The sequence below is a fragment of the Ambystoma mexicanum genome, chromosome 6q (genome assembly GCF_040938575.1).
Source record: "Ambystoma mexicanum isolate Mex_15411 chromosome 6q, UKY_AmexF1_1, whole genome shotgun sequence".
In the NCBI taxonomy this organism is placed as follows: domain Eukaryota; kingdom Metazoa; phylum Chordata; class Amphibia; order Caudata; family Ambystomatidae; genus Ambystoma; species Ambystoma mexicanum.
Genome location: NC_090937.1, coordinates 1,257,372,191 through 1,257,444,279, shown reverse-complemented (window position 1 = coordinate 1,257,444,279; position 72,089 = coordinate 1,257,372,191).

Sequence of the window (72,089 nt, the reverse complement as noted above, 5' to 3'; positions counted from 1 at the left end):
AAGCATATTAATATAGCATGCATAGCTCTCTAATTGAAATAACGCACTTTCACTATATATTAGCCTTCAGTATGTTTTCTACTCAACAATATTGCATTCCACACTTATTCATTCTATTGCATCATTCACACTCTTTTGAATCCTATGTCAACATTGTACTTTATTCAATACACCTCCAATTCGTTGCCTAACAAAATAACTGCCTCTCATGAATTTCTATACCACAATTTAATTTCTTTATTCTTCCATACCCCCATCCACCTCAAGTCCTCAATTCCGACCCAACAAATTTCACACTCATTGCATTCCAAATTACTAACACACATTACCACTCATGCACACTCTTCCTCGCTGTTTTACAATTACACCCACACAACCCTCATACTTGTACACTAAATCACATCATTACAGCAACCACTATTTTCCTCAACACTGAATAATATTCCTACTTATTGAATCACACCACAACTCCCTTATTCACTAACAACAGTACTGCTCAATACATTTTGCTATCAATATTTTATTACCCATTGCTCATCACATGAGCATTCTTATTTTATACAGCACCACCCGATTTCAATGCCATATTTATCCAAACCCAAAGCCAATTTTACAAAACAAATTCCACCGTAGAGATCTTAAAAATCTCATTAAAATGTCTAAGAAGACACGTTCCATGCTTAAAAATGACTTTAAAAAACAAAACCTCGAAGCTCTGATTGACAGCACATTTCAACTAAACAAAATGTTTTTTCTCATGATTTTAAACAGAATGAAACCACTAACTAAAATAATCAATATTTTACAGAAATTAATTCTGAACATGCGCAATGTCAATGTAGAAACCTTTTCCAACTTCTGTGATGGTGAATGGTAACACACAAGCAGCACAGACCCATATTTCAATGAAGAGGCCTATAAACAAGATCAAATAAACCCAATTGCCATAGACAATAATGGGCAGTGCTGTGAAGTGCTAGGAGACACATTATGGCAAAAGAGACCCTTATAGAAAAATCTTTGAAAACAAAATTTCAACCAAATGTTCCTTTTGTCCAAACAAGTTGTCGAGTGTGCAGATGGACATGTAGCTCAATATGTAACATATGCCACCACGCGCTAAAATGTTTATGACAATTCATCAATCACTATGTGAAACTAAAAGACAAAAGTAGAATCAAAACTTTACAAACCACAGACTGCCCAGTACGCGAAGACATTCATTAGCCTACATTTCTGAAACTGCTTGCAAAAGCACCTTCTATTACATCAAAATGTTAGCAACACACCATTTCACTATGTGAAACCTTGTCCATAGATTGCAAAATGTCCTATTCTAGAATTGCAAAAATTAAATAACATTCTCCTGCATGGAACAGCCACAGAACTCCTTCGAGAAATAGACCGAATGCAAAGTAAATATTTTGGAACTGAAGTTGACTTAGAAAATCTAGTTACTTTAGAAAACATTAGCAAACACCTCATAAACAGCAACCTCCTTACAGACACAAAAAAGAAATAGCAAAGTTTCAAACAAATCTGCTGAATTACCAAAGTATGTGTCTGTTGTCGCAGAATTTTTTATAAAAAGTGTACAAAAATAGTACATATTGCATGAAAAATACAGGACAATGAGGAATTCCAATGGTCCAATTAGCTTAATATCTAACAGCAGAAAAGTACAAAATAACTGACCCATCAATAGTTTGCACATACTGCAATACAAAGCTTTAGTATAACCAAATACCATTACAGGTTATCACTGATAGCTTGTGGAAGTGGGACGATTTCTAAATTATCAGACAACTTAACTTGTATGAGAGCATCATTCATAAGTCAAACAGTACCCCTATTTCAAGCTATAATACACCTTCAACCCCAAACTGCCAAATTGCCTCCATCCGAGTTACAAAAAGGCATTTGTGGCAAAGTAGTATATTTTCTCTTAGATCTTAAAGAAAATGTAGAAACTCTAGAAGTAGGACGGCCAATAGATACATCTTTGATTGTACTAGTTAATGGTATACCAACAAAAGACAAAATAAATTGGCAACAGCAACTAGTCAACTTAAACAAAGTCAGACAAGCCCAACAATATCTTGAATAAAACAATGAATACAAATAAACATAGTCGAAAACTTAAGGGAGACTACCCAAATAATTGAAGATTCACCACAAACTGGCCAATTTGGACATATGGATCCTGTTACTGCAGCCAACATTTTAGACCAGTATACAATTCACCCACTACATTCCAAAGAAACTATAGAAGATGCATTGGAAAAATATCCACTGCGTCAAGCCAAAGCATCTCCAATAAGCATATGGGAGAAAAGTGTAGAAGCTTGTTCTTTTCCTGTACTCTTTCCTACAGGAAAAGGAGGAAGATATGAAGAAAGAGCCACACACATTAGTGCATCAGAATATCGCTCTTTACGAAGACAAAATGTAGAATACATTTTCCACCCCATGTTCAAAAGCAAACTAGCAACTCTATGTTATGGAGTTGCACACACATTAAAAACAGGCTTTCATTTATTAAACATGTCAGCTACCTAACTGCTTCAAAAGATAAAAGACAAAGAAGAAGTTTGGTAGTCAAGTATCACACATCTCTTGGTAAACATATGTGGTACAAAAGAATACCGGTTTCGAAGTCGCACTGATGTAGGTTGTATGCTAAGGAATTTAGGCCCCCCATGGGGTGACTTTCATGGCTTCTTATGCACTGCAAACCAAAATAAAGAGGGAATGGATCGAAAACACCAGGGGAATTCGGTTCTGTTGACCCTGTCAATGTTCCAAGATGCTTTCACCATCACTTCATTGCCATGCTGCACTACATCTGCAATAAAACGACCCCTTCACTCGTAGAAGTACAACACTTCTTTTGGAGAAAAGAATATCAATCCAGAGGAGCACTGTGCATCCACATGCTTTTGTGGATAAAAGATGCTGCCGGATTTGGCCATGGCAGTGATTTCACTGTTGTACAATTTATTCAAAAACACATTACCTGTGACAGCTCTTCAGAAAAAACACATAGGGACCTATGTACACAAATCATACGCTTCCAAAAATATAAGAAAGCAAATACTGCTGATGTTGATATAAAAACAAAGGTAAATACTTTTCCAAATGTCGCTTTGGCTTCCATAGGCCAGTTTCCACCAAAGGACAAGTAAATAGATTGATGTCTTCTGTTAGACACAGTGTAAAAGGGAAATACCCTAAAAATAAAACCAACTTTAGAAGAGATGAGGCATCCAATTACATCAATGATTACAATGCGATCATTGCCCTCTTGTGGAATACAAATATAGACATTCAATACATTGCAGACAATTCCACTGCCGTTCCAAGATATATCTCACCAAAGCTAAGAACACACAGCTAAAAGTGTCATGAGGAATAAACTCTAATGATCTGTATGGCAGAGGTGGAAGTGGATTAGTTCTGCATATTGGAATACCCCTGCAGCGCTACAGGCCTTCCCTGTACATGCTCGAGGCTGATTCCGCCCCGTGAGTTGGATGAAGTTTATCTGGAGCCACAAATGGAGCTGCTCTCCTTAGCAAGCGCTCTGTGAGTTCATAGGATTGTGCCTTTGTTTTCCATGCTAAACTTTGTATCTGTTCTATCCTAATCTGATCTCTCATTTCATTCACATAGGAATCGTCATTTCGCCCGCGGCTCTCCCGTTCTCAGCTTTGTTTTCCCACGGGCATCACCCTCCCCAGTAGGAACTCATTGTTTACATACCCCTTTCCTTATTCCACCTTCCGACCTTCCTCTCATCTCTCCCCCTTTGTTTGTATTCAGCAGCTGCTTGCCAGTTTTCTCTCCATTCACTTGTAGAGCCTTCCGATACATCAGTGTTATGCTCCTCCCACTCAAAGCCTCCATTAGGAGGCGGTGATCTCTGGAGTCAACAATCGGCAACCGCGTCTACCACACTCCTCACCACGGCGCCGGGTAGGTTGGTGCCCAGACCCGTGTCTCTCACCCTGTCTCTAATAATCCTTCTCTTTCCAGCCCGATCAGAACTGCAATCTGTGCATCTACACAACAGTCTGTCTTTCCCACATTGGGACACTTTGCTTCCCGGACAACCAGTTTGCTCTCTCCTAGATAGACACAAAGGGTAAACACACTTCTCCTGAGTTTCGTCCATCCTGTGGCTTTCATTCCCACATTTCATTAATTGGGCCTCATTCCGAGTGTGGTGGTAAGGGGTTAACGTTGCCAGTAAGGATGCTGGTGCCGTTAACCCCTTACCGCTGCATTCCAAGGTCCCTTAGCAGGTCCCACTAAGGCCGGCTGGTAAAACCAGCCGTCCTTAGCCGGAGCCGCTAAAGGACCATGGAACCAATAACGGGCCCATAATTAACGGCCCGTACTAGCTCCCTCCCCATTCCCATTGGGCCCCATGGAGGCTCGAATGGGGATGGGTTTTTTGAATGGGGACTTACCGGGTCCCCCAAGGTTGGAATGTCCCTATAAATCCCCATTCATAGAATTCGGACATGACTTTGGAGGCAGCCAGGGTGCTAATAGCACCATGGCTACCTCCAAACTCGTAATGACCACCATTGACTTCTTACTATATTGTAGCTCTACTCTCCACAAGTCTGCAGTAAACTCAGAAGATGGTCTTCCTACTAGCCCAGCCCTCCAGTCATCAGAAGCAGTCCGGATACGCACAGAGAAGATTCACAGGGTTTTCTTCCTCAGAAACTCTGGAAACTCTATTCTCTCCAAGCCGTATATTGCTAGGGGAGGGCAGGGCGACCAGGAGGATTCTTTATTCCTCACACTACTGCCTCTGATCCAGGTCAGTGTTGCTTTAATTGAAAATGATTCCTGGTAACATCGTGTTGATTGTCACAAAAAGACCCTTGGGATGGCATAACATCTGGCACAACTCCCTGGTCCATTTAAATTCAGCAACACAACTGGAGTAAATTGCTATGTAAATGTAGCAATCAATATTCTCTTCCAATTGCCACCAATTGTTCACAACATGTACTTAAATGGCTTGGACCTGTTGCATTTGCAAATGCCCGTCCTTCATACAAATGCCACAAATATTCCTGACAGCACCTACAGTGTCTCAGGTATAAGGCTAGAATTGGGCTACTGTGCAGGAATGGTAAAATGCACCATAAATACACAGGAAGATCCACAAGAATGCCTAATCTACTTACTACAAGTACTAGAAGCCAAAAATATCCTATAAATGAAATCTTCCAGATTTCATACACGTGGGAACATATATGCACTCTCTGCAACTATGTTTCACAAGCGCCCATCCCTAATGAACGATTTGTGTATGTATCCATACCAAATTCTGAATGCATATTTTTTACATTTTGTTATTAGTATTATACCGTTAATAAATTAAGTAACTTCAAATACAACCATCATATACAATCCATAATACAATACACTCACCAATACATAAATAGGATAAACAAAAGAAAACCTAATAATTCTAAAATCAATAAAATCTCTCGAATTCTCTTCCAGAGATTAGTCAAATGAATAATACATCCTTCATCTTGGCCAGAGATAAAAACATTTCCACTGTTTTTTCAAGTACAATGGACAAAGCAAGACCAGCAGCTCTGGTTGCCCAAACTCGTAGATCCGTCAATGCGATACATTCAAAAAGCAGGTGGGGTACAGACTCCAAATGTAAATCTCCACAGAGACGACATTATCTTTTGTTCCGAGGAATCTTTAGCCAACCTCCAATGATCTCTAGAGTTTTTGCACAATTGAATTTGAGTCTCAGGTTATCCCACACCAGGGAGCTGTCAATAAAGTGCTGTATATATGCAGGTGAATGCTTCTGTTCCAATATGTATGGAACAAAGCATTTTCCAGTGGTTTTCATTGCTAAATTGACAATCAGCTGATCAGAAGTAAAAACTCTTAGTAAAACCTTCATAGAATGTTTGAAAGCAGCCAATGGGCCTCATTACAAGTTTGGAGGTAGCCTTTGGCTACCCCCAAACCCGGGTCTGGGTTCCCTGAATGGGGAAATACCGGGCCATTCCGACCTTGGAGGGCCTGGTATTTCCCCATTCAGGGAACCCAGACCGGTCCATCCCCATTCCCATTTGAGCCCCTATAGGGGTCAATGGGAATGGGAAGCATGCTAACAACAGGCCGGTTAATGGCGGACTCGTTGTTAGCATGCTGGGCCGCTTGCGGGTCCTGCTAAGGACGTCTGGTAAAACCAGGCGTCCTGAGCGGGTCCTGCGAGCAGACCTCATAATGGGGCGGTAGGGGTTAACGGCTCTGGCACCTTTACCAGCGCTGTTAACCCCTTACCGCCCTCCTCGTAATGAGGCCCAATGTCATAACAGAAACATCACCCTGCATCCTATAGTTCCACTTGCCTACTTCATGCTTTAATTTTGCCACAACACTTGTCCGCATAAAAGATATTTTGCTAGCAAAAACCTCAACCAACCAACACATAAGTGAGTTTTTATGAGCATGGGCCGGTTTCCAATGAAGAGTTAAACAATTCAGCATTACACACTCTCTAATTGGTAATATATTAAACTCCAAGTAAAACATTTCAGCTGATGTATAATGGGGAGCCTCAAGATTCTCTTTAGAATCATCGTTTTGATTCTAGACAAACCTGGAATACATTTTAGTGCCCAAACCTCAGCCGCATAGACAATGACAGGCAACATTTTGTGGAATATAGTTTAGTCAAAATTCCAACGGAATAGCCCCCTCCCTTATGCGAGAAGGAGCCAATGCCACCACCAAGTTGTGCGGTTCTTATCCATAATCAGTCTAAGTGGGTGACACTATTAAGTTTGGTATCTAAGGTGATACCAAGATACATATAATGTTGGACCTCTTCTAATGTTTCTCCATTCATATGCCAGTTCAATCTAGCAGCCTTCTTTTGTTTACAATCGAATACCATAATTTTAGTTTTAGTGGTATTTACCTTCAGAGAGTTGAAAACCCTTTATACATGGCAGTTGCTTAATGCAGACTGAAGACCCGCTGGGGTTAAGTCCAGCAAGATGCATGTCATCGGCGTAACCCACCAAATTTAGGCAGAATACATTTGTGGTCCACCAACGCTTTGCCCATGTCAGATAAATAGAAATTAAACAACATGGGGCTAAATTACAGTTTTACTCCAACCTGTAGTCACCCCATTACCTTCTAGCCACACCTTGACCCTAGTCTGATCATGCAGCATCATTAACATTTTAAGCAGACCTGTCGGAATCCCCCAGCCTATCAATTTCCTCCACAAATGTGTTCTGTCAACAGTGTAAAACGCTGCACTGTAATCAATAGAAGATCAAACCCCATTTGGGCCTTCCCATAGGTCCTTTCACCACTAACTTATTAATGATGTTCCACCCTTGCAACACAAAGGGCACAGTTAGCCAGGTCTCCTGAAACATGACAATACTAGAGTTGTCAATATTATCCAGGAGACCATCATGTCCAAGCAAGTGCTGGTGACCCCTAGTGCTCCAATAAATCAATAAGAACAGTGGTTTAGGAACATTGTTGCCTTCTTTGACACACCATCACGGCTAACCATTCCCAGTGACTCTCGTCTATGTCTGATCCCTAGCCAGTGGCTCTGAAACCTTTTCGGAGAGTGGGCCTTTCTTAAGCTTCTCCCGATGTCAGAACTGAGTGTACAGCTGCGGAAGACTGTTTAGTCCAGTAGTTAATACTAGTTGTTGCCTCCTGTAGTTTTGGTATTCGACTAGTACTACCTGCATACTGTAGTTCTATTGCTTCCACGACTGCACACTCGTAATCAAGCGGGAGAAAGTGTTGGCAATGCTCTGCCACATAGTCACTCAGAATTTCTGAAAAAAAGGAAACCATAGAGGTCACCAACTCCTCATTCTCACATTGATGTATTATACAAATGTCACTATTTCTAATAATTCATAGCGGGATGATAGATTGGAACAGCACCATAACATGCGAGCAGTTGAAATATTCATGGCAACTAGAATGAAAATGACTCTGAATTTTCAGAGCCTTCTCTTTAATGTCCTTTGGACGATCTGATGAGAGAACTAGTTGACTGCACCTCCTCAGAGGCATTCTTCCTTTCCTCTCCTTCCCGCAGAAGCTCACGGTCTCCAGAGCTCTGGTTCTCTCTAGGCTGAACTATTGCAACAGCCTCTTTCTAAATCTGCCTGCCTCTACTCTCCGCCCTCTGCAACTTATTCAGAACAGGACCGCAAGACTTGTCCTTGGCCTCAAACCCAGCAATCGTATCTCTCCAGGACTGAAATCTCTGCACTGGCTCCCAGTGACTGCAAGGATTAAGTTCAAAACCCTCTGCATCATCCACAAGGCCTTCTGAAGCCTGGGGCCTTATTACCTTCAACTCTCTCTCCCTAAATACCTTCCTTCTCGAGCTCTTCGCTCATCTACCTCAAACTCCCTCAGGGTCAGTCGCTTCTCCAAGCAATGAGTTGGTGGTAGATCTCTTTCTTCAGCTGGAGCCTCCCTCTGGAACAGCCTCCATGCCTCCCTGAAACTTAATGAGAATCATCTTCGGTTCCGGAAGCACCTCAAAACCTTTCAATTTGCTTCTGCTTTTTTTCCTCCTCTACCTTGCTGACTTCCTGGCTGAAACTGAACTTGCACTGGTTACCTGGTCACCCTCTGATCTCGGGCCCTGGTCACCTCCCCCGCCAGTTGCACTCCTGCACTGCCTTCCTGGTAACCCCCTGCACGTGGGGACTGTTTCTGTATCCCTATAGTCCCACTACCAGCACTTGACACCTGATGTCTGCACTCATACTTGCGCTTGCCACCTGCTGGCCGTGCTTTTTCTTACTGTTTATTTTTGTTTTTTTGCTATCCCATGTACTTCACTGTCCTCTCCCCTTTCTCCCCCGCACTTCTCCTCCTTCCCCTTCCCATGCACTTGCGCGATCTGAATTCAGCTGGCCTAGTAGGAACGTAGTCTGTCCTCCCTCTGTTTCCCCCTGCCTTGCCTTGTCGCGCCATATAAACACTTGCGTATAGGTGTGTTATAAATGCCATATCATATAATATCATATCATATCATGATATGATATAATGCCATATCATGTAAATATCCTAAAACCTGTACTACCTTGAAACCTATACTATAAACATGTGCGATGTGATGTACTGACAGATCGTATATTTGTACTGTAAATATTGTAATAACATGTAATGCATCCAATGTATGTAACCAAGCTTAAGTATTCTTGTTACCGCTGCGCGCGGCTACCCCAGAGGTTTGAGCGCATTATCAAATAATAAACTAAACTAAACTAAACTAATTGGACAAACATCAGTCAAAACCTCTTCAGTCGAAGACCTGCAATCGGGTACAGAGACAGAAATCCCAGTCACAGGCTTGGGAGCAGGGGTAGTAATGGGAGCTGAGAACAGATGCTTAAGGTTGAATTCTGGCCCTGCCTCAAAGGGCACTGTGTACAACACCACCCTTTCGTGTATTGCTCCCTCCCCAACCTTTCTTACGGCCTGTTTTTGTCAAATAAACAGTATTCAGCTCACACGTGTCTTCTTCCTCAACAGAAAAGGATGTTCAAACAGCACACTTGTTCTGAAGTGCTGCTCTTCCCTTTTCCTGTTTTCCAGTTGTGCTGCGTTTCTTCTTTATTTTCCCCATCCAACAACCATGCCCAGTGCCCAGAACAGCAGTATTGGTCACAGCTAGACACTTCCTCGCAAGCTGGCTATTGCCGTCATTTTCACTTTCAGGTTTCCTCCTGCTTGCTTTATTCTGTCTTTGCCTATTTGAGTAATTAGTACCCGGCGAGAGTCAAGTCGAATGCAACATGCATTCTGATTGGCTCTCGCCGGGTCCTTACCCGGCCGAGAATCCTTCGATTCTCGGCCGGGATTCCAGCCGCCTTGTCCTCGGCAGGGTGCATGGCGGCCCCTCAGCCAATGAGGAGGCTGGAAGCAGGGCCATCCCTGCTCCTAGCCTCCCCACGGCTGAGAGGCTGCCTTCGCCCCCCACCGGGGACTCGGGTAAGGTTTTTTTTTTAAAAACTTTTTTTTTATCAAGGCTTTGATGGGTGGTGTAGTGACGTGATAGTTGCAACACTATCATTTTGTAGATTTAATAAATGTGTTGAGTTAAGATATGTCCCCTGATAATGTGCTTAAGTTGTCAGCTTCCTCAAAATCTCTAATGTCAGTAAACACATTGGACTTGGTTACAGCTGGAGCATACACATCCACACTATCCTCCACCTGGTTGTCTATAGCAAGGGCACAAGCAGGTACACAGGCTGTTGGAGGAAAAAAAACAGTATTATTAGTAACCACATGACTTGCCCCCACACAATTAGCTACCTGGTCACCCAGGACAATCACCAGAGGCGAAACCCGACTAGTGCAGGAACCGCTTTTCCTGCCACAATGAGTTCAAACCATGACCAGTGTGTTTCCGTACTCGCCCTTTTGATCCCAGCCCAGGACTACCCCCAAGGGATCGCACATGAACATGGAGGCCTCCCCCGCCCCAAGGCACATGCAACTGTCTTAATCAGTTTGGAATGAAGACATGGTGCAGCTACCGAAAGTTCTGGAATAAATTGGGTGCTCAAATCTTTAGAAATGAGGTTGGGGGTAGCACCTGTAACTCCCGAAGCAGTCTCATTGTGAACAGGATAAAATTCGGTGATCTTAATCAGTGACCTACGCCAGAAGTTCCCAATTTGATGTGTCTTCCGCGCGCATGACCTAGACGCCCGTTTTTGCAAACAATGGTCTTTTGGGGCTGAAACTGCAGTAAGTTCCGCTTCCTCTTTATCAATATCTTTGTCTTTGTCATTATCCTGAAGAGTAATACAAATGACTTCAGACTCTGTAGCAAGCTCTGCATCAGGTATAGTGTCAAGTGTTATTTCACTTTGGTGGAGATTACCAGAAACATCTCAAACCATCTCAAACCAACAGAATATCCTTATTATCAGGCGAAACAATTGCTTCAGTAGTATCCCTGACCGTGGCATACAACCGATGGGCTCAGCAGCAAGGGCAGCACTATCACTGCGTGTCCCCATATTATTAGTATCTACCATTGTGGCACGCTTTGCAGCTCATGCCGCAATGGAGTCAGTAGCCCATCGCTTATTCATTCCCCCAATAGAAAAACCTGTAGAGGAAATGAAAACCCGTTATCAGGTATCACCAGGTATTACCAGACTCTGAGTCCAATTAAGTCCAGGAAGTCTGTGGATCCGGAGTCGGCCGTTAAAGCCCACAGACCCCAGACAGCGCACTGCACAATCACGTTCACCAGCTCAAGTTTCAACTGAATAAAATTGTGTCCGATGTGGAATGGTAACAAGGAGAGCAACAGAGCAGAGCAAAGCCGAGCACAGGACCACTAAGCCGTGGGACACTCTGTGCACACTCCACACTCTCATAGAATAATTAGGGGCAGATAGAGGCCTGTTTTCTGTTTTTGTTTATGGTGCGACTTGTTAGAAATCACTAGGCAATCGCTAGCCAATGCAAAGAAAAGCCCCCCTCCAAACCTCCACCACCTTAATGCATTACTGCAGCAACATAGCAAAGTGGGCGCAAAAACCTTGATGGATTTTAAGGATCGCAAGGCTCTGCAGTTCTTAGGCCTTTGATATTTCACAGCCCGCTTCAACATTTGGAGGTTTGCATTTGCAAGCCTCTTCTTAGCCTAAGAGACTGCGTCTCCTGCACCCCACCACACCACTCCAGCACCGCTCCAGCTAGGGCTCGGGTGAGTTAGAGGAAATGACCCCATTATATCACGTCAAGCTACACTGCAAGAAATCAAAGAGCGGGGGCAGCCTCTTCAGACACTCTCCCCTTCCACCAAGTTCTGCAGAATGCAAATCATGGCATATTATGCTCTTTTTGCAATTCAGACAATTGCTCTAGCATACAAATACATTCACACGGCCAATATGTCATGATAATGCTTCTATGGTATAATGCAGATGGCACCAAAAATAACTGTAAGCTCACTACCTTTACACAAGACCAAGTATCTCTTGGCAAGAAAACCTTCACAACAGTAGCAATAATCTACGACACTGGTGCCACAACCATTTCAGACCACTATACTGCATATGCCATGGTGTGAATGTAACAACACTTCCGTTACTCAAAAACATAGGTTACCAGCAAATCTAACAAATTCCTACATAATATTCTTGCAACCCAAATGTACTCACCAAGTACACAGATAAAAATACACCAATGGGTATCTAAATACTTCACAAATACCCTTCATTACAACACACCTCAAGCATGCCATCACACTTATACTTACATAATGCATCCATAGCACTACAATAGTAGTTTTAATACCCGAAAGTTAGAATACACCAACGGGTATCTAACTACATTAAACATACCCTTCATTACAACACACTTCAAACATGCTATCAAACTTATACTTACATAATATATCCATAGTACCACACACATGTATTCTATAACAAGTATATACTTTAAAATCATCTAAATGCCACAAACTGTATCTAAATACAGTAGGGTTTTTTCAATCTACCATGGATTTATTTCTCAATGACCCAATGATTACTTCATGTATTACAACAACAGTGTACCATGCACACATGTTTTACCAAACATAGTACATACAATGTACTATTTATGAGGGCCAAAAAACTAAATCAATATGTACAACTGTATGTAATTAAATGTTTCAAAGTATGTGCTTTAACAAATTGTAGTTTTTTTCTTCACAGAGAAAGAACCACAGATTCCAGCCTTGTTACAATATTCAAGTAATTAGCCACACTCAGTATCAATTACTCTTGGCATATTACTGTAGTCATAATTACTAGGGGCAAATTATTATACGTTTCACCAGTGTCTACAATTCTACATTACAGCCTTCTTACAATATTCAACTAAGCCTCCATCCCCACTATCAATTTCTATCAAGATACTACTGTAAACAAAATCACTGAGGACAAACTATTGTAGTCATATCCAGTATCCACAATTCTGGTAGGATTATAAATACTATGTACACTTCAATAATATCCTTCCACCATATTACAAATAGTGAGTACTCACCGTAGAGTAGTTATAATTACTATACACATATTATTGTGGCAATGGTCAGTGTCCCGATTCATACTCTCCACACAGTACCCATAATTGCTATACACATGACCATGACTATTGTCTATATTCTTGGAGGCATGACCCGTTTTTCAACAACCAATCAGTGTGCACATTTGATGTCCGTGAACACCACACGGTCCCCTGATTGGTCCAGAGGCGTCCACAGACACTGAATCAGTAAGTGAGTCTGTGGAACGGACAGACATATCACATATTTTCTTTGCCTACTTTTCAGTCATTTTATTTTCCATTATGTCTATGACTATTTCTAAAGTTTTGGGACCACCCTGGAAACTTTGCCCCCTTGATGAAACCACAACAAACTTTGTGAAATCATTCAGAGGTGACCATATATTCTTTTTTTGCAAAGTTTGGTGAGGGTTTGTCGAACGGTGCCAAGAGTTATAAGCTGCCCAAAAACTGCTCTTCCCATGGTTTGAGCAACTTAACCATAACTAGAGGGCCGCTACAGCAGGCCCTGTAGTATATATTGTGTCAAGTTTGAAAACCATGGAAACATACATTTTTGACACTGATCACAGAAATCATATCAAATTCTGTAAAAGTATAAATATTGTATTGGGGCAGACAATCAGTAAATCCCAGCTTATTCTAGAAGGGCCACCCCTCTCTCCCATCCTCTCCCTTGTGTAGTACAAATAGCTGTTAATGTGTGGGATGGTACCTATCTGGCTCCAGGAGACCCCACGTCGAGACAGCTCACACCTTGTACATATCCTAATGACAGCCCCTCTCCATCTCTGGAAGGACAGCCCTTAAATTGAGATGATTACTGCATACCGATCCCTGCCCTGGTTTACGTTTTCCAAGGAGCTCATGAAGAGGGTACGAGGTCCTTTCATCGCCTGCAATTGCAACGGCAGGCATTTCAAAGTGTATATTATAACAAAAAAGTTCATTGAATTTTTTAGGGGGCGGTTGGAAAGGGCATATAAGGTGTTGGGGGTAGGGAATAGGTAAAGATGGTTGGGGGACATGGGGTTCGGGGGGGCATTGCATCGTGAGGTGTTTCCCCAAAGGGCAAAAGTCCCAACTGGCCACTAACCCCAGCACCTGAGCAAGTTAGAGTGAGGTATGAGGGGTCTCTCAGCCTGCCAGCCACCATACCAATGATGTTAAAATGGGTGCCTGAGGTTGTGATATCTCTGAATAAAGGGTTCTTCCATCAACTAAGCAATATCAAGTAGTTTATGGTAATGAGCGTAGTCTCCGTACTGCCCCATTTTCTCATGTGACATGTCTTAGATCCAGATACTCGTTATACATCAGCTACAATGTATCTATGAGAGAGAGCGAGAGAGGGAGAAGAGATAGAGGGAGAGAGAAACAGAGAGACATTAATGCTAACAAACGAGTATAAGACGGATGTAACTCAAGGTATAAAAGACTAACTAGTTCAATCATATGGATAATGTCTACATTTGGACTGGTGGGGGTGTACCGGGGTTGGGGAGGGAGGGTAACGGGGATTGCAAGTTCACAAGTGCTCACTGTTTGTCTTTTTTGTGTTGTTAAATGCCAAATGCTCTCAGGCTTCCCGTTGTGCTTCCCTTGCAGCATTCCCTCCAACTGTGTGCCAGGCGAATGCAGGGTGATCCGTGCCGTGAGTTGGACCCTGCGCAGGCACCAGTGTCATAGAAGTCAAGGATCACTGGCGCCCTTATATCACAGTCAGCAAGGGGATTATGTTTACCCCTCCAGTGTCCACATTCTATATCTGCGTTTGGGCGATCCAAGTGTGACTGTGTTGTTGAGCACCCGCGGGCTCGTCCGGGCAGCTGTGGCCGTGTTGGTCAGTGGGTGATGTTGCAGCCGTTCTGAGATCCACAGTGTTCTAACATGGCCTCCCGGTCATCATGGATCGTGGTGCTGCCCTGCGGCTCCCATGCAGGTGGAAGGTCGGTCCGTGCCCCTCAGCTTCCTCCGCATCTCCCGACAGAGACAGAATCTCCAAGACGCAGCTGATTACCTCCGATGCACCGCCGGAGTTATGGCGGTCTGTGTCCTGTTGTGGCGTGGCGGTGTTGTCACCTGCCACCCGCCGATCCCTCAGCACTGGTCACCGCGCTGCCCAGGCAGTGTCTCTGTGCATCCTGGTGCAGACCCACGGATGGTGGTCCGGAGGCTGCCTGTCCCCAACCAGTCTTGCCTATCCGCCGCAGGCTGGTGAGAATAGCCCCCAGCTCCAACCAACTGGCTGGTCGTTTCTGCGCGTCTGGCTCCAGCGCCGGGCGCCCCTCCATCTGCACCACCTACTGTTCTTTAGATTGGCAGAATGCTGGTGCAGGTGTGCTATGCACCAGGGACACCCTCTCACCCCGCAGCCGCAGCCCCGAACCCCGCGTCGGCGGACCCACTTGCCTTGGAAGAGGGCTCCCAGCCACGTGTCGGGGATCCTCCTCTCTGCTAACCTGCTGTTTCAGGCTGCACACTGGTCTGCTCGCAGAGGATATTCCGGGGTGTAACTTCTCCGATTCCGCCCAGGATTGCTCTCCCTCTACTCAGTCGCTTCTCCACTCACTGTATCACTGCTCATGAGAAGGTTCTGATGGGGGATTCAGCTGGATAGGGTCCTTATCTTTATGAGGTGTGCGAGAGCTCACAGACCTGTGGCCATCTTGGTCGGGCTCTCTAGCGCCGCCCCGGGTTCAGATCCACTTTGACATCAAATAGTCAATCAGTCTCCCTCCGCTGGGCTCGGACCAATAAAACACACATGCTTTAACCCAAAGTTTTCAATTGATATTCCTCTGCTGATCTCGGACCAATTTGATCTACTTTGACATAAACTTTCTTTATCAACATCGAAGACTTTCGACTGTGTGTGGTATTATGATTGACCCATCGCAGGACCACTTCAATTCACAATCCTTTGCCACTTTTGTTAACTCTCAGCTGGATACCTTACAGAGATCTTCGATTGAGGACACACGTGGTGCCAGACCACTCTGTCAAAGGCATTGTATCTTTGTTCAAAAAGTTCAATCACTCATCTGCCATTCACTTCACTTGCGTTAGTTATCACACACGTTTCGAACAATGTTCGTATTAACGCTCGCCATACATTATTGTCACTTGCAACTTTGGCCTCAATACAGACCGGTCCTGTATCGGTCTCCCCAATTCACTGGCTGTGTTGATTTCACTGATGCTGCTTTGTTGTTGGCGCCAAGGAAAGTACCACAGCAGCTGGCAATTCTCCCTGCCTTGATTATCAACATGGGAGAGCCCCGAGTACCCATGACACACAATACAGGGTTATTCAGCTGGGTTTCCTTGTCTTACGTTTTTTATTCTCAAGGTTTCATGAAAGTAATTGTTCCTTGTCAAAAAAAGGTTGAGGGAACTTCCCTCCTTGCAATCCCCTTCTGTTTCTCCGTCTTTCTCTTTGTGTTAAACTGCCATTTTGGAACTGCTGTTTCCTCATGTGCTTTGCCTCGCTCAGAGTGTGCTCTCGTGTTCCGCCTTTTATCCGTGTGGGTGTTAGTCCGTTTTCTCTCATAGCGGGCTGTCTGTGAGAAAGGGCTCATGTTGTAAAGGGGGGGTTGAGTTCCTTAAAATACTACCTGATGGTATGGAGTAAAGGTGTTACAGGGAAGGGGATACTGTGTCTCACCATCCGGCACCCTACTCCCCGAACACCCCTCATGCAGGTGATCCTCCCGCACTGGTCCACCCCCTGGAACTGGACCCAAAAGCGATGGCCGTGTCCTGGACACCTGGATGACAGAGCCCGGGGGACTAGTGGGTGATACACCTTCTGGTTTCTCACATGCCCTTCCCCTATGCGATGTGCCTGCATCTGTTTCACAGGGAAACCGAGACCGAGAAACGAAATTGATGTTCCCTTGGTCTTTACCTCTTTGGTGCTCCACAATGAAACAGTAGGGTTGCATGTCTAAGAACCATTGCATGACTCAAAGGTTAGAGTCCTTTCATTGGCTTATCCACACTAATGTAGAATGATCTGTGACGAGTGTGGACCTCCTTCTTAGGAGATAGTATCTTAGATGGGCCAATTTGATGACAAGGGTCTCTTATTCTAACACTGAGTCATGTTTTTCACGTGAGAAGAGTTTTCGACTAGTAAATAGGCTAGGGTGTTCTATTCCATCACAAACGTGTAAAAAAAACTGTTCCTAACCCTGTAAGAGAGGTTACAGGTTATAACACAAACTCTTCTGGAAAAAATCCACTACCTTTAGGATCGGGTTCTGGCACAGGTTTTTTTTAAATCTGTTATAACATACATCATCCTTGTCAGTCCAGTGAATCTTCTGGAGTTCAGCATTTATTAATTTGTCTGTCAACTCAGCTGTTCTGTTCCGAGAAATTAGGGATAAACCTACGGTAACAACCAATTAACCCTAAGAATGCTCTGGGGTCTCTCTTGGTCTTAGGTGTGGTGGTATCTAGGACTACTTTCATTTTTTCTTGTTGAGGCTGGACACTGCCATTCTCTACAAAGAAGCAGAGGTATTTTACGGCTGATTGAGCAGGCTTACATTTGGCTGGATTGGCAGTTAAGCCGGCCTCTCTGAGGGCTCTTATAATAGTAAAGAGAAGGAAACGATGGTCTTACTATAAATGTTTATGTTTATGTGTTTATATCGCGCCGAAAGCCTGCAGGCATCTGGGCGCGTGATGAGTAATTCGTCAATATAAGCCCCACAGAAATCAGAGTAGGGCTGTAATATCCTGTCCATAAGCTGTTGAAAAGTGTTGGGGGTCTGTGTTGGCCAAAAGGGAGGACTTTGAACTGGAATAGTCCCAGGTGCGTTGAGAAAGCTGTCTTTTTCCTTATCCGTCCATGTGCTTGGACCTGCCAGTACCCCTTGGACCTGTTGAAAGTCTATGCAAAACCACCAGGAATTATCAGTTTAGTGACCAACACAAAAGGGGAGGAGCATGGGCTTGAAGAGGGTTCGATAATATTTTCCCTCAGAATTTTCTTCACTTTCTCGACTACTATTCTGGGAGTCTATAGGGGTTCCGATGGACCACTTTTCCCTTTGGAGTTCTGACATAATGATAAGTGCTGTTCACTCTCCCTGGTTTATCGCAGAATACATCAAGGTATGTTGTGACCAAATCTTTTAAGTCTTCTTGCTGTTTACTAGATAGCCCTTGGGGAATTAATTCAAAATTATCTATTTCCTCTAGTACCAAACAAGACAGTATCGAGGCAGTGGCTGTGGAAGGATTTTCTTTCCACTCTTTTAAGAGATTTATGTGGTAGAGGTGGGTCTTTTGCTTTCTGTCAGGTTGGGCTATTTTATATGTACAGGTCCATGTTTGCTATAGTACTTCATATGGCCCTTATTTTGAGGTAGGTAAGAGGACTAATACTTTTAGACCTACTGAAAAAGATCTTAAGTTTAACTTCTTGTCGTTTGCAGACTTTTGTTGTGCTTGGTATTTTTCCATACGAGTGCAGACTAGATTTCAAACAAGTTTCATATGCTCTTGCAATCAGGTAGCAGTTTGTGAGAGGGTAATAGGTGCCTCTTCTCTTTCTTCCCAGGTCTCCCAGAGCATGTCTAGAACATCTCTTGGTTCTCTACCATAAAGTATTTTGAAAGGAGAGAATCCGGTGGACGCCTGATCCCAGTGAACCCTTAGGACCTTTTACTCAAGGTAACATGTCGTACTGTGGATGGGACAGAGAAGAACATCTAAAACTATGCAAAAAGACTGACTCAGGAAGTTAGCAAATAACACTGTTTTATTAACAATTATCTAAAGCAGCGAGTACAATGGATGTCATGATCTGAACAACGTTTACAAAAAATCACATCTTTATAGCAAAAATGCATCATTCATGATGTCATACTACGTGGCAAATTAAAAAAACCTACATGAGATTGTTGTTGGCTCAAGGGGAACATCTAAGTATACTTCCATAGGGGCTGGCACTGTGATTGTGTCTATATAGTCAGGTGGGCCACTCATGCTCTCCCTTTGTGCAAGTCATCTTCAACAATATTTAGAAACACAACACCTCATTGGCTCTTAAACCATAAGGCTCTTTGTTATACGGCCCTTTATAATTGGTTGGCACGCTTGTACCCTTCAGGAATATTCAAGACTCTAGCAGCACATAAGCTGTTACCCCAGGTTACCCCAGGTGCTGGTGGTTGGACTCAATTAGCCTGCCATCTCTCATCACTCATGCCATCTGCCATTCACATTGTCTTTGAACTTGGTCTTGAAGTAGCTCCTCCTCTCTGGGAATATATTGGAGTGTGAGCACTTGCTATTTCCAGTCTGGTGGACCATGCTCTTCTCATCTATTTTCATTCTCATCTCACGTGATCAGAGACTGTGAATTTGCTTGTATTATAGCATGTATTTGTCTTTAATGAAGACACTTGGCATCCATGGTATTCCTTCTTTGCAACTTTAATAAGGGATGCCTTGGCTTCTTAGGTGTACTGTTCTCCGCATGTTGATAACCAATTATTGGCTGCTTCCAGTATTTGACATCAAACCAGATAGCCTCTCTAATCCTGCTTCAAATTCAAGCCTATTCTTTGCAGTGACACATGTAGCTTCAAATCCATCTTCCTTCATGGAGACTCACTTACTAAAATATATCATCGAATATCCAGAACTCTATATACATATATGTTGGCGGCACCGCCTGTGATCTATGTACTACGTATAGCCAGCATTATGAATACTTTGACTACCTGCGTTACAGCGTATGTAGAGCTATTGAATGGCTTGCACTTTCTTCAGTGTTCTTCACACTCGTGCAATCTCCGTTCCACACAGTCTTCTAGATTCTTTACTTCGCCATAAGATTCTATATCACCTATGCATTCTCTTCTCTGGCCATCCTTCTCAGAGCGTCATACTCATTCTTCATGACGTCACCAGCTTCTCCTTTTCACATCTTCACACTTCTTTGGGCGCTTTTCTCATGAGATCATCGGTCTTTCGGCGGGTATTTCTCATAGGGTCTTCTCAATGGATACCTTGTCTCAAAGATTCTTTGTGGTAAAGGTATCATTCCTGGCGTTGCACGTGTCACATTTTCCAGTTTCCAACATATAGGCAGAATAGGGGCGGGACTTCCTGTAGAGGTAGTCAGCTGCTCCTCCTCACTCACCCCTCTGGTTGATTCATCGACCACTCCTTTATCAGCTTCCACACCTCGACATCCTTTCTTGAAAAAGTGCTTCTTTGGAGTCCACATTTTCACTTCTCCTTTCAAGGATCCTGTTGATTTTACATGTTCATCAACACTCCAGGTCATAAGGCTACATCAGCCATTTTGGTTGCAATACATCCATCGTCCTACATACTTCTTGTGGTTTCTTGGATGCAGGAACTTTGTTCCCTCTGGTGCTAAAATACTAGCCTTTATGCAGTCTCAGATTTCCTCAGCTGTCAAATCATTTGATTCAAACCCTGATTCAACAGCAATGATGAGCTTCATTCCTACTGCTTTCTTTGTTGTCTTCTTGCACTGCGTAATTATCATCCTGATTACACAGAATCCAAACATCATCATCATGAGTACAGCTCCGAGGAGCTTGAAGATATTCGCCATCCATTGTGGCACCCATGAAAAGATCGACGCAAACCAACTGTCATCTGGGATATCTTCTGTCTCATCATCCATTTTGTTGTGCAAGTTTGTCAGCAACGTTATGGTCTCTGTCAAGGTCCCATTCTCGTCATCATGAGAAGGTATGAACGTGCAACATGATGGCCCAATTTTGTCACAAAGACCTCCATCCATTGCTGTGATCATGTCAAGGACATTTTTGTTCTGGAGAGTCATCAGTCTTATGGCTCCCAACTCTTTCTTGACCACATTGAATCCCTTAATACTGGTATTGATTGTCTGCAGGAGTTCCCATCTGGTAATCTGTAGCCGTTTAGCATTGGCCATCATCTGGATCCCAGGCGTAAAGATATTCATGAATATCGAGGCACAGCCTGTGCTCATGTGGAATAGCATCAAAAGCTTCTATTGTTTTTACTGAAAAGTAATTCTCTCTCCTTGTTTGGTTGAGGAACTCGTGTGATCTCCTTCTCCTCAAATGGGCACCTGCCTTTGGAAATTCGCAAATATTCAGGTCACTTTTCGGTATCACTAATGCTGAAATGTGAATAAGTACCAGGGAGCACCTCCCTCCCGAATCCTTTTGCAGCTTCATGTAGGCTCTGGATCCACAAGCCCAATATGGGTCCATAAGGACGGCTGTCCGTGCTCCCATTCTTATGACATAGATTGTGGTTTTACAGCCTTTATTTCTTCCCACATAATTCTTCCCCTTTCTTTGGAAGCACAATGTCACATTCACCAATGGAACCATTGTCATCGGGCCTGATTCATCTTCTACCCATGTAAACAGTTTGGTGTGATTGGCACAGGACTTTAAACAAGCATCATTCACAATCTGCACTTATGGCAAATATTCTGACTTTAATTGATGAGCTGTGCAGGACATTAATCCTCCTTCCCATCCTTTTGTAGATTTCTCTTGTTCATAAACTAAAACTTGTGCCTGTTCCCAACATCCAGGCCATCTAGCTACTTCTCTTTTATCAGGGCAATTCAGTCTCTTCATCTCCACAACTACCACCTCTTCATGTTGTTTCTCAGGATATACAAACATCTTGCTTTTCCATGCAGGTTCCTTTTCCATCTGCGTGGTCTTGATATAATCATCCTGGAATGGGAATGACAATTTGACCTCCATCACAAGGTGGCCCAGCTTCCTTGAAATTCACCTCTTGTCATGCATGCTGCAAGATGAACGGGACATCCGCATCGTATTCCAGAATACCTTTAGAAATTAAAGTTTGTGTTGCATCCATAGCATAAGGCAAGAGTGAGCAGACATAGCAAGTCTCCTTAGAGGCTTTCTCACCCACCATTTTCATGCGTTGATACCACATGTTGTTACCCAAATGTGCTGTGCTGTCTAGATATGTGTCAATCTCATTATTATCTTTCTCTGCATTTCTCTTACCTCTCAATATTACCAGATCAGTGCTTGATAAATAATTGTGAAGTTCATCAAACAGAGCTCTCCCTCTGGAGAGAACCATATGAGTCTCTATCTTAACAGAAGTAAGTACATCAAGAGCAGTACTTGCAGTTGGAGGAATCACAGTAGTCCCTATCTCAACGGGAACATTTGTAAAATAAGGAATGGTAAACAGAAGAAACAGAAAGATGCTGAGTATGGTAGCACATACGTATATATCGTAAACCAACATATCAATCTCCACCATTTACAACATTCTGAATTTAATTGGATTTGCTCATTTTCTGAAATCGCACAATTTTCAAGATTCCTCATTATGCCTGTATACCTCTTTTAATGAAGGAAAAAAACATTTTTAATCAGGCAATTCAGGAAAATCAGGTGACTGCAGAATATGTTCAATTATTTCCATAAGTAGCCTACTGGTTGCAGGGCCATTTTTAGGATTATTCAGAAAAATAGGTATGCTAACACTACGCCCAACAATAGCAGGATAAGCTCACAGTATTTATACGAAAAACAGAAGTAAGATTCTATCGTCATCGTCATTTGTCAAAACCATGGATTCTATCAAACAATTGCGTTGAACGAAAAGAATCGGCATACTGGTCACGCTTCCAATTCCTTATTAGTTGCTGCTGCTTAATCATATCCATATCAACAACTCCCTAAAGTTCATTTTCAAGAAGAACTATGTGGCTCAAGATATAGATTTGCCCGCCTGCTAAAATATCTGTAAGGAGTGTTCAGGGGAGCCACAGTCCAAGTGCACATCTGCACTTTTCAGTTAATCCGTTGGTTTATCGTCCTTATTCCTCCTCATCGATCGAGTCTGCACATGCTGAAATATTTCTTCTTGTCTTGCTTCTGGATCGATTGTTGGGGGTGCATCAGCCTCTCCGCTGTACATTTTAATGTTGTTAAGATAAATCTAGGCTCTTCTGCCTTGGACCTTTACTGCATAAGGAGTGGCATTTTCTACAACAAATGGGCCCACAAACCTATGCTCGTGCCACTTTCTAGTGAAATTCAGGATCAGTACAATGTCTCCAACAAATAACTTTGGTGCTGGTAGAGGTTCAGAAATTTCGGCTGCTGAATATCCTTCATCTGTGTTCTGAGACCGACCCCTCTTGCGCTTGAGTTGATCTGAAATGTCAGAGATACTAGTGGTCATAGATGTCAAATATTCATTTAATTAATTACAGTTTTGCATAGCTCTGGGCATCTCTTCTGCTCATCAATGGAGGAGTCAAAGGCATTCTCATTGGTTTCCCTGTCATTAGTTCGTGGGGTGTGAGGTGATGGCCGAACCAGGCTAATTCCTTAGGGCATGTAAGGCATATAAAGCTAAGGGTAGGCAACATAGCCATCCCTTCTTCAGTGTCAATTTTATCTTAGCGACTCTCTCTTTTGGAAAGCCATTGAGTCTCTCACATATTCCATTTGCTTGCAGGTGATAAGCAGAAATATTTCATTAACAAAATGTCGCCCATTATCGGATCTCAGCACTTCACACACTCTTCATCTTGGAAAGACTGCACGTACTAAAAACGTCCTTGTGCAAGTGGCGTCAGGGTGTGTACAAGGACCTAGCTTCGATCCATCTGGAGAAGGGACACAGCACCACTATCAGATACCTATATCCACTGTATACTTGAAGCATGTCAACATAATCAATATGTAAATGCTGAAACGGACCATTCGGTCGAGGAATCACTCATCTAATTGTTTGCAGTGTATGCCCAGCAGTAAACATTTGACAAACGATGCAATTTACTACATAAAATGCAACTTGCTCTAACAGGTTTGGTATGAACCAGTCTTCTGCAATATCTGCAGCGAGACTCTCCCTAGTTGCATGCGTTGGGTAGTACAGCTGTTCAAGTGCTACCTTTAATAATGCTACTGGCATTACTGGCTTTCCGTACTGTCGTCATAATGCTTCCGTGGGGGATAAAGAACACCCCCTTCACTTCCACAATTCTTACTCTTCCTGTGGTTAACTACCTTGAATTTCCATTAACTGAGCACTTGGTAAATGGTTAAACTCTTCGTTCACCACCATAATTTTAACCACCTTTAATTTAACATTTGGAGCATAAAAACTTGAAATATCTGGTGCGTACATGACTCTTTGCTTTTGTATCTGTGGCTTCATTTCCGCAAGAAATAAAGTCAGCTTGCTTAGTATGCACTGCGCATTTAATTACCGCTATGGCTACTGGGAGTTTTAGTACCTTAATAAGCCTATCCAATAAGTATGCGTGTTGCACTGGAGTACTGTCCACTCTGAGGTAACCCCTCCTTTCCCAATGCACTAGCCCTGCATGTACAGTCAATGTCACATAGGCAGAGTCACTATATATTGTCACTTCCTGTCCTTTGTGATTTTCAAGTGCTGCAATAAGCGCTACCAATTCTGCTGCTTGTGCTGAAAAGTGAGACGGTAGTCTTGCACTTGCCACAATCTCAAATTCACTGTTTGCTCTATGCCTCAACACTGCTGCGCCAGAATGCCTTTCCCCACTTGCCTGGTCAATTTTTGAAGAACCATCAATAAAGAGACTCTCCCCTCCTGGCAGCGCATTTTCTTTAACGCATGGAAAGCTTTGTAATTTGCGCAATCATGCACATGCTCACCCTATGCCACTGGCTCAGATACAAATGTGACGGGGTTCATCACTTTACATCTGACAATTTTAATCTCTGGATTAGATATAATAACTCCGTACACAGATGCTCTCTGTGATTTCAATGTACCCTAAGCTTTCTCCAAAATGGCAAACAAAGCATGGCCTACAAACAATGTCATAGAAAAACCCATTACAATACTTGCAGACTTCTCAATATGCAAACTCAGCTGCTGCCAATGACTGTTCGCATGGAAAATGCCCTTTCATAACCAGGTCTAAAATTTAACTGTAATATGCCAAAGGTTTGTACCCTAACATAGTTCTCCGTGTTAGCACTGCTGTCATAGATGTCCCATCAGTGAAAATAAGAACTCCTCAGCATAGTTGGGAATTTCTAAAATGGGAGTTGTACAAAGTGCTTTTTTTTACCCTTCAAATCCTTCCTCTCCTTTTTCAGTCCATTCAACTTTTTCCTTATTCACCTGTGCTTTCTTCAAAGTCTGCAAAAGGGGCCTTGTATATTAGCTGTAGTCAAATACCCACACACTTACATAATTGCACAATCCCAAGAATCGTTGCATCTGTTTTATTGTTTGCGGTTTGACAGTTTTCATGATCGATTCAGCCCTTTCAGGTGTCACCTTTTTACCCTTGTGTGAGATCAACTGCCCTATGTAAAACAGCTCTTATTGACAATACTGCAACTTCTCCTTATCTACTTTATATCCCTTGTCTGCAAGGATAGTTATTAATTGAATCAAGTCTTGTCTACACTCATCTTTTGTCACGCTAAAAATCAGAATCTCATCCATGTGCTGTATCACAGTGCTTTTCAAATCCATATTGCCACTGTCGATCTGCAGGACTCTGTTAAAGATCGATGGAGACTCACAGTACCCCTGGGGCAGCCTAGTATGTTTCAGTCGAATCTGGCAAAACCTAAAGGAAGTTTTGTGAGTTTGTGCAACGGAATTTAGAAAAACGCATTTTTCAAGTGAATCACCGTAAAATGTTGTGCTTCCACTGGGATACTACATAGTATCTTCGCCAGGTTTGGATCAAAAGTTAATTCTGCCTCTACAATCTGGTTAATAGGTCTCATTGCTTCTGGTTTCAACTTTATTTTCACCTCTCCTACTCCTTTTAATAGGCCTACATCATAAGGGCCTGTAGTCCATAAAATGCTTGCCACTTTCTCCAAGTCTTCATCAAAAAATGCGGAATGCTGTCACATTATTTCCATGCACTGTGGAATCTCCCTTTTCTCTATTCTGATCCAATACGTAATGCTCATGAAGAACACCACTTCATCGTCTGATGGATCATCTCTAAACATGTCATCGTCAGTGACGTCAGTCAATCTGCACCCTTCCCTAATCGCAATTACTGTTCTCCATGGTCTGACCTTGTCATCTGTGCCTTCAAGCATTGCCATTTCCCCTTGTACTATGGCTGCATCTAACTATAAGGGGATTGTCTGTCTCCCCGCTTTGTCCATAAACACCTGTGGTCTAAACAGAAATTCATCAGGTATCCTCATAGTTTTTCCCACCAAACCAGGTAGCCACGTTGCCAGAATACTCACCCATAAAGGAACACTTCTGGTTCTATTGGCACACCTCGTAGAGCCATTTGCTCTGTAAGTGCCAATATAAATTTGCCCACATTCATATAGTGTATCCCAGGAGTGGAGCACACTATACCTTCATAAATAAAGGAAATCGTCATATTAAGTTTTGTCATTAAGTCTCTTCCCAGAATATTAACTGGTGTCTGCCATGAATACAATAATGGAACAGACCTATCACATTCTCCTATGGAGACTGTCAATTCATCACTAAAAGGAACTCTTCTTGTAGCACCAGAGAATCCTTGAACATTCATGGCATTTCCCGACATTCAGTATTTTCCCTCTCGTATACACGAACGAGTAGTTCAGTGTCAACTAAAAATGAAAAGGGTTTGCCTCCTATCGTCACATCAACCCTTGGTTCCTCTGGAGGGTCTGGTGTCATGGATAGCACTAAACACATCAAGTCACTGTGTGAGCTGTCTTATTGTGGATACATACATACCCCTCTTCCTGTGAAAGGATTCACTGCCACTATGGTGACACCCCCTATTCTAGGTGTCAATAATTGTCCCGTGTTTGCACTCTGCTGCATTTGCATGGGGGCGTGCTGCGACTGCCCTTGTGGTAAACTCAATGGTGCCTATTGTGATTGCTGTGGCTGCTGTATCTGTTGTAGAGGTGGTGCTTGTGTATGATACACTGCCTGATCTTGGGCAAATATATCCCTAGTCTGTGCGCTATAAGCTGGAGGATAAGCTGTCCCCCCTCTTGAATACTGACCATTTCGTATATACCCTTGGCTCCCACATGTGCGCGCAATGTGCCCTGTGATTCCATATGTCTAGCATACAGGAGGGTTTTGTCTAACTAGCCCTTCCTGATCAAATCCTCCTTGCATATTCTGATTCTCATTCTGCCCATTTCGAAACCTACCTTGAGTATTCTGAAATCCACCCCTTCCTCTGTAACCCATACCTCTACCTCGCTGTATAAACCCACTTCCTCCTTGATTCATCGGGCGTTGATTATTCACCTGTAATGTATTTGTTGCTTGTTGTACTTCTAGCCCTTCTCAGCTTGTGAACTATGCTCCTTCTATGGCGTATTTTGACATTTTTTTCTGAGCTTGGATTCCTCAATTTTTCTAGCATCGTCCTTCTTTTTATTCTTCTCTTGTAACAGTCAACCGTGATGCACTTTAGTCAACTGTATCTCAGGCCATGGTTTTGCTTCCATTCCCACTAACTTCTTGAGCCTTTGTACTGGCTCAGGCAGTCTCTGACACAAAATGTGGTAAAATACTGCCAGTGTTTTACTCCACGGCTCGTGCATTTCAAGAGACCAGCGTTCTTGAATGTCCTGAATGTAAGCAAGCAGATCTTCATCTTCTTTCATCTTTTGTGTCATAATCACAATGATATTTGGCACTTCAGGTTATTGTACTCTAAGGGCTCTCCAAACTTCTGCCCTACAGTTATTAAATGGTGCTCCACTGTGTGCTGTGTTTTGTGCCGTGACACTCGAATAGCCTGCTTCTGCCCAAATGTCATCTGCTCTTTCCCCAAGAATAGGTGCTAAAAGACCCAAAATATCCCCTATTGCTAAGGTGTTTCCTCCAGTCATTTTCTCAAACTCACAAATCCATTTTCCCACACCCGCCGTTAAGATCGGAATTTTATACCTTAAATGATACTTGTCCATCTGCGGCCATGGAATATACTGTGGTCTTGCACCACCTTTTTCTAACAGGGGGAATTATGTAAATCCTATTCCACAATCCGCTCCCATCATCTGTCTATCCATGGTAGGAGCAATAGTTCCTTATCGCCTTCTTCCTGGCAGAGACCTTTAACCGATTTACATATGGTGGTGATTCTCCCCTTTCGCTATAAGATTGTCCTTTAGGGTGCTCTGGGCATGCTATAGGATCTGGTGTCCTATCCTTAGGTAGTTCTAAATCAGTCCATCTTACTCCCTTGTCTGCCTGTAAGCCTCCTCCAGTGGCGCACATACTCCTTTCCTCCCCACTGAAGGATTCTCTCTCTTCATCTGACATGTCTTTTCCCCAACTAGTATGGCATTCTTATCCTTCGCCCTTGTCTAAAGTTGCCCGTGGCACTTTCTGAAGATTAACGCAATTTCAATAAATCACAAACAAAACGTAAAGCAAGAATGTGTGGACAATAACTACTATGCTCAAGAGAGTGAATGAAGTGAATCTATATAATCAAATGCACTAGCGCCATATGAGTTGAAACACCAACCAAACTGCCTTGTTGTAAATTAGCCCGATTAAAGACAGGGCTCTATGCTCAAAACCAAGTGAGCTTCCCTCTTCACCTCATGATTGGGAGATTATAGATCAATCTCCCTTTCCTCGGCTTCCCGATTCGCCTCTTTCTCTTAAATCCTGATAGGCCTTATCGATCCTATCTCCAATACTCCTTATATCGGAATCCTCATCTAATATTATCTTAGATGGTCCTGATGTTGCTCCCTGTAATGGGAGGAACTCTTCTATATCGCTGCATTGTATCACTGGTCTTGGCTCCATTAATTCATTCTGAATGTGATTGATCTCGCATTCTCGCTGTCTCCTTTTTCATTTTAATTCTTCATCTTCCTCTTTCCGCTTCCTTGCTTCACATCTAACTCTTTCCTCTTTCTTTCTCATTTCTTCTCTCCTTTCCTTTGCTCTTCTCATTTCCTCTTCTTTTCATCTCTGTATCCTTTTATCACTCAATTTCTGTGCTTCCTTTTCTTCCTTCTTTCTGTCCTGTCTATCCCGTTCTTCTATTGCCCTCTGTCTGTCATACTTCCTTTGTTCTTCTGCCCTTTCTTCCTTCTTCTGCAGCTCTTCCTGATACAGCTGTTGTCGCTGCTGTCGGCTTTTCCTTTGTCGCTCATCTTCTTGTAATCTCTTTTCTCGTTCCTCATCTTTCCTATCTTGCTCATCCTGATCTTCCCTTTGCCTAACTTTCCCATCTAGTTTAAGCAATATCTGTCCTCCCATCAATTTGTTCTGTGCGAACGTTACCTCATCAGTTTGATCCTTTTCTTCCTTTCATCTCTTAATTTCCTGTTCTATTTCTGTTGATATATTCGGTCGCTCACTTTTCTCTTCCCTGTTTTGTACGCCCTTAATGGTCTCTTCTTTCCTCCTAGTCTACTGTGGACTATCGTCACTGTTATAAGCAGGTGGTTCGTGTATCGGATGACTATACCCCATCGCCGCGTTTAGTTCCTTTATTGGATACAATCCTTTGCTTTCTGTACTGATGCTTTTTATCTCAGGCAAGGCAAGGGGAGCAGAAGGCTCAGCACCTTCCTCCTTACACTGATTAAGCATCCAATTCTCAGGTGGCTGATCCTCTCTCTCTTCCTGGTACATTTTCCAAATCTCTTAAAATAGCTAACCTCTTTTCTAATTTCTTTCCTGTGTTTGCAGTGTGCAAGTATGTGGTCATGTGTTGCAATACTGCCTTTGCCAAAGATCCCCCTTGTGGCCACGGCATGAACATCTTATCTGCCATGCCTTTCACCCATTCTGCACTATACTGTTTCAGCTTGGGCATGTGTTTTGGCAAGGTTTTGCACAGATGCATCAAAGGAGTAACATCTTCCATTGTGAAAAGTCTCAATTGACTGTCAATACTTACCAGTGTTTTATAACAAATATGTTTATAAAAACAGATACGAGGGCGCTCCAACAAATCACTGCTCAAAACTTCTAAGTTCTCAATATCATTAAGCTAACTATAAGTCAGTACCGAACACGTTTCTAGCTAGACTATATCGCCTTGACTTTTTCAACTTTTTTAACAAAATCGTCACTCTTTGACACCTCAAAACAGACATATAAACAGACAGACAAACCAGTCGACTCTTCACATTAATTCTCAGTGCTCTATTCCTTTTTCCTGCCCCTAAATATACCCTGATATTGGTTTAAGTCTTTATCTTACAGGGATCTATCCTCTGTGTCACCTAGTTTACTTCGACTGAAGTGTATAAAGACTTGTTCTGTAATTCTCTTGAACAAGGAATCTTGGGCTTATCTCTTCATCTCTTGTCTACATATACAAAAAATAGCAGCACTCATCACTGTTTCTTCACTATTTTCTAAATCCCCCCGTTACTTTTTAAACTTTACCACAATCCCATTCTCTCAATTTGCCATTCCCCTTAGTCTACTCACCATTCTCTTTTTTAGCTCGAGGCCTTCGGTATCGACTCCCCTCTCCAATCGACCACTTTTGCTTAAGACCCCAAAGCGCTTGTGGAAACCAGAAGGGATTTCGTGAAAGAGGGACCCGTCCCACCTGTATCAATTTTCTTGCAAGAATTTCTGTATCGGCCGCTCTCCACAGGAAACCTTGCAATCTTCCAGCTAGATGGCAAAGGGCACTCGATCATCCAAAGCACTAGAGTTTACTAGGTCGATGGGTCTTTGGAACCATCCGACATGCTACCACATGAACCCTTAGGCCCTTGTAGTCAAGGTAACATGTCATACTAGATGGTACAGAGAATAACTTCTCAAACTACGAAAAAGACTGGCTCAGGAAGTTGGCAAATAACACAGTTTTATTCACAATTATCTAAAACAGGGAGTACAATGGATGTCGCAAAGCATGATCTCAACAAATTTACTAACAATCACAACTGTATAGCAAAAACGCATCATTCATGACGTCATACTACGTGGCAAATTAAGAAAACCTACATGGGATTGTGGTTGGTTCAAGGGGAACATCTAAGTATACGTCTATAGGGGCTGGGACTGTGATTGGGTCTCTATAGTCAGGTGGGCCCCTCATGGCCTCCCTTTGTGCAAGTCACCTTCAACAATATTTAGAAACACAACACCTCATTGGCTCTTAAACTATAAGGCTCTCCGTTATACAGCCCTCTATAATTGGTTGGCACATTTGTACCTTTCTAGAACATTTGAGACTCTAGCAGCACGTAACCTGGTACCCCACCCAATTAGCCTGACATCTCTCATCACTCATGCCGCCTGCCATTCAAATTGTCTTTGAATCTGCAAATATATGGGAGTGTGAGCACTTGGGTATCTCCAGTCCGGTGCATCATGCTCTTCATCTATTTTCATCTTCAACTCATGTGATCAGAGATGTGAATTTGCTCATATTATAGCATTTATTAGTCTTTAATGATGCCTTGTCTTTATTATAGCATTTATTCGTCTTTAATGAAGAAACCTGCCATCCATGGTGTTCCTTCTTTGAAACTTTAATAAGGGATGCCTTGGCTTCTCACGTCTACTGTTCTTCTCACGCTGATAACCAATTCTTGGCTGCTTCCAGTCTTTGACATCAAGCCAGACAGCCTCTGTAATTCTGCTTCACATTCAAACCTATTCTTTGCTGCGACACTCATAGCTTCAAATCCATCTTCCTTCATGGAGACTCGCTTACTAAAATATCTCATTGAATATCAAGAACTCAATAAACATATATTTTGGCGGCACTGCCTGTAGTCTATATACTATGTATAGCCAGCTTTATGAATACTTTGACTATTTGCGTTACAGCGTATGTACAGTTATTGAACGACTAGCATTTTCTTCAGTGTTCTTCACACTTGTGCAATCTTTGTTCTGCACATGAAAGTCTTCTTGATTCTTTGTCATCTATGCATTCTCTTTTCTGGTCAATCTTCTCAGTGCGTCATACCAATTCTTCATGAAGTCACCAGCTTCTCCTTTTCATAGCTTCACACTTCTTCAGGCGCTTTTCTCAGGAGAGCATCAGCCTTTCGGGGGTACTTCTCATATGGTCTTCTCAACAGATACCTTGTTTCAAAGATTCTTTGTGGTATAGGTATCATTACTGGTGTTGCACTGTTGCATTTTCTGGTTTTCAACATATAGGCAGAATAGGGCCGGGACTTCATGCAGAGGCATTCAGCTGCTCCTTTACACCAGTCTTTCCCATCCTTGTATACCAACCTTCTTAAGATCATCTTAAGGGTTTTGTTAAATCTTTCTACCAATCCATCCATTTGGGGTGGCAGACTGAGTTTCTTAAGGTGGAAATATGGAGCAATTTGTTAACTTCACCCATAGGTTTGCTCATAAAATTGGATCACTGGTCTGTTTGAATTTCCTTGGGGAAACCAACCCTGGAAATGTATGGTAATAGATGTTTTAAAAATTGTTAGGTTGTGTTGCATGGGTAACGCCTCTGGGTATAGGGTAGCGTAATCAATGATTACAAGGACATACTTGTTAACCAATTTAGATATTTACAATGTTCCAATGTTATCCATCCCCATTCAGGAGAAAGGGACTTCTGTTATCTGTAAAGGGTTCAGAGGGGCTGGTAAGGGAATATTCATACTGGTTTTCTGACATATTTCACATATCTGAATGAAATTCTTTATATCGGCATGGATACCTGGCCAGTAAAACTTCCCATTGATGTGTACTTGGGTCTTAGATTGTCCTAAGTGTCTCCCTGTCAAATGAGAATGTGCAATCTCTAGCACGATAATGCAATGGGTATTGGGTATTACTAACTGAGATGTACTCAGGCCTTCTCTGGAGGTTTGTGTTGTATACAGTAATGCCTGCTTTAAGAAGAAAAAAGGACTTGCCCTCCCTACTCCTTCCCTTCGGGAATCACCTGCAAGAAAGCCTCTGCGAGGGGCGGATAATATGGCTGTGTGAAGGCTAGTTCGGGAAGGATGGTAGGTTCTTCTTCCCTCTTTGACCCAGTGGTAGATGGTTTATCGGCTTCTCCAAAGTCTAAACTACCTCTCTCAGTTTCTTCTGGTTCCCTTACTACAAAACAGAATTAGAGCCCTATCAAGAATTCCCTGTGCAATTGTATCCCCACGATGCACTTCAAATGGAGTTTTGCCATGTTTCTGTAGGAGAACCTTTATATCTCCCCGGGGGTCTGGATCTATGAATCCAGCTAGGACTTCCAGACTGAACTTCCAGATCAAGCCAGACTTTGGAGCCAATCTTATATAACACCCTGCAGGGGGTATTAGGTCTATTTCTGAGGGAATCATTCCTCTTTTCCCTGGAGGGATAATAGCTTCTCTGCTGCGACAGATATCAAAGCCTATGGATTCTTTCATGGAAATAGAGGGATCTGGAGCTCTATGACTAAGCTTCTGGAATTTTGGGCTACCCAATTTGTCTCAATTGGTTCACATCCCATTCCTGACACCACATGTAAGGAAAGCATGGTATCAACAGTAAGACAGACACAAGTGACCACAGTTCAAGGGTGTTTATTGAGCTTCCATTGGGTTTGAAAAATGCCTATCTAATCCTAAATCTAAAGATGGGAGGAAGCTACGACCATCAAATAATAATAATGTAGTCCTAGTGGTATCTTGTCAAAATAAAAGTGCCTGTACTAATAAATCTTTTGCCAATCCTTACCTCTAAATACCAACAGTGTTAGAAAACTTCTAAGTTCTCAATATCCTTAACCTAACTATAAGTCAGTATCGAAAACGTTTCTAGCTAGACTATATTGCCTTGACTTTTCCAACTTTTTTAACAAAATCGTCACTCTTCGACACCTCAAAACAGACATATAAACAGACAGACAAACCAGTCGACTCTTCACATTAATTCTCAGTGCTCTATTCCTTTTTCCTGCCCCTAAATATACCCCGATATTGGTTTAAGTCTTTATCTTACAGGGATCTATCCTCTGTGTCGCCTAGTTTACTTCGACTGAAGTGTATAAAGACCTGTTCTGTAATTCTCTTGAACAATGAATCTTGGGCTTATCTCTTCATCTCTTGTCTACATATACAAAAAATAGCAGCACTCATCACTGTTTCTTCACTATTTTCTAAATCCCCCCGTTACTTTTTAAACTTTACCACAATCCCATTCCCTCAATTTGCCATTCCCCTTAGTCTACTCACCATTCTCTTTTTTAGCTCGAGGCCTTCGGTATCGACTCCCCTCTCCAATTGACCACTTTTGCTTAAGCCCCCAAAGCGCTTGTGGAAACCAGAAGGGATTTCGTGAAAGAGGGACCCGTCCCACCTGTATCAATTTTCTTGCAAGAATTTCTGTATCGGCCGCTCTCCACAGGAAACCTTGCAATCTTCCAGCTAGATGGCAAAGGGCACTCGATCATCCAAAGCACTAGAGTTTACTAGGTCGATGGGTCTTTGGAACCATCCGACATGCTACCACATGAACCCTTAGGCCCTTGCAGTCAAGGTAACATGTCATACTAGATGGGACAGAGAATAACTTCTCGAACTACGAAAAAGACTGGCTCAGGAAGTTGGCAAATAACACTGTTTTATTAACAATTATCTAAAACAGGGAGTACAATGGATGTCGCAAAGCATGATCTCAACAAATTTACTAACAATCACAACTGTATAGCAAAAACGCATCATTCATGAAGTCATACTACGTGGCAAATTAAGAAAACCTACATGGGATTGTGGTTGGTTCAAGGGGAACATCTAAGTATATGTCTATAGGGGCTGGGTCTGTGATTGGGTCTCTATAGTCAGGTGGGCCCCTCATGCCCTCCCTTTGTGCAAGTCACCTTCAACAATATTTAGAAACACAACACCTCATTGGCTCTTAAACTATAAGGCTCTCCGTTATACAGCCCTCTATAATTGGTTGGCACACTTGTACCTTTCTAGAACATTTGAGACTCTAGCAGCACGTAACCTGGTACCCCACCCAATTAGCCTGCCATCTCTCATCACTCATGCCGCCTGCCATTCACATTGTCTTTGAATCTGCAAATATATGGGAGTGTGAGCACTTGGGTATCTCCAGTCCGGTGCATCATGCTCTTCATCTATTTTCATCTTCAACTCATGTGATCAGAGATGTGAATTTGCTCATATTATAGCATTTATTAGTCTTTAATGATGCCTTGTCTTTATTATAGCATTTATTCGTCTTTAATGAAGAAACCTGCCATCCATGGTGTTCCTTCTTTGAAACTTTAATAAGGGATGCCTTGGCTTCTCACGTCTACTGTTCTTCTCACGCTGATAACCAATTCTTGGCTGCTTCCAGTCTTTGACATCAAGCCAGACAGCCTCTGTAATTCTGCTTCACATTCAAACCTATTCTTTGCTGCGACACTCATAGCTTCAAATCCATCTTCCTTCATGGAGACTCGTTTACTAAAATATCTCATTGAATATCAAGAACTGAATAAACATATATTTTGGCGGCACTGCCTGTAGTCTATATACTATGTATAGCCAGCCTTATGAATACTTTGACTATTTGCGTTACAGCGTATGTACAGTTATTGAACGGCTAGCATTTTCTTCAGTGTTCTTCACACTTGTGCAATCTTTATTCTGCACATGAAAGTCTTCTAGATTCTTTGTCATCTATGCATTCTCTTTAATGGTCATCCTTCTCAGTGCGTCATACCCATTCTTCATGAAGTCACCAGCTTCTCCTTTTCATAGCTTCACACTTCTTCAGGCGCTTTTCTCAGGAGAGCATCAGCCTTTCGGGGGTACTTCTCATATGGTCTTCTCAACAGATACCTTGTTTCAAAGATTCTTTGTGGTATAGGTATCATTACTGGTGTTGCACTGTTGCATTTTCTGGTTTTCAACATATAGGCAGAATGGGGCCGGGACTTCCTGCAGAGGCATTTGGCTGCTCCTTTACACCAGTCTTTCCCATCCTTGTATACCAACCTTCTTAAGATCATCTTAAGGGTTTTGTTAAATCTTTCTACCAATCCATCCGTTTGGGGTGGCAGACTGAGTTTCTTAAGGTGGAAATATGGAGCAATTTGTTAACTTCACCCATAGGCTTGCTCATAAAATTGGATCACTGGTCTGTTTGAATTTCCTTGGGGAAACCAACCCTGGAAATGTATGGTAATAGATGTTTTAAAACTTGTTAGGTTGTGTTGCATGGGTAAAGCCTCTGGGTATAGGGTAGCGTAATCAATGATTACAAGGACATACTTGTTACCCAATTTAGATATTTACAATGTTCCAATGTTATCCATCCCCATTCAGGAGAAAGGGACTTCTGTTATCTGTAAAGGGTTCAGAGGGGCTGGTAAGGGAATATGCATACTGGTTTTCTGACATATTTCACATATCTGAATGAAATTCTTTATATCGGCATGGATACCTGGCCAGTAAAACTTCCCATTGATGAGCACTTGGGTCTTAGATTGTCCTAAGTGTCTCCCTGTCAAATGAGAATGTGCAATCTCTAGCACGATAATGCAATGGGTATTGGGTATTTCTAACTGAGATGTACTCAGGGCTTCTCTGGAGGTTTGTGTTGTATACAGTAATCCCTTCTTTAAGAAGAAAAAAGGACTTGCCCTCCCTACTCCTTCCCTTCGGGAATCACCTACAAGAAAGCCTCTGCGAGGGGCGGATAATATGGCTGTGCGAAGGCTAGTTCGGGAAGGATGGTAGGTTCTTCTTCCCTCTTTGACCCAGTGGTAGATGGTTTATCGGCTTCTCCAAAGTCTAAACTACCTCTCTCAGTTTCTTCTGGTTCCCTTACTACAAAACAGAATTAGAGCCCTTTCAAGAATTCCCTGTGCAATTGTATCCCCACGATGCACTTCAAATGGAGTTTTGCCATGTTTCTGTAGGAGAACCTTCATATCTCCCCGGGGGTCTGGATCTATGACTCCAGCTAGGACATCCAGGCTGAACTTCCAGATCAAGCCAGACTTTGGAGCCAATCTTATATAACACCCTGCAGGGGGTATTAGGTCTATTTCTGAGGGAATCATTCCTCTTTTCCCTGGAGGGATAATAGCTTCTCTGCTGCGACAGATATCAAAGCCTATGGATTCTTTCATGGAAATAGAGGGATCTGGGGCTCTATGACTAAGCTTCTGGAATTTTGGGCTACCCAATTTGTCTCAATTGGGTCACATCCCATTCCTGACACCACATGTAAGGAAAGCATGGTATCAACAGTAAGACAGACACAAGTGACCACAGTTCAAGGGTGTTTATTGAGCTTCCATTGGGTTTGAAAAATGCCTATCTAATCCTAAATCTAAAGATGGGAGCAAGCTACGACCATCAAATAATAATAATGTAAACGTGTATCTTGTCAAAATAAAAGTGCATATACTAATAAATCTTTTGCCAATCCTTACCTCTAAATACCAACAGTGTGGGAAACAATGTTACGTAAAAGAAAAAGTCTTCAAGACATCCTATGTCAGAATAATCAAGCCGTAGCATTCCCTTCCCCACATTTTTAGCACTGGACAAGGCGGCACACTTGAGATTAGCACAGTCTCTGGCTTCTCTAGCACAAGGGTGCAGTTCAAAACTTCAACATCATGGCCTTCTGTGCCAAAGTCTCTTTATCATTCAAAGTCTCTTCTTTCAGAGGGCATGATGCAACAAACAAACAATAAAGTTCCTTTGCTTTTGTATTTCACATATACACAATTCTCTTAGGTGGTTTACTATCCACCTCAGATCCCCCTTCACCGGGCTCAGATCCACTTTAAACATTTTTCTTAGGATGTTCACGTATCTAATTTATCGGGTGATTAACTGTTCACCCTGGATCCCCATCTGCTGGGCTCAGATCAACTTTGCCATCAAATCTTCAATCAGTCTCCCTCCGCCGGGCTCTTGCTTTAACCCAGAGTTTTCAATTGAGCTCCCTCTTTTGGGCTCAGACCAACTTTATCTACTTTGCCATAAACTTTCTTTATCAACTTCCACGACTTTCGACTGTGCGCTGGATTTTGCTTGACCTGTCATAGGACCACTTTGATTCACAACCCTTTGCACCTCTTTCGATTTTGTTAACTCTCAGCTGGATACCTTACAGAGACCTTCGATTGAGCACACACGCAATGCCAGTTCACTCTGTCAAAGGAATCGTATCTTGGTTTCAAAGTTCAATCACTCATCTGCTGTTCATTTCACTTGCATTGGTTATCATGCACTTTTCAAGCAATGTTAATTTCGGTGCTCGGCATACAATGTTGCCACTTGCAACCTTGGCTTCAACACAGACCAGTCCTGCATCGGTCTCCCCAACTCACTGGCTGTGTTGATTTCACTGATGCTGCTTTGTTGTTGGACCCAAGAACAGTACCACCTCAGCTGGCAATTCTCCCTGCCTTGATTATCAATGCGGGAGAGCCCCGGGTACCTCTACACACAATAAAGGATTCTTCAGCTGGATATTCCTGGTCTTATGTTTTCTATTCCCAAGTTTTCATGAAAGTAACAGTTTCTTGTTGAAAAGGTTGAGGGAACATCCCTCCTTGCAATCCCCTTCTGTTTCTCTATCTTTGTTAAACTGTCATCTTGGAAGTGCTGCGTCCGCGTGTGCTTTGCGTTGCTCAGAGTGTGCTCTTGTACTTTGCCTTTTATCCATATGGGGAAGTGTAATGGAAGTCAGGTGTATGTGATAGTCAGTAATTTCCTGACCTTGCCTGACCATTGTATTGGGACACATCAGGTATACAGCTCTAGTTTTAGTCCGTTTTCTCTCACAATGGGTTGTCCGTGAGAAAGTGTGTTGTAAAAGGGGTGGAGGGTGAAGTTACAAAATATCCTACCTGATAGGATGGGGTAAAGGTGTTACAGGGAAGGGGATACCACGTCTCGCCGTCCTGCGCCCCACTCCCATTCCCTGAAGAACCCTCAACCAGACGATCTACCTGCACTGGTCCACCCCCAGGAACTGGATCCAAAAGCGATGGCCGTGTCCTGGCCACCTGGATGACAGATCCCCGGGGGCTAGTGGATGAGACACCTTCTGGTTTCTCACAACCCATGAAGACCACAGGTTTCACTTCTCCCTTTTCTGCTATTCCAGCAACAACGCCTTCTATTTTCTTACAGAGTGACATGCAGAGACTCCATCACAAATAGTAGAAAAGTGCCTTACAAGACCACTTTACCATACATTATTACCAGAGGAAACAACGGGTGGCCAAAATAGCACCAGAAATGGTTGTAGCTCCACAAACAAGAGAAGTAGAACTAGGAACTGTAGCAGAACCGGAAGCAGAAATAACAGAAGCAGCAGTGCCAGCAAAACTGCAACTGCTGTAGCACCAGAAACCATACCAGCAGAGGCTGCACCAGAAACATGACTGCAGTGCCAGAAGCTCCCATACTAAAGGAAACCACCTCTACCACAGTAACATAAGGAACAATAGTAGTAAAAGAAGCACTGACAGAAGAAAGAGCTGTGCTGGAGAAAACATCAGTGACTGCGTAGCACCAGAAAAAGCAGCATTAACAGAAGAAGCAGTAGTAGAGGAATTCATATAATCGATGTAGAACCAGAAATACCACCAGAATCACCAACAGCAGAAGCAGCATAGCAGACAGACCAGGTGCAGGAGAAGAACTTGGCCAAAGAAAGACTAGATAACCTCTGTGGGGGGCATGTGGAAAAGTTACCCTACACGCAGGAGTATTTGTTTTAGAATTGGGATTGCAAAGGGGGGCAAAATGCCAATTTGCCTAGGATGGGAAAAGTTCTTGTATTTTCCCCGGCCAGACAAAGAGAAGAATGTTGATACTTTTGGAGCACAGTAGGAAACAGGACAGATATTTTTATGTAAACATATTTCAATGGAACATTTGTATGATTAATGGCATAAAGATGACACCTGAATCCCTTTGGCGCAAATTGAATGATGTTTATAAATAGTGAAGACTTGTTATGATTTACACCTGTGACATACTTCGGACCTCAGTGTACTTCTGCTTATTTTTATAAACAGTCACCATAAAAGGACACGCCGGTACTACGGCTTATGTTGCAATTCTTGCCTTTCTTTCTGCAGTGCAGTAAAGCCTGCTGTGGCTAATTCTCTAGGAGATATGACCCATAGATCGGAAGTGATAAAACATGTGAACTTTAGGGTGGTGGGTCAAATGGACCTGTCGTCTCTTTGATTGTCTCTTCTTGATAACTCCCTTTTACTTATGCATGGCTTGTTCTGTTTTCGTGTAATTGTACTTAATAGTTACTCAGCATAACGTCTTGGTCCCTTGAAGTCTTTTTCAATGTGTCCCTGTGTTTGCGACACTCGCGCACCCGTCTGTACTGCTAACCTCTAGCTTCACTTTAATTTCAGCAGCGCATTGGGTCTTCCCTAGACCCAGTTCTGTGGCAGCTCCTAATCCTTCACCTCCCGCCTCCCCTTTTGATGCCTGTGGCTCATCATGATACTTTAACACATCTTCTTTTTTCTTTTTTAGCCATCAGATCCAAATCTCGACCCTCACCCTCTTCCCTTTCCATCACCTCAAGCCCAACTGCAGGAATATCATATCCTCATATAGAAAAGCGGCTCACCATTGCCTAGTCCAGTGGAATTCTGTTAGAGAGACTCTACACAGGCTTCTTGTGAGGTCTCTGTAAACACCTAACCTAAAGATGAAACAGTGTTTCTCATCAAACGGAAAGAGCAGACTCTCTAAAGTGGTAGTTGCATCTGAGCAGTCTGGCTTAACTCAAGGGGGGGGATGAGGGCTTCTAGAGAAGTACAGTTACTCCACAAAGTTAACCATGGAAAATAAGTACTAAATGTTCAACATAGCACAAAGTAAAATACAGGGAATGTATTTAAAGAGTAATGATCAGTTAAGAGTTAACTCACTCCTAACACTAAATGTAGGTCCTGGTAATTATCTGGTGATAGACACAAAGTACATAAAGGCTGGGGAGTGGGAAGAACAAGGGGGTCCTACACACAGTAGAATAGGACATTCACATAGTAATGTTCAGAAGCTCAAGTGCCAACATTAAACACAAATTCAGTACTCCTAATCCAATGGGACATGCTAATATAAAAAATATAAGTCTGGGGAGTTAGACAACGTTCATCAAACTGTAGACAACCAACGAAAAACTGGACACGGCGAGGTTAAAGGTTTCATATATGGAAACCAAATAATCTGTGAAAAAAAAATATAAAAAATACAAACGCAAACATAATAGTAAATGTAGGACCCAGAGGGAGAAAAAGGGGATATACATATAAAATCAATGACACACTCTAAAACTGCAGTATTTTGGCCTAAACCTCCATAGACACAAGGGGGATCCACGGAAAATATTTAGAAGAAGGTAAATACCTCCAAAGTCACTTTAGGGGAGTTCCAGGTAAGTTCAAAAGTGCCCACGTGTAATAAATGGGATAAGTAGGTACACCTGTGGCTATGAGGAAAAGGAAGATAAGTCCCAGTTCTAAACAACAGATGTGGAGAAGACAACAACCGACCCCAGGTGGCAGACTAGACCCTTCTGAAGAGGCCCAGTGGCAGGTTCAAGACCCTACAGACCCAGTAAGACAAGCAGTCAAGCAGAATTTGCAACAATACAAGCGAAGGGCAAAACAAGGTAGAAGGCAAACTGCACAAACCTTCGACCACTACCCTGAGGGTTAGTATCACAAATATTCCTCCAAAGCAGGGCCCAGAGATACATACTCGCTGTCCTGGTTGGTTCAGGAATATCAAAGCAACCCGGTGATCACAGTTCTGCTTTTACAGGTGTGGTTTACTGGATCCACTTACACAGAAATTTGAACCCTAGACTGACAGCGACCCAGACAGCAAAAGAGAAGGATGATCGATATTCTCTGGAGTGGGACCCACCAAGAAGAAGTGAAAGCAATGGCAAAGATGGATCCTAGAAGATGGAGGAATGCAGCAAATCAGATTTGGATGGCCCGAATGACAAAGAGGGGCAACCAACCAGCAGAAATAGGTCCCATGATGAAGACGAGGGTGGAAGCAACACAGGGTGGCTCAAAAAAACAGTAGCGGTTTGTTATTGGTGACCCAAGACCCTTCTGGGCAAGGGCTGCTTCCAACACCATGGTGAATGACCAAAGCGGTAAAGCAGGAAAGCAGTGGTTAAACTGCCCACACATGGTCACATCAAAGATGTGCCATCGCACCAACAAAGAGGACTTGGGAGAGGAAGAGGACAGCCCAGGAAGGATGTCGAGCATCCAAAAATCCTATATGTATGTAATGCAATGAAACAGAAGTCCGCCAATATGACCAAACCTGTTCTCAGAATTGTAGCAGCACCTATTTGGTGCCATAATCGTCCCACAAGTATGTAACCCTGCAGAGTCCATCTGAACACAGCACAAATCCAGCATAACTGAGATACAGTCAGGTTCTCCTGTAGAAATACACTTCTACTCATGGGCTGCCCTGTGCCAGCCCTCCCATCACACATCAGTGATTGTATCCAAGGTTTTGGCGGCCAGCCAATCAGGCTGGCCCCAAAAATCACCAAACACCCAGGTCCACACACACAGTATGCCATGGACCGGTCTAAACCAATCCAAACCATTATAGGGGGTGCATGGCTGAGCTCAGAGTGAGCCCATGTTTACACAACAGACATTTTTGCCTTTCTCTGGGTTTTTCCAAACAAAGGTAAAGTCCAAAATGGCTTGAAGCAGGACTTAAATAATACATTAGAATGCCAAGGCTACCAAAAGGTTTGGGCTGCTAATGTGGTAAATCAGGCTGCATCCCTGGTGAAGCCAAAACTAAACTAAAGCCACCACGGCCTACTCTCCAAAACTTATATCTGGTGATAAACTCACCCTGGGGTCACAAAGGCATGCTTACAAAGACCCCAGTAAAAGGAATTATATAGCTACCATAGGTCCATATGCACAAAAGGGTTGCAGTAGCAGGTGAACTTGAGTCCCTCTGGACACAAAAATAAGTCAGATATTCTAGAAATGAAAGGGGGAAAAGCCCAAACATTGAATTCTGTCCTAATAGCTATAAAGAAAGGTTTCCCTAACAAACAAATAACACTCCAATGAAAGCTTTCGTTAGTGCCTCATTACGAGTATGGCGGTAAGTGGTAAAATTGGTAACTCTGTTAACACCAATTTTACCACTATGCCAAATTACGAGTTATCAAAAAATTAGCATGAATTCAATCGGCGGAATTACCTCGGGTGGAATTACCTCCAGTGGTAAATCTGCCAAGAATTCACGGAAACAACGCTGGTGCTAGTTTCACCGAAAGAATCACCACCAAAACACAAAACACTAGCGCCAGATCAAAAGTCCAAAAACAGCGGAATTACTTCCAAAATCATAGGAAATTACGCCAAAAACACAGCACAATTACTTCCACAAAAATGCTATGGGTAAATGTATAGGTGTCACAAATCAAGGCCCAGGTGCACCTTATTCACTGAGGTGGAGTACAAAATGCCCACCCCCACTCCCAACACACATCTAAGCAACATGTAGCCACAAGCAGATGTAGATTAAGGGCTCCGCAACCTGCTACTCTACATTGAGCTACTGCAGCATGCTGGACCACAGCAGGGAAGGAGACAGGTGCAATAAAGGTCGCAGGAAACACATGCTGCGTAGAGCACCCACATCACATGTCCGCCCATCCCCATGGACACTCACGGACAGCCAATTAGTCACCTTATATCGATTAGCCATCCAATCATCGCGAAATTGCTTACACTGACACAGGCAGAACTGCAGAGTGCCATTGCCATTAGAACAGCCATGTCCCTTGCTGAAACCTATGGGAGTCCTACATTTCTGTGGCACAGGTGCATTGCAACACACAGTTGGGACACTGCATGCAATGTCACAGCCCACCTTCTATAAGGTGCTGGACCAAGTCCTGGATTTAAGGGAACCTCATGGATAATTTCGTTTTTACTTCAGAAACCTGCTGCACATACATGCAATAAATGCATATGTGTAAATTGCATTAAATGAAAACCCTCAAACTGATCACGATTCAAGTGTGCTTATTTCTGGAAACAAGAGAACCCCAACCTCAACGAACCACCTCCCACTCCCCAGCCCCAACACCAAATACCAACCTTTATCCCGAGCCCCAACACCAACTATCACCCCCATATCCAGCTCAACACCAATTTATTCTTCTATTAAGCAAGAAATGTTATCAAGTAACAGAACCATGCACAGCCCAGTCTGAGGTTGGTTGAAGGGACTACTTTATCTGGGGGGACTATTTGATAAGATGTGGTGCAGGGACTACTTTACCTGGGAACTACTTCTGGGAAGCTATTTAAACCACGTCCGAAGAACAGAACATGCTTTGCGTTATTCTGCGCTCTTGCAGCGTAACGCTCATGTGCCTGCAGCTCCAGTCCTGGCTTCAGCCACACCCGTCCTGGCCATCGCGATCCGCGCCTGCAAAGGAAGGAGAGATCACAGATTAGAACAAGAACTTTACCTGATACTTCATCACCATCACTCGGGAGTCTCCGCATCTGCAGAAAAAGGAACATCAGTTAACCGCGTTACGTAAGAACCAGCTTAAAGACAATTAGCATAGCGCAGCGTGTACTCACCTAAGCACTGTACGGCCATGCGTTCCAACGAGGCATTCTCACGCGATCGCCATCCCGGTGCAGCTTCATCTGCAGAACAAGGAAAGAACACAACAGGTGAGCTGCGCTTCACTAAAGGACATTCAATCTCGCGTAGCATAATACTCACCAGAAGCAGTATTCACTTGCGGTCCCGCGAATCACCATTACACGAGCTTCGCTCCAGCGGCACCGCACCTGCAGAAATAAAAGGAGACAGTGGATTAATAGCACAAAAGAACAATATCACTTGTTAGACATTTTTGAATCATGCAAGTATTGAAACTTACCTTGCCATTACCTCATCTTATCCGGAGGGGAGTCGCCTTTCTTCGGGAGTACCTCAAAAGGGGAATCTGCAAAGAAAGGTACAGGAGTGAACTTTAAGACAACCAGAACTCTAAAGCATTTCACGCTATGTAGGATTGGCATAAAGACTTACCTCAGAGTCATTGTTGTCTGGAACCTGCCATAAGGCTACAGGATCAGTGAAGTTAACTGGATCACTGAATCTCAACGCACCCCTGCACAAAGTCACAGGATGGAGAGCCCATCCTTCATGACATTAAGGTGAGATACATTGGGAGGTCACAGAGGTGGAAGTTGGCCCTTCTCCTTACGGCTAGTTAATTTATCACTTTCACCATTTTAGACAAATCTTCCTTTGTGCCAGACAGACGAAACTAAAGGGGCAGGTGCAGTCACTCATCACTTCGCTACGCGTCACACTGGTGGATACCGCCGCAGTCCAGCTTCGTTCGGCGCCCCTTTGGAAACCAGGTGAGCGTAACACTGACTCTGCCTGACCCTTGTGTTGGGAAATGTCAGGTAAACGGCTCTGGTGTTAGTTCATTGTCTTTCAAGGTGCAGGAAAGTATTTGTGTCGTAAAAGGGGGGTAGAACTTTTGAATATCCTACGGGGTAGGATAGGGCAATGGTCTCATAAGGAAGGGGGTACGTGTCTCGCCCATCAGTGTCCCACTTCCACTCCCCGAGGTGCCCCCATCCAGGTGATCCTCCCGCACTGGTCCACCCCCAGGAACTGGATCCAATAGCAATGGCCGTGTCCTGGCCACCTGGATGACAGATCCCTGGGGACTAGTAAGTGAGACACCTTCAGGTTCTCACATACTCTTCCCCTTTGCAAGGTGTATATGCCTGTACTTTGTCCAGGTTCCCCGTTGTTAAGACCTGGAAGAGAACAAGGACAAGAGATGTCCAGGAACTCTCGCATATTCCACTGACTGGTTTTGATCAATGTAGATAGGAGTGGAGTGGTTTTACTGGTCTCTCTACAATGACCTATGAATTGGGTTGGTTTCAAGGGCTGTTTTGGAGTTTATAGACTCAGAGTTTTCCCAGTCCCATTTTGGAGAGTTTTGGGAGTAGTAGTTCACCTGCCATGGGGTAGAACATCTCCAAAGGGAGGGGGAGATTCTTGTAAGAGAGTATAGAAGATGGGTAGGGCCTGCCCCAGAATAATTTCTTCAGAGAGCCCAGGAATTATGGTTGATGGTATTTCACAGGAATCGTCCCGATTTCAATGTGTACTGGTATTTTGGGGTATACTTCATTGTCTCCATGTACACATGTCGCTCTAACATGGTCCGCATTGTCTATGTCTTTGGTTGTAACTAAATCAGCCCGTATAGCGGTTTGCATACTACCTGAGTCTATCAAGGCCCTTACTTGCCTCCCATTCACCCAAGCTTTATCATATGTGGAATTGGTAGGAGTTTGACAAAAACATATGATAAAGGTCTCTAGCTCTTCCTCAGGTTATTCCCACTCTTCGCTCTTCAAACAGCCTATTTCCATAGGTTTGTTCTTTATGTTCTTTGGACAGTGCCTCGCTAAATGTCCTGTTTCTCTACAGGAAAAACAGACGGGAGGAGGTGGTCTGCTTCCTTCTGATTCCTCCCTTTTGCTTTCCTCCTTGGCCTTCAGATCAGTTTTCCTGATTTCTACTCTCTCTCGTGGCATCCCTTCCTTGAACCTTTGCGACACCCTTGTTTATCTATTCCCTGAGGTTGAGGTCAATGTACAGGCTTATGATCTTTCTGTTCTTCCCATCGATAGGCCAACTGGAAGTGTTTAGCTGAATCCGAGTGATTTTGGGCAGTCTCAATGGCCATGGCTAGAGTAGGTTGATTTAAATGAAGAACCGATTTTTGTAAAAAGGGGGGTAAGGAATTTGTAAATTGTTCTAGGGTAATCTTCTCTGTCAGTTCTTCTAGGGATTTGTTATTAGTCCATGGGGCCGCTGTGTTTTTGACACGTTCACCCAGCTCTAAAGGAGTTTCTCCCGGGTTTAACTGAATGGCTCATAATTTCTGTCGATAAAAATTGCAGGTCTGCCCCACTCTTTTGAACAACCCTTCCTTGATGGATGGAAAGGTGGCTCCCTGTGCAAGGTTAAGTAGTTGATAGGAAGTTTGTAGTTCCCCTTTCAAAAAGGGACCCAAATCGCATATTTTAAGATTCTCTTCCCATCCCAATTTTTTGGCCAGAAGTTTGAAGTTTAGAAAATAAATTCCTAAATCTTCGCCTTAAAGATATGGTTGAAGTACACCCTGTGGTAGTAAGGGTCTTGCTTGCAAATCAATTAATCTAGTTCAATTTTCTTAGAATCTATTTTCGGCTTGTATCTTTTGGACCTCCAGTTGGGCAATGACATTGGCTAGGTCGGCCATTTCTTACGGAGGTGTAAGAGTTCCTTCTGTAGTGTCCGAATCAGAAAGAAACAACTCTTGACTCCCTCGTATAAGGTTTTAAAATCCTCAGAGGCTTCTGATTCTGAGTCTGTAGAAGGAGTGGACTTAGGCAAATTATCTTTAACCCTGATGGTCCTGCGACAGATGATGACTGGTTACAATGAAAAAAAAAAGACTCAGAGGGAGGGGGATTCAGAGCACTAGGTCTTCTAAAAGAAAAGAAAGGTGGTTTCCCTGAATCATGCTGTTCCCATCTTCATCTTGTATCCTAGCTTGCAACATTATGTGTTAGTACTGACTTCTGAAATTGTATTCTCTCTCCACTCTTGCTTCTCCACTCTTTTTTTGACTGCTTACTCTCTTCTCTCTCCTCCTTTCCCATCTCCCTTTTCATATCTCCTCCCCTTACTTTCTTCTATGCACTTACTCTATCAGAATTGTCCCTGGACCTAATATGATAGCAACCTCGTCTGTTTCCTCCACCCTTCCATTACTGTTTTTTTCCTCCCCACGACCCCTCCAGCACTATCTGAAATGTCGTCAGGCCTAGTATGATAGTCGCTTGTTTTGTTCCTCCCCTCCCTTTCTGCACCCCTCTCCCTCACCTTTTGTTTTTCTCCGGCTCTACCAAAAATGTCATCAGGCCTAGTAGGGTAGTCGCCTGTCTGTTTCCAATTCCTTCCCACTCCCCCCCCTTCCTTATCTATGTCTTAGCTCTTGCACTATCTGAAATGTCGTCAGGCTGAGTTCGATAGTTAATTTCACATCTTTACTGTTCATGGCCTGTAAGAATGTGGTTGTATTTTCCCTTGTTCCCTCCCTTGCCTTGAAGCGCTTTGAAACACATTGTGTATAGGCGCTATATAAATAATCAATCATATCATATCATATCATAAAGGCTGATTTTTAGGATGTGCGGACCCAAGGTTGTGTGCCGTAATGGGAGACAGGAAGTGTGTCTAGCAACCCATGAGTTTTAAAGAACAGATCCTGTTGACAAGGTGGGACAAGCAGTTGAGAGGACAACACCCCTTTCAGTGTGGAAACGCGGTCAGAGTCTAGGAGATCAACTATTTTATTTTCCCCTTCTGGTGGTCCACAACTACTACCATGGGTTACGATTTTTATCAGTTAAATTACATCCCACACTGACACCATATGTATGGAACTCATGGTGGCAAGAGTAAAGATAGACACAAGTGATCACTGTTCAAGGGTGTTTATTAAACGGTATAAATGGGTGAGAAAAACACCTAATCTAAACCTAAATGAAATGAAATGATATTTTATTTATATCGCGCTCATACACAAGTTTTTTATCTAAAATGGGAGCAAGCTACGAACATCAAATGATAATAAAGCAGTCCTAGTGGCGTCTTGTCAAATAAAAAGGGCCTATGGTATAAAAAGAAAATTGCCAATCCTTACCACTAAGTTACAAAATAGTGTGGGATAATGTTCACCAGAAAAGAAAGAAGTGTTCACCCAATGATAAGTCTCCCTTTCCCAGGTTTTTAGCACGGGACAAGGCAGGACCCTTGAGCACAGCTCACTCCTGCGCCACGTCAGCACAAGGTTACAGTTCCTTACCACGATGTCAGGACCTTCTGGGGCCAAGTGTCTCTTTTCTACAAAGTCTCTTGCCTTAAAAGCCCTGCTGGACCATAAACAATAAAGAAACAAAAGTTCCTTTGGTAATCTTTCATGTCGGGCGATTGCTCTTCGCCCCTTGGATCCTCCTCAGCCGGGCTTTCATCCTTCTTGCAATGTTATCCTCCCTCAGTCAGGTTCACTACAGCCTAACATTCAAAAGTCTCAATGTCTTTTTAAACAAATATCAATTCTGGAAATCCCTCAGACAGGTTTACTGTCACAATGTCGCCACAATGCTCTCTGGTATATCACTGTTCACCCCAATTTGCAGGCATCCCTCCATCTGGTTCACATTTGCTAATTTCACAGTTCACTCAGTTTTATCAAATGTGTCAAAGACTTTCGAGTTTACGAGGGGTTTTGTTCGACCCTCGTAGGACCATGCAAGGGACACTCCATGCCAGACTCTCCTAAGGCCTCTCGGTTCTCGTACTAAAAAACAAACAATACAACCCAAAAGGCTCCAGTCAGAGTCCTTTCAATGAGAGCCCCGCGGCAGAGGACCACCCTGCTTCTGGACCTTTTACTAGGGTTTCTTTAAAGTTCAAACACATACATTCTTTATTCAACAATGTTGCCGTCTGCCATCTTGGGCCCAGCACAGTTCAGTTTACTATCAGTCTTCTCCAACTCAACGGCTGTGTTGAACTGTAGGAGTTTCTTGTCTCAGGAGTCAAAGACGGCACCACAGCAGCAAGTGATTCTGCCCGCTTTGACCTTAAGCGCGAGAGGGCCCTGTTTGCCGTTGACACCTGTCACACCACACGAGAGCTAGACTTCCTGGTATTCTGATTTCCCTTTTGGAGGCTTTGCGGGTCTGAGTCGAAAAGGGCAAGGGCAATTCCCTCCTTGTCGTCCCTCCTGGTCTCACCGGCTTTCTCCTCCGGTTGAACTGCCGGTCCGAGATAGCTTTTTACTCGTGCATTTGGCCTTGCTCATAGGGGGCTCTCCTGCTCCATCTTTTATTCCTGTGGGGAAGGGAAAGGGCAGTCAGCTGTGCGTAGTCATTGTCAATTGTCTGACTCTGCCTGACCCTTGTGTTGGGACATGTCAGGTAAATCGCTCTTGTGTTAGTCCGTTTTCTTTAACACTGTAGGAAAGTGTTTGTGTTGGAAGGGAGGGTCAAACTTTTGAGTGTCCTATGAGGTAGTATGGGGAAAGATCTTGTAAGGAAGGGGGTACCACATCTTGACAGTCAGTATTCCACTTCCACTCTCCGAGGAACCCCCATCCAGGTGATCCCACTGCACTGGTTACACCGCCAGGAACTGGATTCAATAGCGATGGCCATGTCCTGGATGACAGATCCCCGGGGACTAGTAAGTGAGACACATTCAGGTTTCTCACAATGTTGAGGTGCATTGCAAATCAACATTCACTGTCACTTGTACTATGTCGTCACTGTGTGTTGGGCCTCCTGGTGGGGCTAGCATCATGTGTTGCCCACTTTGTACATGGCATACATTGCATCTGGCCAGCCAGGTGAGGGTTGGCCAGCTCTATTTGGTCATGCATCCCCGGGATGTGTTGGGCTACAGGCTGTCCTGTGCAGTGGCAAGTCAGGACTGTTGGTGACAGATGTTCAGTGGTGCATTTAGGTGGGTGCAATGTATTTGGTTGTGTGTGGGTTAGGTGGCCATGTTAGCAGATATGTACTCCTCAATGTGTATCTACAAGGGGCATTGTAGTCGAGGGGCAAGTGGCTGTGACACAACTATCCACTATTGGGCATCCATGGGCATGGACATGTCGTGGGGTTGCATGGTGGCTATGTTGCCTGTGCATGGGTGTCATGTTAGGGGGGTCTTGTACCACTGAATCAAGTCATTGAGGCATGATGACTCACATTGATGGTGATTGCTTGCTGGGATTCACATTTCTTTCTTTACATGGCAGTGAGGGTGTTCGTGGATACCCACAGGGTTGCCCATTTATGGGAGCATATGTTACTGTGGTACTCACCAGATTCAGCTTGGCTGGTGGCTCCTAGCTCGGCTGTTCCGACACCCTTGATCCCGAACCACTGACCATAGCCTCCCACGGTGTCAGCTGCAAGGGATCCACTGACCCACCTCCAGTGGCAGCTGTCCCGGCGATGGATGGAGATGAGGCTCCTGTCCCTGGCCTTGAGTCATTCCACCTCTTTTTCATGTCCTCCACCTCATGTTGGACATGGGTTATGGCCACCACACTGTCCTGAATTTCCAGCCACATGTTCTACTGTTGGCGGGTCTTCCTGTGCGAGGCTCCATACAGCTCATCAGAGTGGGCACCACTTGCTCTGCCAGCACCGTGAGCACCTGCTCCGTGAATTTAGACTTCCGCTGCCTCATATCGGGCACCCTGCCCTTGCCCTTACCTGATAACATATTTTGCCTTAGCTGGGTATGTGGATGGCACACCTATTTCGAGATATTCAATGGATTGTGATTTCCAAAATGGCCACTGGAGTGCTTCCTTATATAGCAATGACGAATTTCCGATGGCGTTAACGGTAATTCTGCTGAATTTTTGTAGAATTTCATGGTTCCACAGGTTGTTGAGCTGTAACTCCAATGGCCAAAATTACTGTTACCCCCGTTGATGTGTGCGTACACCCACCAGGTTGTAACTTGTTAAAAGTCCCGCTGACCCACACTGCGGTAATGCTAATTCCACCACAGCGGAGCTACTGCCGATTTTGAGTCAGACTCGTATTAAAACCCAAAGTATTTTTGTAACACTAAACTAACAAAACAAAATTATATAAATATGGCCAGACCAGGAGAGAAGAGAAGTATTCTCATTGCTTATATGAAGACTTAGTATTAGTAAGAACTTTGGGTCTAGGGTGTGCTCTTAAGTTTGGTTGGTTCTATAATCAGTTAAAACCTAGATTGTAGATGTTTGTTAAGATGAATCAGTTGAGATGTTTGTCCATGAGCTGCAGTGTGGTAGTGGTGATTGGTCTAATAAGTCAAAATGGGAGAATGGATCGTTGTTTGTGTTTGTTTGTGGGAGGGTTTGGCTCTCATGGCACTGGGGACTTTGCTTTTCCTTTTGATGAGTTGTGGGCGACTGTTTTCCCTTTTGGGGATGGAGAGATGAAGTCCTTGGAAGTTCAGGGGCAGCTTAAGCAATGGTTTCAGGGGTAGGTGTTCATGGACGCAGGTGGGGGATTTCCCTTTTTAGTCAATATTGATAAAATGTTGAGTTCTGTCTGTTCGGGGGTCTTTGGAGAATGCACACAATAAGGCTGAGCGTATGTGATTAGATTTGCTGTGATTGGGGAGTGGTGGCTAGTTGAGGGAGGGTTGGCATGCAATTCTGGAAGTCTAGGGTTCCTGGTCTGCCCTTTGAGGAAGCATAGTTCTAAAGAGCTGGAGGGACAACAGAGGGGGAAAAAAAACTAAGCTTGGTCATTATGAAATGTGTCTTCTTAAAGTGGGAACGTGATCCTGGTTTTAGAAATTTGCAATAAACTAAAGAACAAAAAGAAGCCTATTATGAAATGTTTAAAAAGCATTGAATAGCTGAGTGGAGAAAACGACCTAGAGAATAATGAGTAAGTGCATCTAAGATTAACAATACAAATCCCATGCATGTATTACGTGCTTCATGACAGACTTCTGAAGTTTCTAAATGCTATAATGCACTTCATGAAGGATAGGAAGCCAGTGAAGCGACCAAAGTGCTGAAGAAACATGGCTCTATTTTGTTACATTCTTTGTGATCGAACAATAGTTTATTTTGGCTGTTCAAGATTTATGAAGTAACTTGAAGAGTAAATGGAAGGATCTACCCCCGAAATCCAGTGGGGGAAACCAGATGATGAGAATAACATGGTGGTCTCACAACTGAAGAAAGTCAGAGCTTTTGGCATATCTAATTTGATTATCCAAAGTACGAGGTAATTCCCATTTTTAAAAATTAGTTTTTTTATTTGTATCTGGTTTAAAAAAGCCTTTACAAAAAGAGAAGCACAGCATAAATGGTCTGAGATAAAAATATCATGAATACTAAATGAAAAAACTGCAAAATGCAAATACCAATACATCAATTCATCACATTCATAGTCTTCATAAAACCAGCCACCTCTAGGTGCTCTGATACAGAATGTATGTATATAAATCTCATCCAGTAATTTTCATAAGCTATATAACTTCCTTGCATCATTCCAATCACAAACATTTCAAATATATTTTTCTAGACATAATTAATGTGTTGCATTTAAGTTGTAAATATCTCGAAGTTTACATTGGTCCCTTGTTACAGTACCTACAATTGGTCTCCTGCTGAGTGATATTGTGTCTCCTAAGTAACATTTCTTTCGTTAATAACAAGTTCCACGGTAATCTCAGTAGGATCGTTCTATAGTATTGATTTGGGAATTGAGACAGAATAAACGATGGCGTTCCACGCCTTTTGCGTTTGAATGCCAAGTCGTTGAGAGAGGGGTAGGAGTGGAATAGATCAGTGGTACTCACCCAATCTTGATCATATAGGGCTTTCGTGACTTTCACTAGATTCGCCAGAAGAGTATATCTGTCCATTTCTACTCTCCTTAAAATACAAGAGCACCTCACTTCCAGTGAGGAAAGAAAGAGCCTGGAGTGCCGCTGCTCATCCTTAACTTGTAATTGAGCACCCAAGTCCTCGTATAGGGAGTTCAGGCTCGGGGCCATCAATTTCGGGAATAATGTCAGTAACCGACATTGCACTCGAACTCCCATTAAAATATTCCCCAATTCGAATCTGGTCGCTGCCAACGGAATGGCATTTGCAACCTTCAGAATTTTACGCCATAGTTTAGCCTCAATAAGATTTAACACCTTAAAAATACATTCAACGCCAACTCCAAACCGCATATCAGCTTGAGAACCATCTTACCTTTAAAGAAATGTACCACCAGCTAATTGAAAATCTGCCATATTTGCTATTCACTTCTAAGGCTTGATTGGTTAACAATTTCCCTTTATTCATAAGAAACTCTCTAATATTCTTCAACCCTGGCTGTGCACTAATCAGAAAACCCAGATAAATAAGGGAATCAATCATCCCAATAGACTTATTTCCCAACATCCAGAATTTGGATTTATACTCCCCCTGCCCCACCCCCGTGAGATTGCTAAAATCCTGGTCTTTTCAGGGTTCATTCCCATTACATGGCTAGGTTTCCCACGGTGTTTGCATACACACAACTGCTAGTGGAGAAAACTGTTGTCTTGTTTGGACTAAGCATGAAAAAATTGCAAGGAATCCAACCGTTTATGTCAGGAAGTGCGGCGAACCTGGGTGTCATCAGCAGTCACGAGGAAAGCGAAATAGTGGTTATGCAGAACGTTAGGTACAGTCTGCACATATGCATTTTATAAAATGGAAGAGAGTGATGAGCCCTCTGTCATCCCAGTACATTGGCTGAGATGCTGTTTGAAGGAGAGGAAGGGTAATGGTTCTTGTGTCTTGTGGGAGATGTGTCTTATGAAATCAACCTTTACAGCATGGGGCCATAGAATCATAACAATGTTTCGATTGGAAATAACTGGCTTCACAATTAAACAATATTTTATATTCTAGTTGTTGCTGGTCATTTCGTACATACAAAATATTTGACATCAACGAGACCATAGAATCACCTAAATCTATATATCAAGAATACAATTAACCACCAATAGCGAGTAAAGTTATGAAGCATAAGGTGGAATCAAAGTGCTGAATCTAACAAGTAGCAAAAGCAAAACCTATCAGATCCACATTGAATAGGACTCAAAGCATGACTGCAAATGCCCCTCTAGTAAATCCCATGGAGCAGCCGCTACGCACAAAACCATGTATGGTGCTGGAGAAAGCCAGGCTCACACTTCACTTTAGATGGATGGCAAACAGAGGTGATTTATTCATTGGCTTGCAAGTCAAGGAGCGCATCATCCTGGACTGCCTTCTAGACCCATTACCCTTATAGCCCTGTGGTAGCTCCACTTTCCTAAGGGTTGAGAAAACCTCTGTATAGGCTTTTGGGCACGTTTATCCCACCTCCGGCCAATCAATACATCATTTCATAAAAGTAGCATTGCACTGCTAGTAGAGCATGAGCTGAACGAGGGTAGGGATTTCCTGCGTGGAATACTTGTGACCCTACCTCATCAGCTGAGGGGCATTGGTCCTCCTCCTCCATGACGATATCCGCTTCCTGACAACTGTTCATTGTATTTTCACGTTTTGGCTGGATGGATCCGTTGGCCTCAGGTCCACGGCATTGATTCAGTAGCCCAAGAGGGGATGGAACTTACTGTCTCTAGACTCTGTGCATGTGTCACTTGACCGGCTTGACCTGAGCCAACATAGAAAAGGGCAACCCTAATAATGTCAGATGAAAATAAAACTAAGGACATAAGGGTCATGACATCAGGTTATGTTTAATAATGTCCCCGCAAAAATGTCTCCTGACAAAAAAGTCACTGTTTTTTGGAGAGACAATATTACATTGAACATCCGGGGGACAAGCCCACAACCCCCGATTTTTTTTTTTACAAGGGGAGCAGGGGACATCCCTGCAACCCGTCCCCATACATAATGTCACCATATAATGTGTCACCAATGGCTTTTACCTGCGACATTATGCATGGGGACATTATGTATGGGGACATTATTACCTGATACTTGATACCATAGGGCTGGGGCATGCTCATTATCATAGTGCATAGTGGCAGTTCTTAATCCCTCCTGCAACAGAAACACTGCCTCTCTCATCGGTTTTCTTGTGTTTGTGTATATATGCCATATATGCCTACCCTCCCGATTTAGGCGGGAGACTCACGATTTTTTTTTGGAAAAATCGGGCTATTTTTTATTGTTTCCCGCCTAAAAAAATGCTAATCCCAATGCAATCCTATGGGAAAAATACATTTTCCAGATTGCTGTGGTGAAATTTCTCTTTCTGGGGCTCCAGAATGTTGGCATGTCTGATATGCCTATGTATTTCTTAAACAGCACAGACTGCCACAGTGGGCATAGAGCAATAACAGACAGTTCATAACACTGCACTGAGGAGTGTAGCTGTCAACTCAAGGGGTACTAAGTGGGTTTCCTGCCCAACACAATAAAGTAGCAGTGTGAGTATTCTGGTGCTTGGATTTAACGCGGACTTAACTCGTTTGTTTGCACTTGATTGTTATGCAATGGAACAGTATACTTTGAAATACGGTTTGCTATCTTTTACTTTTTTAGTATTGTAAATGATATTAGCTCAATTGTTTTTTTTTTGTTTCACTTTCCACTTTTCCCTTCTTTCCTTGTCTTTCCTCACAAATCCACTTCAAGGCAATATGGCACATGCTTACTCACTCACCCTTTTAATTCCTATATATCTGTATATAGATCACACGCATTTGGCAAGTGCTTTGCTGAGTGCAGATTTGCAGCCCCTACGCTGGTTGGAATACAGATACAGCAAAAACAAGGAATACCTCCATAACTACGATCTTCATTCATCCCATTGGTCGCTTCTCAAGGAAGTCCCGCCTTACAAGAGGAAGCAGCACAGGAGGGACAACTTTGCGCATTTGGCGAGTGCTTGGCTGAGTGCAGATTCGCAGAGATTAGGAGTGGGAGTCTATCACCTATTGAACAGACTTGGAGTACGCTGATATAATCAATATAGGCACGCTTTTCCTTTCAAAAGCCTATAGCGTACTTGCATTAACTCTTAAGACTTGCACTAATACACTTTTCGAACTTGCAGACCGTATTTTGTTCCACTCCTTTCCTGAAACAACACGAGCCCCTAACCCTTATGAAAGATCATAAACAGCTTCATTACGGTTTTTGTAGCGTGGCAGATCAGAAGGGCAAACGGACACGCAGCCCATCTCATAGGAGGCGCAACAAAAATCTCCATTCTCAGCCCATCTGATAGGAGGCGCAACAAAAATCTCCATTCTCGCACAAGAAAAAATAAAAGGGACAAGGGAAATGGAGGGACCGGGTCACAGCCAAAAATTACAGGTTTTCTTGACAACGCAGCAACCGTTATCGTGGTGGGTGATTCTGTTTTGGTGCCCGTTGCGATGGATGAGATAACACACTGCAATGATACGAGTAATTCTGCTAATATAGAAATGCCTTGCAAGTCATCCACTATTGATAATAATGGCTCCCAATTAAGGGGCTGATTCATGGAATTATCTGCACCGAAAAACGGGCTTTGTGCGCCATTCTGCTCGCAAATCCCGATTTGTGGCAGAATGGCGCACAAAGCCCGTTTTTCGGCGCACATAATTCCATGAATTAGCCCATAAGTCTCTGCTTGAATCTCAAACGAAATTCCCTGGGGCCTAATAATTTAAGCTACAGTAACATCATTGGCACACATGTATCGGCTTCTCCAGATCTTGAAAAACTTGTATCACCCTTTGAATCAACCACCTATGACAGTGATACGGAAGAAGTAGCCCTGATATGTAGCTTTAACTCCTCCTACGGTTCTACAAAAGACCTGCATAGTTCTATTGCCCTTATGAACTCCATTGAGTCAAAGTTGGAAGCTCTACTCCATCTATGCACGGACTTGGTGGCGGAGCAACTGGACCTTCAAAAGATATTAGCTAAAGTGGTGGATATTATTCTTGTGAACAGCTTAAATAATGCACCGCGGTGAGCGTGGCTTCAGAACTAACCTTTGCACCTATAATTAATAGTGTTTCGTCACAAGATAAAAAATTCCACACCAAGGAATATAAGTCACAGGAGGCGGGCGTCTAAAAAGGTAGATGGAAATCTACCTACTACCTCAATGTCCATGGAGATAGCAATGGAGCAGCAGGCCCCAGTCAATATTGTTGCATCTCCCGAGGAGCATGCACTAAAAGCTCTTTGCACTGAGCTCTCAATACTCAATAGTCCACCATCTCTGTATATAAAACCAAAGCAAAAAAGACAACATCGCCTTAGATTGGCTCGGCTTGGTACATGAGCGGTACACGAGCGCAGATCAATAAAAGAACCCTTACTATCAAACCTGCACTGAAACATAACTCCCACCGATTGTCCCACTCTACTACTGGTTATTATACCATTACTATTGATATGGGAGATGAATCTGCCAGACAGGTATTACTGCATGGTCTTTTAGATAAATGGTTACGACCACCCAGGTTACCTATTCTTGGAGATACGATGGCCCTAAGTACCATGGATCCTAGAGTAATAAGATGGTGGCGGTACCTAAAGCAGCTCGTAAGGTCTTGAAATCTTGCATGTCAGCTAATCCAGCCTCTAAAAATACTCTACATGGAAGTGTTTTATAATGGGGCAATCCCATAGGAAAACGTTTCATGAATCAGCCCTCTGACTGCCAATCAGGATGAATGCAATTTGGATGCAAATGTATTGCAGAGGAACAACAGCGGCACACAGCCCTGGTAGCATGGTGAGTCTGTGAACCCTAACTCCATAAGCCAAGTAGGAAACACACAGCCCTTACAAGTGTTGGAGAGCTGTGCTACTGTAAAATACAGCCATGATTCCAACCTCACTCATGTGGCAGCCCAACAATCGGTTAGGTCGGGACAACTGTTTTCCCCGCGGGATTCCTCTTGGTTCAAAATATGTAAAGATCATAGAGATGAATCCAACTGACATTAGTCCCTTCCTTAACCGTTCATGGCTTCTTGATTTATTTCACCTTATTCCCGATCTGTGCACTATTACAATGAAGGATATAGATGGGCTGGAACTACCTTTGTTGCTTAGTGCACGAACTGGGTATTGGCATCATTTGTATCTCCTACGATAGTGGAACGTATCTGTAAATATGGCAAGGCTTTCTGGGAATTGGGTTTTGTACTATCAATTTATCGGCCCTCTAAGCATCAGAACAATTACATTGGGATACGACCCATGAATCATCTAAACAACCACACAGTGTCTGTAGCCAAGAAGTTCCAATCCAAGCTGGAGACCCCGTGGATATCGGGGATATGCAGCCTCATTACGACCCTGGCGGTAAGTACCGAACATTACCGCCATGGCGTAATTAACATTTACGCCATGGCCGGATGCGTAAAATGCGGCTCATTCCGACCCATCGCGCACGAGCATTACGCCATGGCGGTAATGTCAAGAACGCGATGGCGTAAAAGACCCCAAAACGTCCCCTACCGGCATCGTACGCTGCGCAAGGTGCACTACCGCCACCCATCTTAGCGGTGACCGCAATTAGCGGTGGCCGCAATTAGCGGTCCCCGGAAATAAGCTGAAGCGGAAGTAGCGTCATCGCTGCGGAACGGGAAAGAGCACGGCGGCCATCTTTAAAAACACAATCCATTGCCATCCTCCCCAACCATACCACATCTGACCCTGAGACCGATCCAAACCCATCACACACCCAAATACCTAGCTAAAAATGCCCAAAGTTGTTAAGAAGGCATGCGATCGGCAGCGCCAGGAATGCTTCTTCCGTGAGGAACTAAGCATGCTGGGGGAGACACTCCAGGACAATGCGGCAGTGGTGTTCTCCACCGAAATCACCAGGGCGGCAATTGCCAAAAAAAAAGCCATATGGGCCATTGTAGCACAGCGCGTCAGTGCAGTGGGGACCGTACCCCGCAACCCACAGCAGTGCAGGAAGCGGTGGGATGACTTGAGGCTCCGCGTCTGAAGCATCATCTCTGTCAATCGCAACCTGGCCCAGGCTGCCGGGGGAGGAGCTGACTCCCCAATAAAACTCCAACCATGGGAGGAAATATGTGCCAGCACAATAGGCATGGAAAGCATCGAAGGCGTAGGAGGGATGGAAAGAGGAGCGCCGACATCAGGCGATGAAGGTAGGGGCCCCAAATTAAGACATGCTATAGTCACTGACATCCATTAATGTGTAGCACAATGTTGCCCTAGAGTGTAAATGCAACACATCAGCTGGACACTGCCCACAGCCACATGCGACCTCCACCCTGTACACATGTAGCATGCACACCCTAACTGCAGACACCCACATACCTCCATCCATCATCCACACAGAAAGGAGACAACCTGCATGCCCCTGCCTCAAATGTGCTTCATCTAGTTACCAAAATCTGGTGAATCATTGCCATTCCAATGCCCGCAGACCCATCAATAACGCTATCCCTCCTTTGCCCCACCACAGGCTCCGAATCCAACCACGAGGATGAGGACACCCCTGCCTCAAAAGCATCCAAGAGGGCCAGGACCACCATGCATAGACACTCCACCTCAGCTGCAGTGAGGAAGACATCGCAGCAGGCAGAATAATCTGCCAGCACACAGGACGGCCCCCCAACAGGCACCCCAGCAGGCAGCATGCCAGCACCTGCAGCACCACACGTCCCCACAATCTTGGCCACTGAAGGCACCGTTTCTGCAGGGAGCAGCAGCATAGGGGAAACTGCTGCCATAGCAGCATGCTCAGACACTGACACCGATGAGCCCGATGTAGGACGCCCCACTGAGCAGCTTCATTCCCCCTGTCTGTACCGGGGCAGCCCCCAGGAGGAGCCCACACAGGGGCATCCAGGAGAAGGGGACTGGCCTCCCACCCCATGCCCTGCAGAAAGTCTGCAGGAGGTGAGCAACCCCTTCGCCACACCATCTGGAATGGGTATGGCCCAGCAGAGTGAAATTTCCCTTGAGGAGATTGTTTTACGACAGCAACAACTGTCCACGCTCCTCAATGAGCATGCTGCGGAATGTGGGGGGGCTAGGGCAGCCATAGAACAATGTACGGAGAACCTAAGGGCTGAAATAGAGCGCAGTACGGAGACCCTGAGGGCTGCAATGGAGTCCACCTCAAGGGACATTTGCGGGGAACTTGCCGCCATGCGCCGTGTGCTCACAGAGCTGTCCCACACCCTTCAGGACATGTGTGCCCGTGAGCAGCCAGGGACATCCTCCACTGCAAGTTCTACCCAGAGCAGCCCTGTCCGACGATCAGGACGGAACCTGCGCTCCACAGGCCGGGAGAGGGGGCATGTAATAGCGTGTGCCCACTGTCACAGGCATCTTTAGCCACTCACAGGGTGTGTGTTGGGGTGTTCAGGGGGGTGGGGGGTGTGTTGGGGTGTTCAGGGGGTAGGGGGGAGGGGTTGTGTTGGGGTATTCAGGGGGGAGGGGGTGTGTTGGGGTGTTCTGGGGGGAGGGGGTGTGTTGGGGTGTTCAGGGGGAGGAGGGAGGGGGTGTTGCACGACAATTTACTATTGAAATACACAATTTCCTCTTCCCCAAATTACATGTGGTCACATTTTCATTGCGTATATGTGCTTTATTGGTGTACAGTCCACAGTGTGAATGTCCCAGAGACACACAGTGCCCCAAATGCTGTCTCCATGTGATACACACCAGCCGTGTGTGCTAGAAGCATTGGTTGATGATATCTTGATGCATTTCACGCCCCTCCTGTGCATCGCCTCCTCCATGAGGTGCGGCCCCATCTGCACCCTCCTCATCCTCATCGTCAGGTGGTTGAATTTCTGCGCCAGGGGGCAGGGGCACATTTCGTCCGACGCACATATTGTGTAGCATGACACATGCCATGACCATCTTTGCCACCTTCTCATGGCGGTACAGGAGTGCACCACCAGACCTGCTGAGGAAGCGAAACCGTGCCTTCATTAGGCCGAATGCCTGCTCAATGACCACACGGGTACGTGTATGTGCACGGTTGAAGTCCTCCTCGTGCTGGTTCTGTGGGTTCCGGACTTGTGTAAGGAGCCACCTCTTCAGGGGATAGCCTGCATCACCTGTATGTGGGCGAGAATGCATGTGTCAGTCATGACGTCTAATTCTTAACATGATGTGCCACCATGGCTTGCATCCAAATGTTACTTTGAACCACTTCTAAATGCACTAATTGATTCACACTATGCGACCCGTATATGCTCATGGCTCTCATGGCCTGTTTTGCATGCCATCAACCAATGTATGCAGAGGGCTCGAGTGCCCATCTACTGTGTTCGTTCATGCCGTCTGTTTTGGGGGCCTGGCACGTGTCCTGTGATGTCAATGCTCACATCATTGCAACATTGCTGTCGGCCTCATCATGACCCCAGTGAGCAATACTGATGTTGATAGGGACATTTTGGGCGCCCTGCTGTCTGTGTAATGGTGTGTTGATGTTTCTGTCCGTCATGTGCCTACTTCGTGCGCAGTTATGGGGGACAGGCCTTTCGGTTGATGGTGTTTGTTGATGTGCATGTAGGTGCATTTCGTAGAAGTCAATGTGGTCTGAATTGGTACAATGCACTTGCAGATGGTTGTGTCATGGTTGGGACACAACCTCATTCACATGGAAGGGCTGCATACATCAGGTATTGGGTTTACTGGTGTTGGGTGTAGTTTGGGTTGCTTTAGGGTATGATCTGGCTCCGTTGTCTCTGCTACTCACAGGCAGGTGGAGTATGCCTCACCCCCCCCCTTTCAGCCAGGTGGAGTATGCATCATTCCCCCCCCCCTTTCAGCCAGGCGGAGTATGCATCATTCCCCCCCCCTTTCAACCAGGTGGAGTATGCATCATCCCCCCTCCCCCTTTCAGCCAGGTGGAGTATGCATCATTCCCCCCCCTTTCAGCCAGGTGGAGTATTCATCACCCCCCACTTTCAGCCAGGTGGAGTATGCATCATTCCCCCCCCCTTTCAGCCAGGTGGAGTATGCATCATTCCCCCCCCCTTTCAACCAGGTGGAGTATGCATCATCCCCCCCCTTTCAGCCAGGTGGAGTATGCATCATTCCCCCCCCTTTCAGCCAGGTGGAGTATGCATCACCCCCCCCCTTTCAGCCAGGTGGAGTATGCATCATTCCCCCCCCTTTCAGCCAGGTGGAGTATGCATCATCCCCCCCCCCTTTCAGCCAGGTGGAGTATGCATCATCCCCCCCCCCCTTTCAGCCAGGTGGAGTATGCATCATTCCCCCCCCTTTCAGCCAGGTGGAGTATGCATCATTCCCCCCCCTTTCAGCCAGGTGGAGTATGCATCATACCCCCCCCTTTCAGCCAGGTGGAGTATGCATCATTCGCCCCCCCTTTCAGCTAGGTGGAGTATGCATCACCCCCCCCCTTTCAGCCAGGTGGAGTATGCATCATTCCCCCCCTTTCAGCCAGGTGGAGTATGCATCGCCCCCCCCCTTTCAGCCAGGTGGAGTATGCATTGGTACATCGTTCACCTACCCACTTCACATTCCCATGGTCATGACATTAGACTCACCAAGTAGCCAGGATCGTGGGCCTGCATGTTGCTCCATGTAGCGTGGTATTGTGGAGTTCCTCAGGACCATTGAATCATGGGTTGATCCGGGGAATCGGGCACAACAATGTGTGATGATCTTGTTGGAGTCACAGACCATTTGCACGTTGATTGAGTGGAATTGTTTCCGGTTGCGGTACGGTACCCCCATGGCACGTGGAACCACCAATTCAACTTGGGTGCAGTCAATGGCACCAATGCAACCAGGTATGCCGGCTAGTGCATGGAAACCCACTTTGGTGTTTGCAATCTCCTGGGCAGTCCGTGGTAATGAGATGTGGTCGTCTGTGTGCTTGAGGAGGGCATCGAGCACTTGGATAAGCGTACGTGAGAATAATGGTTGTGAAATGCCATGCAAGTGCCCCACTGTGTGCTGGTAGGTGCCTGTGGCCAGGAAGTGGAGTACAGACACTACCATCAGTAGGGGTGGGATGGCGGTTGGTGTTTCTATCATGCTGACGATGTCGTTGTGTGTCATGTCTACTATGGCGGTGATGGTGTCCCGGTCCAAACGGTACAGGGTGTGGATCTGCTCAGCAGTGAGGTTGAATGGACTGGCTCTGATGCGTGGGATTGGGGGCTGCCTGCGTGGTGGCACTGGCTGTGCTGGTGGGGCTTGCTGGCCCTGCCTTGCCCTCCTTCTCCTCCTGCGTCTCCTCTGTGCTGCCTGTTGTTGTTGTTGTTGTTTTTATTGTAGTAGCACTTGCATTGCTATCAGGTCCTCCAGCCCCAACATTGCTAGTCCTATTGGTATCATTGTGGAGTGTGACTGGGTGTGGAAAGGGGTGGGGTGTGCTCTTTTTGTACTTCCTGAGTCTGTATTGCCTCCACCTGTGCTGTTCCTGTGCACCTGTGGCAGCTGGATTCACTTTACATGGCCATTTACGGTTGGTTCGCGATAGTGTAATTAGCGCCATGGCGGTAAGGAACTTAATGGGCTGGGTGATGGCGTTAGGTGCATGTCCGCTTGGGTCGGCATTCGCTTGCCTTTCCGCCATGCCGGTAATTACGGTGTGGGAGGTCGCGTGCGCGCGTCCTTGGAGCAGTTAGCGGCAGCGTTAACTACGATGCCGCTAATGGTATCGTAGTTAACGGTCACGGGTCAGGATCGGACCTGGCGGAAAACGATGGCGGTAATCATTTACCACCATCATTTTTCACTTACCGCCAGGGTCGTAATGAGGCCCCAAATGTCACAAACCCAGACCTGAATATTCAAATATGAATGTCCTCTTTCATGCAATACCTTGGAATACACGTGGCTACCAGTCTTTCCTTGATAAGAATATTAGTTTAGATAATTTAATGAATGCCTATTTGTTTTACAGGAGACATGTTTAACCATTTATTTCGATTTGGCCGGATTTTCCTTGATATTTCACCTATCTTCCGCCCTAAAGGAAGCCTATGCATTGGTGCCAAAGCTGAATTTAATCTGATAGAATTGCCTGATGTTGGCTCACATAATAGTTTTTTGTGTGCTGTACTAACTGCCCTTTTTGAATTGGGGACACACGGCTGTTACATTATATGATCCACCAGGTGGGAACTCTACTTTTGCACTTAAATGCACTTTCATTGGCTTCCTTAGAACATGGCACTCGCAACATCCGAAAGGAGGGATCATACTAACTGGGGATTTCAATGTGGATTGTTCATATAATATAACTAAATTGCCAAAGGGACAAGGCAAGGCTAAAGCTATTACCAAAGGTAAAGAATGGTGAAATTGAACTGCAAATCTTAACTCCGAGGACTAAAGGAGTAGAATATACTTGGTCAAATGGTATGCATAGCAGTTGCATTGATTTCATATTTGTTAACGCAGCTGTTTTAAAATATTCGTCAGAACATACGATATCCCCTGTTATTATGAGAGATCATGCAATGCTTCAGAAGAAATTATTTTATAATCCAACATCAAATCTTCAGGGAAATAGGCTGCGTTGGACCACCACAAATAGTTACAATTTTAATGCCAAATTGACATCTATAGGAAAAACTGGAGTGGTCATGTTTTTTTTTTATTCTTTTTTATTAGTGGTAACCGAAAGGCAAACAGCACCATTGCACAGTTCATTTCACAGATACAACAGGAGTAAATTTGGTCAATACAGTTTTACAAAACAATATTATGGTGACAAGTCATCATCAGTAATGATATTGCACATGTAGACTCTAAACGGGCCCCAAATGTCTTTGGGTCTGCATGTCGAAGGTTGGGTCAAAACAAACTGCTCCTCTTATTCATTGACATGTGTCAATTCTTGTAGGAATTGGTTCATGCTGGATGGCAAAGCGCTTTCCCATTTCAGCAAAATACATTTTTTGGCAACCGCACATGAAATGTTGAATAGTCTTCTGATTTTTTCTGAGTGCTTGCCTATGTCCCCAAACAGATATTTCTGGGGGGTCAAATCGGGGGGGGGGGGCTGAGTAATTTCTTCCAGCAATCCTGCTACTGCCCTCCAGAATCCCCTAACCACCAGACAGTCCCAGTACATATGAAAGGAACCGGCCTGAGGAGCATTGCATTTAGGACAGGCATCCGAGGTATCCGGTGCGAATTTTGCGATCATGGCCGGCGTGTAATTTAACCTATTTAGAATTTTAAATTGGATCAACCTCAGGGCAGAGTTAAGTGAGACCTTCTTAGTGAGCAATATCTGGCTCATCTCTTCTCTTCGATGGGAACTTGTAAGTCTGCCTCCCACCGCTCCTTTATCTGATTCACTGTGGGGGTGTGGGTCTGAACTTCAGTGTATAGCCTAGAGATTCCCAGGCCATTTTTAGCTGTCACTAGTTGTATACATGGATGTGGTGGAGGTTCATCCGGGAAGAGAGGCCAGCTTTTCTGAAATGCAGATCTCATTCGGTAATATTGCAGCGTTTTCAGTGGACCATCTCCCAGCGCCCTCAGCAACAGATCCAGGTCTAAAAAGACGCCATTAACAAACATATCGCCAAGCTTCATTTCACAGTTGGGGTCACAGGATTCCTGTATGCTCGTGTCATGTGTGGGAGGTATACCCGGAAAGTTCCACAGAGGTATTTCGGAAATATTTCCAATTTGGCCTTGTTTATCATGTACCCAGAGTAATTTGCAAACTCCTGTACCTCTGCCATAATGGGTGTTATATTGAGTTCAGGTTCCCTGACATATAATAAAGTGTTGTCCGCATAGAGCGATATTAGTTGGGTGGATCCCTTCATTTTAACTCCTATATCCGCATGTCTGAGATGGACCACAGCCGCCATTGGCTCAATGGTCAATGCGAACAGCAATGGCGAAAACGGGCAACCCTGTTTGGTTCCCCTCCCCAACAGGAACATCTGGGAAATGGCTCTATTGGTCAGGACACAAGCTCCAGGCTCTGTGTATAGCAGTTTCACATATCTTATGAAGTTGGGCCCCAACCCAAACGCCTCCAGAACCACAAGGAGATAGACCCACGAGACAGAATCAAATGCTTTTTCAGCGTCAAGCGATATGGCCACTGCACTCCTCAGGGGATCTATTTGTGCCATTATCCCAAAGAGTCTTCAGAGGTTCAGGGCTGTAGATCGTGTGGGGATAAACCTGTTCTGATCAGGATGTACTAGGGTAGGGACTGCCGGCAGAACCCTATTCGCCAGGACCTTTGCAAATATTTTAGCACCAGTGTTTATGACTGACAGGGGCCTGTAGGACGAAACGTCCTGTGGTGGTCGCCTAGGCTTATGGAGTACGGTTATAATAGCTTCTCTCATAGTTGGGGGTAACTTGCCACACTCAAGTGCCTCTTCCCACACCTGCATCAGTATCGGAACGAGTTCCTCGTGAAATTCTTTGAGAAATTCAGCTCCCAACCCGTCCGACCCTGGTGCCCTGCCTGTAGCCAACGCTTTGACCGCTTCTACGATCTCATCCGCAGTCACTGGTTGATCCATCGCTAGGTGTTCTTCGTCGGGGAGTTTAGCGAGGGAAAGAGCCTCAAGATATATCTTAATTTCTGCAAGTGTTTTCTTGTCTTTATTTGAATATAATTCCTTATAAAATTCCATAAATTCCCCATTAATGCCTTCATCCCTGAGCAGTACCCTCCCCTGTGCCGTGCGTATACTTGAGATCTGTGAAGGTTGTTTATCGTGCTTGAGTAAGTTGGAAAGTGTTCTACCAGCTTTGTTACCCTCCCCGTAACTGCGCGCGTGTATAGGGGCCGCCACGTATCGGACCTCCCTTATGGCGAGTTTATCAAATTCTTGAAGGTGCGTGTGTATATTGGCGAATACTGCATTGTCTTGCGTGTTTGTGTATGTTTTCTCCAGAACATCTAGTTTGCTTTCGATAGTTGACAACTCGGCTCTCACAGCCTTCAGCATACCCGTAGTTTTGGACATCAACACACCCCTTATCCAGACCTTGAAGGATTCCCACACTGTTGAGTATTTGTGAACCGATCCCACATTATTGGATAGAAACTCTGTGATCTTAGCATGGAGTGCTTCTACTATCCCCAGGCCTCCCAACATCCCGCCCGGCATCCTCCACCTCCTAGAGCATGGGTGCACAACATACGGCCCGCGGGCCAGTTGCGGCCCGCCATGCCCTTTTGACCGGCCCGCGAGGCACAAAGACTTTCCTAATGGAGGAAGGCCCGCGGCCGCCCTCCATTAGGAAAGTCTTTGTTGTCTTCCGGGCCGGTGAAAACACTGGCCCTCATTGGCTCAGCACACACACGCATCAGGTCGCTCCTACGAGCCACGTAATGCGTGTGTGCTGCACCAATGGAGGGCCAGCACTACGGCTGGCGTGGCCCATAAGGCTTGATGCCGGAAGGCATTTCAGCCTTGGACCACGCCAGCCGTAGTACGATTCCAGTGACTTCCAGCTTACCTGCCTGCCTTCCAGCACGTCTCCGGTAAGTGGTCTGTTTGTGTTCGTGTGTCGGGTTTGTTTTGCTTTATGTTTGTGTGTATGAATGTTTGTGTTTGAATGTATTTTGAGTGTATGTTGAGATGCGGGGGCGGGGGGTGTGTCGGATGTGTATGAATGTTTGTGTTTGAATGTATTTTGTGTATATGTTGAGATGCGGGGGTGAGGGGGTGTGTCGGATGTGTATGAATGTTTGTGTTTGAATGTATTTTGTGTATATGTTGAGATGCAGGGGTGAGGGGGTGTGTCGGATGTGTATGAATGTTTGTGTTTGAATGTATTTTGAGTATGTTGAGATGTGGGGGTGGGGGGCTGTGTCAGATGTGTATGAATATTTGTATTTGAATGTATTTTGTGTGTATGTTGAGATGCGGGGGTGAGGGGGTGTGTCGGATGTGTATGAATGTTTGTGTTTGAATGTATTTTGTGTATATGTTGAGATGCAGGGGTGAGGGGGTGTGTCGGATGTGTATGAATGTTAGTGTTTGAATGTATTTTGAGTATGTTGAGATGCAGGGGTGGGGGGGTGTGTCGGATGTGTATGAATGTTTGTGTTTGAATGTATTTTGAGTGTATGTTGAGATGCGGGGGTGGGGTTGTGTCGGATGTGTATGAATGTTTGTGTTTGAATGTATTTTGAGTATGTTGAGATGCGGGGGTGGGGGGGTGTGTCGGATGTGTATGAATGTTTGTATTTGAATGTATTTTGTGTGTATGTTGAGATGCGGGGGTGGGGGGTGTGTCAGATGTGTATGAATGTTTGTGTTTGAATGTATTTTGAGTGTATGTTGAGGTGGGGGGGTGTGTCGGATGTGTATTAATGTTTGTATTTGAATGTATTTTGAGTGTATGTTGAGATGCGGGGGTGTGGGGGTGTGTCGGATGTGTATGAATGTTTGTGTTTGAATGTATTTTGTGTGTATGTTGAGATGCGGGGGTGGGGGGGTGTGTCGGATGTGTATGAATGTTTGTATTTGAATGTATTTTGTGTGTATGTTGAGATGTGGGGGGTGTGAATGTTTGTATTTGAATGTATTTTGTGTGTATGTTGAGATGCGGGGGTCGGGGGGCGTCGGATGTGTGTCGGATGTGTATGAATGTTTTGATTTGAATGTTTTTTGTGTGCTGAGTTGGGGGGTGGGGGTTCGGGTCTGTATGGGTGCTTGTTTGAGAGTTTGCTGATTTGGGGGGTGGGGGGTTCGGGTCTGTATGGGTGCATGTTTGTGTGTGTGCTGAGTTGGGGGGTGGGGGTTCGGGTCTGTATGGGTGCATGTTTGTGTGTGTGCTGAGTTGGAGGGGTGGGGGGTTCGGGTCTGTATGGGTGCATGCTTGAGTGTGTGTGTGTGCGAGTTGGGGGTGGGGGGTTCGGGTCTGTATGGGTGCATGCTTGTGTGTGTATTGATTTGGGGGGTGGGGGGTTCGGGTCTGTATGGGTGCATGTTTGTGTGTGTGCTGATTTGGGGGGTGGGGGTTCAGGTCTGTATGGGTGCATGCTTGAGTGTGTTTGGGGCATAGTGTTTGGTTGGGGGTGAGGGGGCCATGGGGCATAGTGTTTGGTTGGGGGTGAGGGGGCCAAGGGGCATAGTGTTTGTTTGGGGTTGGGAGCCATGGGGCATAGAGTTTGGGGGTGAGGGGGCCATGGGGCATAGTGTTTGGTTGGAGGTGAGGGACAGGGGGCATAGTGTTTGGTTGTGGGTTAGGGGGGTGAGGGGGCCATGGGGCATAGTGTTTGGTTGGGGTTGAGGGGGCCATGGGGCATAGTGTTTGGTTGGCGGTGAGGGACAGGGGGCATAGTGTTTGGTTGGGGGTGAGGGGGCCATGGGGCATAGTGTTTGGTTGGGGGTGAGGGACAGGGGGCATAGTGTTTGCTTGGGGGGTGAGGGACAGGGGGCATAGTGTTTGGTTGGGGGTGGGGGCCATGGGGCATAGTGTTTGGTTGGGGGTGGGGACCATGGGGCATAGTGTTTGGTTGGGGTGGGAGCCATGTGGCATAGTGTTTGGTTGGGGGTGAGGGGGCCATGGGGCATAGTGTTTGTTTGCGGTTGGGAGCCATGGGGCATAGTGCTTGGGGGTGAGGGGGCCATGGGGCATAGTGTTAGGTTGGCGGTGAGGGACAGGGGGCATAGTGTTTGGTTGGGGGTTAGGGGGGAGAGGGGGGCCATGGGGCTTAGTGTTTGGTTGGGGGTGAGGGGGCCATGGGGCATAGTGTTTGGTTGGCGGTGAGGAACAGGGGGCATAGTGTTTGGTTGGGGGTGAGGGGGCCATGAGGCATAGTGTTTGGTTGGGGGTGAGGGGCAGGGGGCATAGTGTTTGCTTGGGGGGTGAGGGACAGGGGGCATAGTGCTTGGTTGGGGTGGGGGCCATGGGGCATAGTGTTTGGTTGGGGGTGGGGGCCATGGGGCATAGTGTTTGGTTGGGGTGGGAGCCATGGGGCATAGTGTTTGGTTGGGGGTGAGGGGGCCATGGGGCATAGTGTTTGGTTGGGGGTGAGGGGGCCATGGGGCATAGTGTTTGGTTGGGGGTGAGGGACGGGGGCATAGTGTTTGGTTGGGGGTGAGGGACAGGGGGCATAGTGTTTGCTTGGGGGGTGAGGGACAGGGGGCATAGTGTTTGGTTGGGGGTGGGGGCCATGGGGCATAGTGTTTGGTTGGGGTGGGAGCCATGGGGCATAGTGTTTGGTTGGGGGTGAGGGGCCCATGGGGCAGAGTGTTTGGTTGGGGGTGAGGGGGCCATGGGGCATAGTGTTTGGTTGGGGATGGGAGCCATGGGGCATAGTGTTTGGTTGGGGGTGAGAGGGCCATGGGTCATAGTGTTTGGTTGGGGATGGGAGCCATGGGGTGAGTGAACTCAATAATAAAGCTAAAACAGGCACAGTTAGGAGATGTACATCCTTTGCTTTTTTGAGGAATCCTGACTCAACGAAGGCCATACTCCTCTTGGATAACCCAAACAGCAAACTATAGCAGTCCAAAATAACGGAATGTCCAATCAAGGGTCAATAAAATATATATAATTTAATTAAACAGACGATATACAATAACTAAATCGAAATAAATGATAGCAATGGAAAATGTGTAGTACAAAATGTAAGTTTGAAATGCAATAAAAATCGTTACCCCTCAAAAACATATCTTTTTCCATGTGTTTAATACAAATTGGGGGTTGAAAAAGCCTCCTGACATGTCCCGCCTACCGCCCCGCCCACTTTTACTTTTCGGCCCACTATAGCCCTCGTGTAAGGTACTTTCGGCCCTCTGTCAAAATCAGTTGTGCACCCCTGTCCTAGAGGGACACAGGGCATTCCGGAACATTAGTTCCAACAGCACTGGGGAATGGTCTGACAATGTTCGAGGAAGGATTTCACATCCCCCCACCACAGCCGTCATGGACATGGAAACAAACCAATAATCAATCCTAGACTCGGAGTCTTGTACCGAGGAATAAATTGTGTATCTCCTGCTACCAGGATGAGTTTCCCGCCATGCATCAACCAGCGAAAGTTGCAACAAAACATGTCCCAGATTTAGTACTGCCCTGCTTGGGGTTCTAACCACCTTCGAGGATCTATCAAGAACCGGGTCCAAGGCCAAATTGAAGTCCCCCCCCATAGCACATTCGGAACATCAAGTGACATAATTACCTGATATAGATCCATGTAAAAAGCAGGGTCATTGATGTTAGGACCGTACGTGTTGACCAGGAGTATTTGTTGAGTAGCCACCTCCCCCCAGACCATGACATACCTGCCCAGCAGATCCACCTTGTGACCTCCCACCCTGAACCAAAGG